Source organism: Pogona vitticeps, chromosome 1, assembly GCF_051106095.1.
Source record: "Pogona vitticeps strain Pit_001003342236 chromosome 1, PviZW2.1, whole genome shotgun sequence".
NCBI classification, from domain to species: domain Eukaryota; kingdom Metazoa; phylum Chordata; class Lepidosauria; order Squamata; family Agamidae; genus Pogona; species Pogona vitticeps.
In genome coordinates this window covers 309,831,886-309,883,365 of record NC_135783.1, presented here as the reverse complement: position 1 = coordinate 309,883,365, position 51,480 = coordinate 309,831,886, and the positions used below count along the sequence as shown (strand labels likewise).

Here is a 51,480-nt window from a genome sequence, read left to right as displayed (position 1 = left end):
ATCAATGAGGTCCTTCTTTGGTGGCAGCGTACCAATCTGGGCAACAGCCCGGCTGGCCCTGCCCTGCCTCCCCAAGCAGCTGAACACGACCTCGAGGGACATCCCCCCCCTCCTTGCTGGAGTGTTTTACTGATGGGTGCACTGCTGCTCCTCCTCCTCAGTGACATGTCGAATCCAGTTAGTGGCCTGGCTGGCCTAGGGGTGGGGGAAGAGAATCCGCACCACCTGTGGTGCTGCACTTCTTCTGGAAAATGAATAAAGAACCACCCAGGTCTAACTGACTCTCATTAAGGGATAGACTTATTAAAGTTTCACAAAATCTAGTACTTGGCAGCAACTTGCACTATATGCTTTGTTGAAAAGCAAAGAAGACAATCCTATGGAACGCTTCCAAATTAATAATTACAAAGGGAAATTTATTCCCAGGTCTCACTGGTGTTTAACATATATTCCTTCTAGAACAATTATTAGTCTTTGTAATTCTGGGCCCCCAAACCTGTGGATCTGCTTGTTAAAGGCTGGGAGTCCCCTTCAGAGAGGAAGACCTTTCTGTCCATGATTAACTTCGGTGCATCTAGAGTGAAGAACTGGCTCTGAATGCACTCATCTTTGCCATAACTCTGACTTTATGCTGCACTTTGAAGCCAGGAGCAATGAATGGTCATTAAACGGAATCTAAGCTATATTTTTGCTTTAAAAATAAACTACTGTTGTGAGAGGTATGCCTAGAGTGGTCACAATTGACTAGATAGGCGGGGAATAAATGAAATAAATAAATAAATAAATAAATAAATAAATAAATAAATAAATAAATAAATAAATAAATAAATAAATAAATAAATAAATAAATAGAGAAAATGGTAGAAAGTCCTATTTATTACATTGTGGTTTCTGCAATTTGAGCAAAATGCTTCTGCACAAAATTAGCATTTTTCCCTTTGGGAAGTAAAGCACAAAGTAATCTATATGTGGAGGATAAATAAGAAAAATCAGGATGTGTTTGTCCATGTCTCAATGTGGTGTATTTGCATGAGAGAGAAAGAAGAGAGAGAAGGAGGTGGAGGGGGGGAGAGAGAGAATCTGCTAAATCAATCTGTATCTTGTGAATTAAGTGAAAAAAATAAAGGAGCAGTCTGATTTAAGACATTTTTCATTTCAGACTATGACTCTAGCTCTTTTTCTCTTTTCCTTCAGATGTTATGGATAGTATCCAAGAAGTAATTCTGTTGGTCTGTCTCAGTATGTTGCCAGAATTAAAGGGGGAAAAGGAAGAAGGTGAAAAAAAGGGAGGGGAAGGAGATAATATTGTAGCACTTTAAGGATTAACAGATTTATTTCAATCTAAAGAATTTTATTTTGATCCACAGCATTTAAAGAAATATATTAATTTTTAAAGTGCTTCAGTATTTGACCTTTCCCCCTTTTCCCTCTCTCTCATTATAGACAGTATGTAATTAGAATCTGAAAATTGTTTTATGTTCTTTGGAGTTTATTATGACTGAGCACTTGTGCATAAACCTCCAAAACTTGGGCTTACCTCACATGACCAATCACAAAACGATGCAAGTTAAATTGCAGCCTACAGGAGGTGATCAGATGTCCTTGGCTCATAAGGAATTTCTTTGTATAAGAGTTTGCCCCTCAGTTTCTAGCCACAAGGAGGTTTTTGTTTTATTAGAAATATCCTTTCTCTGCTCCCCCCCACACTTTGCTTAAAGCATAAAATTAACCAATAAGTTATTCATGTGTGGTGCATTCTCATATGTCTACTTGGACATAAACCCCACTAAGTTCAGTGGGGTTTACCCTCAGTTAAATGACTGCAGGATTGCTACCAAACAATTCTTTGAGAACTGCAGTCTTTAACAGCCATCTCTCTCCTCCATGGTTATTGCTTTCGACTTTGCTGCAGTGGACTAGAGCTGCAGAAGAGTGAACTGTCAGCAGCCACTGATTTATAAGAGTGATTTACCTTCTGGAGAGTGTAATTATGTTCATAGTTAAGAATTAATCAGGTGAAAGAATTATGGAATAATCACACTCCTGACTTTGGAAGGACAAAGTAAAGTGTGGAGAGTGTTTCAGCTTCAGAGGACCCTCCCAGCAGACAGAGAGTCCCTCCTTCTTGAATATGTAACGATCCTCCCCCCCCCCGACTGATAATTGTTATTTTCATCTTAAAAGAGAGGGAGAAAGGTTGGAAAAGAAGGGATGAGAAATGGGAGATAGCAGAAGCAATGATGTCTCTAAGGGAGCATTAATAGCTCTTTCTCCCCCTTCTCAATGCAAGTAGGAAAAATAAGACTAATTTTTCATAAATAAGTAAGTATCCTAGATATGTTGTGAGGTGTCATTTTTCTTGAGATAAATGGCTTCTCTAATTAAAGTGAAGCTGCTGGATGCACTAATGATCAAAACAATTCAAAAGAAAAAAGGACTTTATTATATATTTTTGAATCATTATAAGTATAATAAGTCTGAATTCACTTCATGCATTTGAGGAACTGGCTTGCGTTTATGGTGGTAATAAATTCACCAGTTTTAAAGGTGCCCATAAGAATCTTCATTATTTCAGGATTGAGCAAGTGTTCTAAGAGTAAAATTCTGTACTGAGATGTCCCAGTCCATTCTGGTCTCAGCATGTTCTGAGGTCTGAGGTGGACACTCCGTTGTTTGCAGTTGAAAGTATGGGATCCACATTGAGATACAAACATTCCTGTGACTGTAACTTTTACTATTCTGACAGTTCTTTCTGAAGGTCTGAGAAGATATTAATGAAAATGAATCTTCTAATTGTAGAACTGGACGCTTTTAGATTCCGATGAAGGAGTGAAAATTGGTAGAAGAAACACCAATAATTTAAGATATGCAGATGGCACCATGGAAGAAAACAGCAATGACTTGAAACAATGTTTGTTGAAAATGAGAGAAGAAAGTGCCAAAGCAGGTCTGCAGTTGAACGTTAAGAAGACAAAAATTATGGCTACAGAAGTACTACATATGTTTGTGGTTGACAATGAAGAAATTGAAATTGTTGAAATTGTTTAAGATTCTGCATATCTTGACTCAGTCATAAATTCAAATGGAGACTGCAACAAAAAAAGCAGAAGAAAATGGAGACTTGGAGGGGCAACAATGAAGGAATTGACACAGCCTTATACTTATTGATTGTTCATGATGGATCATCAAGTGTAAGGCTGTGTCACTGGCGGCCAAGGCCACGATTTTTCACACTCTTGTATCCCTGATCACCATCTGTGGATATGAAAGCTGGAGAGTAAAGAATGTCTCAAAGCAAAACACATTAAATGCAAGTTACAGAGATGAGGAGAAATACATACAATGACAGACACTGTCCACCATTTTCAGGAACACGATTCCTTAATATGTCCATTTTGATCCTCAGGCAAGCTTTGGAAGAACATTATGCCAACAATTCCAATGTTCAACATCTTTTTTGTTGGTCAAGAGTGTTCGAATGATTCTTATGAAAATATTCATATTAATCTACACACATAAATATGTGTGGATCCTGAAAAAATGGAATAACCACCTCATCTACTCATCCTACATGGATCTTTGATACAGACATAACTGCTGAGCAGAACTGATGCTCTGACAGAGCTTAGAACACTTGTTTTCTGAATTGCAACTCCCAGAATCCTGCAGTCATGATGGCCATGAAGGAGTTATATCCAAAAATGCAACTTTTCCAAGCTATTCTTTTGCATCTCAATGGGAATACTTGAGGTGATTTTAAGCCTTGCTTATTTCTTGAATAACATAATATTTTTTTTTACTAGTATCATCCCTTTCCTTGAGGGACATGCACTATATACCAAATCCCATTTAATTTTAGTCTGTGTCTAGCCTTCAGCAGTTTTGCATAGTTATGAATTTTAGTAACCACAGCAGATATGCTGTTTTCCATACATTTTCATCAGCAAATCTAATTGGTGAAACTCATGCGTATATGCAGTTGGTTGCAGAATTTGTAATGGAGAAAATAAAAGAGGCACAACTGGTGAAAATATTTTGCCAGCAACCTGAATATCTGAGAGACAAGAAGGCACTTAGGTACAAGAGAAACGTTGTTCATGGTTTCTTGATTGTTCTTGATAATTTTAGTGTGGTGAAGGTTAATGGTCATTGCCATTAAGAAGGCAACTTGGTTGGTTGCTGAGTTGGGAATTAGAGAGCAGTGGAATTAGAACCCTCTTTGCTTAATTAATTTTTATTGGTACGCTCCTATTCAGCTCATATTTTTAGTATTACCTCTCCAGAAGTCTTCAAAAGCTTTGACCTAAGGCTATGTGATTATGATGGAATGACCCAGGCACAATGATCGACACACTTATCATTTCTGACAGAAGCAGAAGTTCTTCAGAATCACATAATCTTTAGACCACAAGCTACAATATTCCAAGAACTGCACGATCATAAAATCCCACCCATGCTGTTCCTGCCTCCCTTTCTTTTCAGTATCTCCTTAACTGTATATGAACTGAATTTGCGAAGGGGATTTTGTTCTCTGACCCCACTTTTTGGATTCCTCACATTCAATAGGTGTTTCCTGTGTCTGAATAGTTGTAAAGCTGCTTTATTTCTATATATTGTGTTCTGCTGCTTTCCTTTTGTATGTGTCTTATATGGGTGTTTTAAGTGCTAAAAAGACCCACAATACTGTATTCCTGTCTTTTGTTTTAGTATATTTGTTTTATGCTATACTTTTTAAATGTAGCTTTTATTGCTACCTACCTTGAACCTCCTTTTCAAATTTAGAACAGTTGGATATAAATCTAAGGGCTCTTTCAGATGACAAGTTCTTTTCTCCTGCTTAATCACAAAGGACATACTTGGATTCACATCCACATCCTCACTTAAGAAGGTGATTTTCTTAAAACATTTTCTATTTGACATTCTTTTGCAAATATGAAAGAAATCTAGTCCCCTGCTGGACTGTCTCTTTTGGATCAATTGATCAATCACTCTAGATAGATAAATAAATATCTTCTCTCTCTCTCTCTCTCTGTGCTCACTGAAAGATTAGTTGAAAGTTTCCAACCTGATATTTATGGCTACGACAATTAATTGTGGCTGAGATGCCTTATACCTAAAGTCCACCCCTTACACCCAAACAATCCATGGTTTAAAAAAAAATAAGCCATGCCTCAAGCGTGGACAAAAATTCAGCCTGGAACAAGAAATAGGGCCTTCTCAGCAATGGCCCCTCACCTCTGGAACATTCTACCCCCAGAGATCTGTCTGGCTCCCTTGCTGGGTGTTTTTAAGAGCAATCTTAAGACCTAGATCTTTAGGCAGGCTTTCCCTCCTGTCATCACTTGATTATTTTTTGCCATCTTGAACTATATTATTACTGTTGTTTTTATTTTATTTATATTTATACTTTTGTTTTTATTTTTTGCTTTTACCTATTATTGTTAGCAACCCAGAGTAGACTTCGGTCTAGATGGGCGGGGTATGAATGAATGAATGAATGAATGAATGAATAAATAAATAAATAAATAAATAAATAAATAAATAAATTGTTTACATCCAAAACGAGACAAGCTAGTTCCATTCTCCAAGTTCCATGCTTTGGACCTGAAATATTAAAGAAAAGGAAGCTATCAACCTTGCAACTAGGATTTTTTTAAAAAAAGTCATTCCTATGACTTCAGAGCATGTTTTGAGATTTCAGACATATTCTGCAAAGATCAGCTCTCATTGTACCACTGCTGTTAGTCAAAGTAGACAATGTTGGGCAGGTCAGTAGTGGACAGCTACAACCCTTTCAGATGCTTTTGGTCTAAAGGTCCCATCAGTCTTAATTAGCATGGCCAATAAATAGGGATTATGGGAAGTGTAGGACAAAAACATCTAAATGGTCCCAGTTGCCCATTCCTGAACCCCAGGTGTAAATAAATGGTCAACAAGTTTCAGTATTTGTGAGACAAACATATATAGTATATACTTATTAGCATGGTCTTGAGTTGAATCTCTTCAGCACAAACATCCATCCATCCATCCATCCATCCATCCATCCATCCATCCATCCATCCATCCATCCATCCATCCATCCATCCATCCATCCATCCATCCATCCATCCATCCATCCATCCATCCATCCATCTCTTTATTTCTGTGCTCTTCTTTCCCCAGAACTATTGATGATGTTCAAAGTGGTTCATAGTAGATCAACACAAAATCAGTTAATAATACATTCCCTTTTCATAAACATCAGAACAGTTTTGTAAGAAATCAATAATAAATAACAATAAGATGGCATAAAGTCAATTCTGATTTGTGGTGACCCATTTCAGGGCTTTTCCAGATACAGAGTACTCAGAAATGGTTTACCATTCCCTTCATCTGGGGGTGCCATGGAACAGAGCAGTTTGCCCAAGGCTACATAGGTTGGCTCTTTTTCTGGGAGGTATGTTGAAGAATTGAACTCCCATACTCTGCGTCCAGATACTCAATTCACTGAACTATTCTGTCAGCTGAGAAATTAATAAGCATCCATTTAAGAAAAAAAATCACACAACAATATCAATAAAATGACAAATAGAGCAGCAGTAAAGTAGTGAATCACAATTTAATGGTTTATCCCCAGCTTTAAAAACACACGTTGTTTGTCCTTCCTAGTTAAAAAAAAACCCACAAAGATGTGAATGAGAGCAAGCCAAGGTGACTCTTTTGCAAGATAGTTTATGCACCTTTAAATGGTAACGAAAAGACCTACCCTTGGGAAACGGCTTAAATGTGAACAGACAATCAGGGAATTTAGTCCCTTCATAAGCTGAAGTGGGGAAGGGGAAGAAAGGAAATTTATAAATCCACTGATATACTTTTCATAAGACAGAAATATGGGCAGGGAAGGTGAAATTTTCACTGTGTAGATCAAAAAGGCTGGAGTGTGAGAGCCCCGGTTTCATTTGCCTTCTCTGCTTTATGATGTCTCCTTATCCCCACAGCAGTGTCTCTTTATTTTTATTTTTTAAAAAAAACTGTGTTTGAAAAGTCACCTTTTGGAACAGACAAATTATCCATTCTCTCATGTCATGTTCTCAAGGAGACTCGGCTTCCAGCGCTTCATTTGGTCAGGAGGAGCAACTCGGTGCCAAAATAAATGGTCTTTTATTTACAGACATATTTCCCTAGTGTTCCTCTTAGGGCTCATTGAAGCTGAAATCCCATCTGTCCCAGAGGTTGCAAAAGTGCAGCAGCCCATTTACAGAATGGCGCAGATGAGTATTAAAGTAATAGCCTGCATATCATTATATATAATTGTTAACTATAATTATAATCCTTTATTTCTCTAGCTTTCGAAATTGCCATCCTCTGTAATTTTTTTATCACATCTGGGTTAATTTTAATTATTTGAGAAGTACAGATCACCTGTAAAGAATACTACATTTGAAAGAGCAGGTAGGGAACATCCCAGGGAACAAAGTATAGAAACATCAGTACTTAAAATATGAAGCAACCTCTACCTGCATAGTAGCTGTAAACTGATGTAGAAGTGACTTTTAAGTTGGATATGATTTTAAAACCGTAAGGAAAAGAAGTATTACAATTATTGAAGTAAAAGGAGTTTACTAGTTCACTGGCCTTGCCAGCTTTTCCTAATTTGGGACATTCCAGATGTGTGGGGCACCAGCTCTCATAATCCCTGGACCATGCTCTCTGGAACTCATAGAAATTGTAGATCCAAACATTAGGATTTGGAAATATTTTGCATTCATGAAATAATGCCATACCTCTGAATATATCCAAATCAGAACTTGATAGTTCTGAATATCTTTAATAATAATTTCTAATATTTGGAGTCGTAGTGCTACATCCCTAATCTGGAAGGAGTAATCCAAATTAAGAAAGTCTAACTGGAACTGAGAATAAAGTGCAAGCCAAATATTTTGCTAGATGGCTTCTTCTCTTGGGATTATGGAATTTACAGTATCCACTTGTCAATGAGTAGTAGAAGTTGCTTTAACATCTGACATACAACTAGATAAGGGAAGAGAGAAGTGACTGGTCTTTTGGTTACTGATTATCTGAAGCTTGCCTGCTTAGGGCCGAACTTCATATGAGGCTGATTCTTGTGTCTGTAACTCAATGATTTTTCTTTAATGGATACTGGATTGGAAAGTGCCATAAGGTAAGAGATGCTGTACCTTTATTTTCCCCCACTCACAACTGGAAATTGCAATGATCATCACTCCCCATGCCTTTTATATACATTAAAGGCAAAGCTCCCATTGGCATCAAAAAGAGCTTTACTCTTTTTTCCAAATTCAGGTGAAAGGGAGATTCCCATCAATCCAGGGGCACAAAGGCTTAAAGCCTCACATCCTGTCAAGCCATGTTCCTCGCCGGTCTTCCCAGTTCACTTCTCAATACTAGCTATTTCTGAAAAAGACATGAACAACAAGCAAACCACATATTAAACGTCAAGTTTGTTCATCAGAGAGGTCAGGTTTGTTCCTCAGACAGCATTTGTTCTGCCAAATAAGGGAAGAGAGTCAAAACAGGTGTTTGTGTAGCTTGCCCAAGGCCACACAGACTAGCTCTACTCACAGGAAGCACAGTGGGGAATCAAACTCCCAACCTCTGGCTCCACAGTCAGATACCTAAACTACTGAGCTACCCAGCCAGCCATTTCAATATCTACACACTAGTAATTTATTATTATTATTTTTAGAAAGACTGGGTACCTGCAGAATCCAATGCTTTTGATCAGTAGACAGTAACTCTTTTTAAAAGAACTTCATCACAGGAACCATGATTGGCTGTGTTACTGAGGAGATATGAGACAGAGAAAGGAGTGAAGCAATGTAAGTGTAGAAAAAGCTGAAACAGATTAGGCAAAATGAAGGCAGGCTATATCAAGGAACCTGAGCCATCTGTCCCTACCACTGTTGCACCCTCAAACCACATATGTAGTCCTTTGTGAAAGCGAAGTTGCACTTCACTTTTAAAAGGAAGCCACTTTTAGGATTATTGCAGTAATAGACAAGATGACCATGATGTGCTCATTTTGAAGATTCTTACAGCTTTGAAGGAAGGCAGGTGGATGTAGGGGAAATGTCAGAAAAAACATTGTCTTGTCTTGATAGAATTTTTTTCTTTTGTGAAATGGAAAACTTTTGTTTGTCTTACACTCAGAAAAGCTTAACAATTCAGATGTCCAACTATCTTGTGCCCTGGGCAATTTGTGTTATTTGACAAAAAGTGAGTGTAGAATATTTGGTGGAAAGTGTCTCTCACAAAATAGCTACAAGTCCCACACACTCCTTGCAGTCCTTGATTTTAAGGACAGTAACACCCAAAGTGGCCGAAAAAAGCCGACACAAGGAACAAAGCTTTCTTAGTTGTGTTCCCTTCCCTCTGGAACAAGCTTCCAATAGAGGTTTTCCAGGCACCATCCCAGACTGTGTTTAGGAAGCTAATTAAGACTGAATTATGTAAAGCTGTCTTCTACTAGTGTAAATGCTGGCCTGAGATCTTTAAATGGTTTTCGATTGTGCTTATTTTTATTCAGTGGTAATTTTCAGATAGCAACGGGGTTCATTGTATTTTATTTTATTTTTGTACTTATTATATAATGTTTTAATCTATGATTTTATTGTATATTGTGAAATGCACAGAGAGTGGCAACACTAAAGGGTGAGATAGAAATGGAATCAGATAGATAGATAGATAGATAGATAGATAGATAGATAGATAGATAGATAGATAGATAGATAGATAGATAGATAGATAGATAGATAGATAGATAGATAGATAGATAGATAGATAGATAGATAGATAGATAGATAGATAGATAGCATGTGGACATGCGGCTGACTTGAAACAATATCTCAAAGACTGGCAGGGCAAGGTCTCTCTTTCTGCACAACAGCCACCTCACAGTCCCTGACAGCGTTATCCCCATGGCTTTTAATTTTCCACTTTGGATGACTTGATTAATCTCTCAGCTGGTCATCCTTGGGCACAAACTGTGCAGAGATCGACAATGACTGTCCAAGTCTGTTAATACGAAAAAGTGTCTGAGTATTAATTATTCTCCTCAGAACCAACTCTGTTGGACTTCGAAAACTCACCCTACTGCTCCTCAGTTTTCATTTTTTTAAAAGTCACACACACAGAAGACAACAAAGGTTTCCTGCAGCAAAGAAGTGTCAGACAATTTAAAAACATAAGCCATTTGTTGCATTTACAGGTCCCCCTCCTGCAAGGACGAGTGAATACTTGCTTTGTAGATATGACCTCCATTTTACCTTCTTTTAGATGATGATGATGATGATATATGTGTGTCTGAGACGAATGGCTAGATGGAAACAAGAACAGAGTTTATGAATATTTATATTTGTACAGAAGATTGACATTCAGCAGGCATACCTCCCATGAAAAGGTACACTTTCTGAAATTATCTTTTGTTTTCAACCTCTAGAGGTGCAGGAGTTCTGTTCTCTCATATATATTACTGTATTCTCCCAGTGAGGTGTAGGGCATTGGTTTGTACATGAGGAGGAAGGTCACACCTATTAAGCAGACCTCTATCAATGTCTAAGGAACAATAATATCTATCTAAATCAGTGGTTCTTAACCTTTGTTACTCGGATGCTTTTGAACTACAACTCCCAGAAACCCCAGTCAGGACAACTGGTGGTGAAGGCTTCTGGGAGTTGCAGTCCAAAACTCCTGAGTAACCCAAGGTTAAGAACCAGTGATCTAAATGATGGTATCAGTATGTCCAAGGGTTTAGTCAGCCGACCACAATGGCAATTCCACGAGACTTTTAAAAGCCTCAAAACTTCTCAGCTGTGAAAATATTGCCTAAACACCTGCTTCTATTCCACATGTTTGACTCCATGCTTTGGGTTTTCTTGATCACTCAGTTGAGACAGAGTGATATCCAAATCCAGTCACTAACTCAGGAGTGCTCTGGATCATACACACTCCTCTGTCTTCCAGATATACCATTGCTATCTTCAGCCAGACACTTGCATTATTTTAAGGTCACACATATACCTCTGGTCTAGCTCCAAAGAAATAATTAGGGCAAGACGAGTCGGACTTTGCCCAAGGGTGCTAAAATTTAGAGACATGAATCTATTTGTGAAAATTAGGAAAAGAAATTACAATGCCCCCCAGCTCTATTCACTCCTCCTCCAACTTGCCCTTGCTGTTGTTGAAAGTATTGATTTTTTTTCTTCAGGGGGAGCACCACATTCTTCCCTTTTTTTCTTTTTGTGGGGGCTTTTGCTTTAGTGTGGAGTATATTGGAAATGGTGCTGCTCGCCCTTGGTGTGGACATTCCTAGCTATGGCTGTGCAAATCTGCAATCCCATAAGATCACAGCAAGCCGCATTCCCTTTCAACCTATGTAGAGAATGAAACCAACAAAGAAGGAGATGCACATCGCAGTTCCCTTTCTAAATGTTTGCTTCAAACTGATTGGGAATATCTGAATAGGGTTTGTGACACAAATCTTCAGAAGATTTAGGTACTCATTGGGGAGGTATGAAATCTGCTGCCAGTCACAGGTGAGGAAGGCTCCTCTGTAGATGAGGAGTGGAACCTGAAACCTGTTGCTGGTGGGTTTTCAAGGGCTGAATCTGAGGAGGATGTGAGAAGAATGTCTAGCCCTCAGGAGAGAAGACTGAAGGCATGGGCCTGGTTGGAAGCCCAAAGGCTTGGCTGCAAGGGAGATGTCTTTGTGAATAGAAAGCTTCCTTGTGAGTAACTGTCTCATCATGAGTGGGTTCTTTTTCCCAAGGAGATTCTGTGGCTGGGTTCCTCAACTTGCTACCTGAGCACCTAGAGCTGTGTGCTGAGAGGTGCTCCAGTGGCACAGCTATAGCATAGCCTCAGTGGGATCTGTGAGCTGCTGAAAATAACTTGTGTGCCAATTCCTTGTGCATTCCTGAACATTGTGTGATCATTTGGCCTCCTGCTTCTTGGACTATGACTTCAAATTATCCTGCCTTGTTGACTGCTGTGGTGAACTTTTCAGTACCTGCTCCTTTCGCTTCCCCTTTTTCTGGGTCTGGGACTTTACTGGCCAGGAGCTTTGATTTCTCCATCCAGTGGGGAATGGGACATGAGAAGTTTTTCAAGACCATCATCAGTACCACTCCTCCCACAACATCTTGGCCTCATGAATCCCCTCAGACCCAGGCATTTGTCAAATGACCATCCCAAAAGCAGCCAAGATGCAGAGTCATCATGGAGCAGAAGGGGCCTTCATGGAGACCCAGCAGTGCCTTGGTAGCTTGTGTGAGATGGGACTGCTTTCTAAGCACCTGTACACTTTAAGAACCTCCAGTTATACAGTAGAAAAACAAAATCCTTCGATTTATAAAGTGCACAAGAGTCTTATAGAAACCCTTATTTAGAGGGCACTTACTGTGCTTGTTAACCAAGCTTGTCAAGTAGGATGTAATGAAAAATGAAAATATGATCAATCAACATGAGCGTATGGACCTGGTTAGCGTGCATTCCTAATCTTGGGCAGCTTGACATTTCTTCCAGAAATGCACACATTGATATGTTATTTATTAAAAGTATTTACTAAACTGATGCTGTTTTTTTTTAAAGAGCAAAGTAGAGTAACACAGATCAGTGGTTTAGGAATTTAGCTGTGGAGCCAGAGGTTGGGAATTTGATTCCCCACTGGTCCTCCTGGGAGTATGGCATGCCTGGGTGGCCTTGGGCAAGTTGCACAATCCCAGAATGCTCTTACATAGAAGAAGGAAATGGTACAACCACTTCAGTGTATTCTGTACCTAGAAAACTCTGGAAAGCTTATCCACAAATCAAAATGCTATTATTATTATTATTATTATTATTATTATTATTATTATTATTATTATTATTATTATTATTATTATTATTATTATTATTATTATTATTATTATTATTATTATTATTATTATTATTATTATTATTATTATTATTATTATTATTATTACTACTACTACTATTACTACTACTATTACTACTACTATTACACACACACACATATATATAATAGCAATGTTAAAAACCATTTAAAAAAGAAAAAAGAAAAAAGAAAAGAAAAATAACATATTAATATTAATAGCATCTATAAGACTCAGTTGTTAAAGGCAGCTTTGAATAGTTTTGTTTTTAACAGTTTCCTGAACATGAGAAAGGAAGGAGCCTGCTGTATCTCCACTGTAGCCTGTTCCAGAGAATAGGGGCCACTACTGAGAAAGCCTGATTTCTGGGAGATATGGCCCAACAAGTATACAAAACAACATGGTCTCCTCCAGAAGTTCAGCAAGGTGGAGCCAGACCAACTACCTTTAGAAGAGGGTTTCACAGGTGAGGTGCTACTGCAGAGAAATATGGCATACAACAGGGGATCTGTTATGGATTACTGACTATGCATTGGCTAATAAAAGCAGAGATGGGATTTTGCACATTTTGCCCTAAGCTTTGTAGGTCTTTGTTAAAGACAGCAGAAACAGTTGGCTCGATGGTTTGTGCCAGTTTGTTTATTGGCCAAACAGGTGTTTGGCATTTTAAAGCCCCACCTCCTCTGGCAGGTATCCACTAAGAGGCAGCACCTGGAAGAGGCAAGGCACTGCTTCTGAGTGGGTGTCTACTAGAGAAAGCAGGGTTATGAAGTGCCCAACACCTGTTTGGTACTAAACGAACTGGTGGTTCAGGCCAGTCTCTAATCTTTGTAGGTCAGAGTCAAGTCCCCTCAGCATGAAGTTTTTAAAGAAACAAAGATGTAGAGATGTGATGAATGATCACACAATTTCTCGTTCTTGGCAACTGTCATGTCAAGGCTCCTCACTCAAACCTATCCCCACTTCAGTGACATTTCCAAGCTTTGTGCCAGAATGAGTCCCCAGTCTCAATTTCCCTTTTATTGTTGATTTTCTCCCATTTAGATGACTTCTTTGTTGTTTCCCCCTTTGTTGCTGCTGATGCTTGTTTCATTCTTCTGAGCAGAAAACTCCTTTATCATGAATCCTGAACAGGAAGGAAGCTGTTTGAGGAAAGAATGGTAACTATCCAACATAGCTTGTTTTTTTTTCTTCTGCCTTCTCTTCCCCACCCTGCAACACACACATCTAAACCTTCTAGAAAGCCTATAATACCTCTTTCCTGCAAGATTTCTTTTGAGGAAAACTAAACTTGCACAGAGAAATCTTTTTGTTTGTTTCTCTCGGAGAGCAAGAGGCTGTGAGCTTAATATCCTTAACCTAATGTGCTACAGAATTGCATCCGCTGTTAGGATTGTCAGGTAATCAGCATCCTATTCCCTGAGATTTCCATGCCAAAGCCTGGGACCCAGAGGGATTAGGCCTTGATATCACCTGGTGGACCCTTAAACAACAACTTAAAAACAGTGTGGAGACTTTAGAGACTCTTATGGCTATGGGTGAATTCCAGCAGGAGCAATTTTTGCTGTTGCTGTCGCTCTTCTAAAATAAAGATGCTATGAGTACTTTCAGGAATTCTTGTTCCATTACTCTGAGTCGCACCATGCCAAGACTTCCCCCTGCATCAGTGGGATTACCTTGCTTCCTGCAAAATCGAAACTTGTTATACCCCTGCTTTTTTCTTTTCTTTTTGGCAATCTTCTATGTAACTTAATATCTCCATGAATCCTGCACAGAAAATATGTCATTCCATGCAGGATTTGTCACCTCCCACTGCAGTTTGGCATTTCCTCCAGGAAAAAAAATCAACCAACCATGAAATATTGGAGAAATCCAGTGAGATTTCCTGGCAGATTTCTTAGGGAAAAATAAAGCCTGCATAGAGAAATCTTCCTGAAAAGTGAAGAGTTGTTTTTCTTCATTTTCTTTCTGAGAATAAAAAAAGTACAAGTTTCACATCTGTATGCAGCCATTCTCAACTACTTTTTTTTTTTTTGGCCACAGCCATAAACACAACACGAAAAAATATAGGCCAAATCAGGGCTGTATATGTCACATCTTGAGCCTTATAAGGTGGTGTGTGAAGATTTGTTTCTATTCTGTGCCCCGCCTTCAAATATTCCAGAGCTCCCCAGAAGTCTATAGGGCCCCTGTGGAGAACGGCTGTGCTAGTCCATGCAAGATAATGAAGAGGCAATGGTGCTTCTGGGTCATGAGGACAAACCATACTATTCCAGGTTGTCAGCAGTCCTTTCTCTGAGATTTTTTGCCCAAAGCCTGTGATCTGAAGAGCAAACTGCAAAACCAGAGTCTCAGAGCCAAAGCCATGAACCTGGCAAATTTAGTTTTCATAATTTTATACCATATACTGCTGCTTTTATATGCCACGTTATTTTACATAAACAAAAAAATTTAAAATTCTTAGGAGTGGCCATCTTACATCTTGGAGTATGGATGGAAAGAAGATGCCTGTATTTCTAAAAGAGAAGACATCTAGTCGGCAACACAAAAGCTTTCAAAAACCTGTTTTACGACAAACACACTGATTTTTATGAACTTTTGAGCCCAGTTTATGTTGCTGATGCTTACTTGGTTTTCAAGGCTTTCAGATCTCTGAGGCCATTTTGCCTCATGAACTTACTTGCCACTTTAAGCTATCAATGGATGGATGAGATTTTCAATTCAGTAGGATTTTTCAATAGAAATTTTTTCAAAAATTGTATGTTTTATATGTTAATGAACAGAATAGGGATGTGAAGAATATTCTAATCCCTCTTGTTCTTGGCAGGTCTCAAAATCTCACCATACTGAGACTTCTTGCCAATGAGTCCCCTGGCAGCAGTGAGATTTCTTGGCTTCCCAGAAGAACAAAATGTTTTTTTCACCAATTCTTTCACACAAGAAACTGCCAAATTCTGGACAGTTCAATGTACTTTCTGGGAAATGTCACACAGAGAAATATACTATTTTGTGCAGGAATTATTGCAGTCCTGTGCAGGTTGGTGTTTCTTTCAAAAGAGGGGGAAAGTCCAAGATTTCTAGGGGGGGGGGGGGACCCAGTACAAATCAGGTTTAGGCTAAACTGTACATGAACCTTGGATAGATTTTGTAAAATTCAACTTATAACTGGAATGGGCTCATTGTCCTCATTAAATTTTAGTTACCAATCTCTACTGCTGCTCTGAAATCCATGAGAATATTGTTGGCTCCCTTGATGCTGTTCCTTCTGTTTATGTAAATTTACTAGTTGCTCAGGATCCCAGGATCTGGGCAATCAGATGAATGTAGGCACTATGATTCTATGCACACTGGAATAACCACTTCAGATGCCCATGCTAATCCATGGATTGTAAGACTACACGAGCCATGCATCAAGAGTGTAGAAAAAGGCATGGTCCTGCAGCCCCCTTTTCCATGTCATATAAATAATGGACAAAGACAGTTATTGTTAGTAGTGAGAGAGACAAGTTGTTTGTTATCATAAGGCAGTAAAAGTGATCATTATAGAATTTGAGTCCAGTCCTCTGACTTGTCTGAGTGATTTGTTATTGTTTGATATGGGTTGTATTACTCTGAATCATTGTATAACTCGGTTTCATGACTTTGAGAAAGAATGCATGTAAAATATGTTCAAATTCTTAATTCTTGGCAGACACCAAGGAAGGAAATGTTTTTGAGTAGGTTTCTCTACTGCCATTATGATCAGATTTCTGTAACGTTGAATAAATAAACATGCGTAGAGATCAGCACAAACTGCTGGTTTGCAATTTGTGCCAGTTTGGTTTTTTCACCAAACAAGTGTTCGGCAGTTCCCAGCGCTGCCTCCTCCAGTGGGTGCCCACACAGAGGCAGCGCCTGGAGATGGTGGGGCAAGTAAGCCAGTGCACAGCCTCTGAGTGGGTGCCCGTTGGAGGAGGTGGGTCTGGAAGGCACCACATAGCTGTTCAGCTGAATAATGAACCATCACAAACTGCTAAACTGGTGGTTTGTGCCCATCTCTAATCATGTGCCAGTTCTGCCTGCTGGAGGGGTCCATAGAGGGAGGGGGGATAATTTTGGAGTCCAGAAAGATTTATCATTCTAATTTCAAAATTCAGTGTGCAGTCCAAGGATTGCCAAATAGAATTCAGCCAAAAACCTATAAGCAACGGTGCACCACTTGCCACTTTTACAGCCCCCATCTAGTTTTTAAGGCTGATTGTAGCAACAAATAGTCTGTTGCTACAGCAATCCAGGATAAGTTTCCTTCCAATGGAAGATGTATTTTCGCCCTTGGGGGATATCTGTTTAAAATGATGAGTTAACTGTATAATCTAGATTGGTTCTAAATATAGTTGCAACCTTTTATTATATGTTTAAGCTGCCTCAGCCATAGATTCCAAGAGCGGGGAAAATGCTTGCTTTCCATTGTTTCATTTTTCCCCCTCATGTTTCTTCAAACTATTGGTCCCCATGCACTAAATTGTGTATCATTGCACCAACAGAATGTTTGAACATTATCATAATTTAATGTATGGTCTAATCAGATGGTAGGCCAGGTATGTTTGCATGGACATTTTGCTGAGGAGTTTTTTTTCTGGGCTTTCTTTTGGTTTCCTCCACCACATGGCCTGGGGGGTGGGGCCTAGGGGGTGGGGATTTCTGCTTTAAATGAGCGTGTCCCAGGACCCTGGGCCCTTTTCCCTAGGAAGCTGGGCTGAGGCTGAAGGCCAGGTAAGTTTTCATGGACATTTTGCTGAGGAGTTTTTTTTCTGGGCTTTCTTTTGGTCTCCCCCACTGCATGGCCTGGGGCGGTGGGGCCTAGGGGGTGGGGATTTCTGCTTTAAATGAGTGTGTCCCAGCACCTAGGCTGAACTTTGTACTCCCTGACCGCATGGTCCTAGGGGGCGGGGTTTAGCTTTAAATGAGAATGAGCAGGAGCACATGCCTAATGGTGTGCAAAATTCTCTGATTCTATCTCTGGCTCTAATATGGTAAATAGGAAAGCCAATTAGATCTGCATACACCTGGGAGGCAGGAAAGTTTTAATGGTTGGATCATACCTCCGCACTATTAAAGAGCAGGCCGGGTAGGTGGGGCTTGTCAGCCATGGAGGGCAGCCCATCTAGGAGAAGGAAAACTCCGATTTCAAACCTCCACTGCCTTGTGGCTATATCCACTCATGGAAAAGGCTTCAGGAGTTAACCTCAAGGTAAAATCCGGAGCTGGAGTCCCGAAGGCAGCATGTGTAGTTCTGCCAACTCCTGCGACGCTGCTGGAACCAGTTGTATTGGCTCTTGATTTTCCATTGGACCATTTCAGCAATGTGGAGAGGGGGTTTCTGCTGCTTGGGTAACAGCCTATCTTCCATATTACTTTACCCAGGCTTCATGCTCTGGAGAGGACACTCCTTGATTCAGAGCATGTTACCACAGTCTCTCAAGACTGAAGGATGCCTATGCTAATCAGATCGTATAGAAGGTGTGTGAGCGTGCGCGTGCAGAGATAGGTGTATAAATAGAATTGACTATGCCTCATTGTTTCTGTGGTTGTCATGTAGTCTGCGCATTTTAGGCAACAGGACATTTTGAGCAGTGTTCTCTGTTTGGCTTTGCCAGTCATTCCATCATAAACCTTTGGATCTAATCTGTTTAGCTAACCAAGAGGATGGCTTGTAGTGATTTTCTTCCCCAGTAGTAGTTATTGTTGCATGAAAGGGAGCAAAATGAAACCAAGCATCTCCCCCTGCCCCCAAATCTCCCTGTTTTTGCTGAAACTCACTGGAATATAGATGATTTCCTGACACATTCTTCCACCATTATAGAAAATAAGATTAAGAATAATTTATGTTCATTTCTGAAATAAGTGAAACACATCTGTAAAATCGTAGATGCCTCTGAGTGTACCTCAAGAAATGTGACACCAGCAGTTATGTAATTTTATTGCTGATGTTACCTCTGTGACAAACTCTCAGCTACAGTTTGAAGAGAATGTCAGAAAATGAGGCTTATGAATTTTAATGACTTTTTATTTTGGACATTGATGTATGTTTTGTACAGCTGCACTCTTCTATGTGCTGACATAAATAAAAGGTACTCTTAATCAAACATTTAAAGAACATTGTGGTTTCAAAGTGTTATTTTTAAAAATCAGCCAAAGGTTGCAATCAGCCATAAATATTTAGTATGACTTCTTTAATCTCAATAATTTGAAACAATATCAAAGGGGGCATTTATGAATTTGTGTATGTCTGTTTGGTAGGACAAAACTGGTGGGAAAGCAACTTTGAAAGCTGAACATGATGAAAGCAAATTGCACTTCTTCATTCAGTGAGCAGATCACTCTCCTACTGTAATATTTAAACTGTTTAGGAGTAATTCCTACGAGTGAGCCAAGCTGTTGAGAATTCGGATTGTATGTCACCAGGCTGACTATTTTTTGTTACTTGGAAGTTTGCAATTTTACTGGCCTTTAGCAAAATTCTGCTGAAGAAGCCTATACACACTTTTAGATAATGCAGTAGTAGGTGAACTGTAAGTTCACTCCAAACTACAACAAAAGCAGAACTTCTACTCTGCTTCATACCTAAACCTTATGCAATCCTATGGTCTCAAATATCAGTTTTTCTAAGTGAACCATCTTTTACAAGCCAGAGTAATGCATAGAATTCTTTGAAAATAAGGGGCTAAGGAATTATTTCATTCTATATGCCAACAAGTTGCTTTCAAGGGTTTGAAGGTATGTGGGATATTTAAGGAGTCAGTTACTGTTGTCTGTCCACAGTGATTTTCCATGACCAGCTGGAACCTCAGCTGTCTTGAGTCCAAGGCCAACATTCTACCTGCTGAACCCCATTGACTGTCACGGAATTGTAGATAGGGCATTTTTGCACCCAAAATTATAAAAGGAGATGTTTTCCCTCAGAACAGGCAATTATGTAATGTCTTCTCCACAAAATAAGGCTTCATGAGAAGTGAAATGTCAGAAAATATTTAACATTTCCATACAGAGCCAACCATGAGAAATGGGATGCTATGAAACTCAATGAAGCAGTGCCATGGATTTGAAAAGAGAGAAAAGTGCATAAGGTTGGAGACATATTTTGGTGGGGTATTCTGTGCTACTTGCTTTCTGAGCATTACAAGCACTGCTGCGCTTAGCAGGAATTATGTGGACCAACCACAAACTAAGATTGGGTTTGGACTTCAGTGCAGCAATTCAGAAAATGGTCTGCTTTAGCTCACATTGATTCATTCCACATTGATTTGTTCCACCAAAAGGAAGAGGATCTTAGAATTTACCTAGGGATAAACTTTATTTCCCATGAGTTTTCATCAATTTAGGGTGTTAGATCTCTCCTATCAACATAAATGAGATATAAGCGCATGTCCCTAGGGCTGCAATCCTATGCATACATCAGAACTTTCTCATAAGTACACATGCATGGGATTAATCCACCTGACTTGTTTGCAGTCTTATTCATTTTGTTGCACTGCTCTTTCATAGACTGAAATGGAAAACTTTTAGAATTTGACACTAGAATGTTTTAAAATATCCTTTTGAAATATTTAAAAAGAAAAAGTTGAAAGATGCTGTAAAGGCATTGGACTTTTAAGTAAGAGAGAGACAAGGAAACTAAGTAAGCCCCCCCCCATCTCTCAGGGGGAAAAAAACCACCTCAGTTCCACCATTTCTCTGTACAGAATTTTAATTTAGGTCTCTTTTTGTGTAGTTTCAAAGAAATTGCTTTCATCTGAAGATAAGGCAAAAAAGAAAAGTGTGTTCACTGAACAAGCATTCAGTCCTTGTTATTACCAGAAAGAGAGCATTATCTAACTAGGGAAGAAAAGAGTAAACAAAGATATAAGTAAAGCAAATTTGCTTACATTTTCAGGGATGAAATGAGCAGTAAAGCTTATAAGAATAAAAGAGACATAATCAGCATTATCATGTAGGTAAGACAAATGAAATAAAGGATGAAAGCATTCTTTTTTTCTCTCTTTTTGATAATGTGAAGAGGTATTTTCAGATATCCTTGAAAATTTTCTCTGTAATTAAAAAAGGAATAAAAATGAAACGGATGGCAGCAAGTCCCACTCTTGAGATGGGAGCTGAAGAGGTAGTATTAATTGGTGGCATCTTGAAGGAGTATTTTCAATAGATATATACTTGGCTTCTTATGTAAACTTTTGATATAGCTTATTCACACACAAAGTCACTCAAAAGAATGCAGGATGTTTAATGCAGTGATGGTACATTATTTTCTCAATACTCTACGAGGACGTAATTTTTTTCCGACACCCATTCAGTCAGGGGCTATAATCCTTGGGTGTCCTGTTTTTATTTAGTCCACAAAGGAAGAACATTTCACAAGGATCTAAACCATAATATCTTAATCATGAAAACAGTACAACCACAGTAGTATTTTACCATGACAAAAAGAAAAGAAAAAAGTATAATTAGCTATCTGTTAATAGCTATTTCCTTGTATTTGAACAAATGCTTAAAAACATTGCAGAATTTTGGTATTGTGACCACCCATATGTACTGGAAATAGAAAGTCATAAGAATGGCATTAGACATTTCAAAATGAGGTGAATCAGTTTAGTTTTGGCCCTGTGACAAGATACACATCTCTGTTACTGTTTCAGTTTTAACAGTATCACAAGGACAGGTCTAGAGGTGACAGGAATTCCTCTACATCATCCTTCCAGTGATAGAGATTGCATAACATTGACTGAAATTCTGTTGTGCAATTTACACTTGCAGAAGGGTGATGGCATCACTGGCAGGCAGCAGTTTTTGTTAGTTAAAGACTTCTGTCCCATGGCTTTTCCATCTCCTGTGTAATCCCTTTCATTGTATGAAGTTGTTGGAGCTGTGGAATGGAAGGAGGAAGCCTTTAATTGATAAAAACCTTCTCCTGGCGTTGACAACATCCTCCTGCAGTGTTGATTATTGGGGAGCTGGGGAACATTGTATCGTGTTACTGTACCATGTACTTTAAAAGCCTTGAAAATACTGATAGAAACATTGTATATATGCTAGAAATTGGAATGCATTGAAACCTGTTTAATGCGTTCCAATGGGGAAGAATCGTCATTGTCTAGCGAAGATCGCCCATAGGAAACCCGCTTTGCGAACCGCCGATCAGCTGTTTAAATAGCTGTCTTGCGAAGCTTAGGTCCTGAAAACACCCGTTTTGTGAGCACGGAGAGAGCTGTCAAAATCGTCATCTAGCGAAAAACGGTTTGCGAAGCAGGGATGAAACATTGTCCAGCGAAATTTCCCCATAGGAATCACTGTTTTGTGAATCGCTATAGCGATCGCAAAAAGTCAATGTCTAGCGAAAAAACTGTCATGTGGGGTAACTGCCTAGCAAGGCACCACTGTATATGAACATAATGTACAGCTTCTTTCCATACTACATCCCAACTGCTTTTGAAGCTCCATCCACTTCAAAACGTGTTTGTCATACAGCATATGAGGCGGGCTGCATTGCAAGAAACTCTTATCATCTGTATTCCATATTTTTGAAATCCTGAACCCTGGCAGACCCACTATATCAACCATCAGTACCGTGATGGTTGGGGCATCTGGATACTTGGACTCCATCTGCAAACCATATGCCACCAGTACACCTAGCTGTGTAAGAGATACTGAAAACTTTCTAAGGAAATGGTTGTTGTGGGTTTTCCGGGCTGTTTGGCCGTGTTCTGAAGGTTGTTCTTCCTAACATTTCGCCAGTCTCTGTGGCCGGCATCTTCAGAGGACAGCACTCTGTCCTCAGCACAACAACCATTAGATCCCACCGTGAAAGCCCTCACGAATATTTCTAAGGAAACTTTAATCCACACACAACACCAGGGTAGCACAGTAAGTCACAACTAAAGTAGGCCTATTTGAATCAATGGAATTCATGAAGGAGTTGAATCACCCACTGATTGAACAGGCCTGCTCTCGGGTGACATACCACACTAAGCAACATAATTTCATCCATTAAATTCTAACAAAGGATGTTGTAAAGGTAGGGTTTTGGTTCCTTTTGCCAAAAATAAGTCCCTGTACAGATGCAACCAAAGATGTGAAATGTTTACTGAAAAGATGAGCTACTAATAATAGCTTACAGCAACACTCCAGGTTCAGCAAAAATGCCAATAAACAAGTGAGTAATTAAGTAATCTGGGTTTGCTGTACATTTCCTGAAAATATACACATGAATCTTCTGTTTACTGGTCTTCAGATGTATCAGTTTTATACAGTATTGGATTGGGATTTAGAAAGAAGAGCACATAGGAGATCTCACTCTTATTTCCTCTATTATTTTCTCCTACAACATTTTTAATGCAGATAGTAATAAGCTGAGAGAAAAGAACACCTCAGTCTGGATTATGGCATAAAATGGCAGGGAATCAGTGATACGTTTCCCTTTCCTGTTTGATCCATAGGAGATTTATTTGTTTGCTTGTATATGGGAAAGCACTTGTGTCTAATATGAAAGGAGTGGAGAGAAAATGACAGCAAAGGATTTAAAATATCCTTGAGGACTCCTTTGGGTTTTGGGCATGGAAATGACAAACGTGCTCCATCTGTCCAGAAGTAATGATAATGTGAACTTCCATAGGATCAAACTGGGAACAAAGTGAGCAACATCATTAAGAAAAGGAGGAGGCAGTTGGTATGCTGCAGAGAAGGACAAAGGTAGAGCTCAATAGAACAGGGTTTATAATTAAAAACACATACTACATGATTTATTGAGGCCAAGGAGGTGATGGAAGAAAGGAGGAGGCAGCAGCAGAGAAAGTCAAAACAAAGATGCAAAGAATGGAAACTGAGTACAATGGAGATGATTACGATTTTCCCTCTATATCTGCGTGATAGCATTACATCCAGGCTGTTCATGAGTTTTACTTCATTATCTACACTATAAAACAGGCTTCCTTAAATATGCCCATTACATGAGTATCTCTGTGTCTTTGTATGCTAGGAAGCACACAAAAATAATCCTAAAATTTAAATGACATCATATAAATTTGATGTAAATTCAGTATGCAGTACCAAGGTGCTTTTTCTTGTTTTGTTTGTAATCAGGATAACTATTCGTGTCTCTCTCTCTCTTTCTTTCTCTCTCTCTTTTCATTTGAAAAATTAACTTTCAAGAAGATTCTTGGCTAACGGGCCACAAAGCATGAATTAATTTATTACAGCTCAACTGCCTTAAATACAAATGTTCCAACTTAGTTCACCTACAAATGTCACTTTTAATGAAGTGTTGCACATTTGGATACTCATTTTTAGGGTTCCATCCAATCAGCTGTTCCTTTTTCCAGGACAATCCATCCCCTTTCCTCAACATCCCACCCATTTTGTGTATGTGTGTTTCATTCCAATGAGCACTCCATGTCCACAGAGGAGTCTCAACTTCCATAAGGTTATTTTGGTTTCCCTGTCCCCTTTACTCTCCCCATTCCAATATTGTTGGTTCATCAATAAACCTTTGTGCTTTCCAGCTTTCTGACATCTCTGGATGTTTTGGCTACACAAGGATAAACCTGTTGTTGTTTAGTCATTAAGTCGTGTCCAACTCTTCATGACTCATGGACCAGAGCACAGCAGGCTCTGTCTTCCACTGCCTCCTGGAGTTGGGTCAAATTCATGTTGGTAGCTTTGATGACACTGTCCAACCATCTCGTCCTCTGATGTCCCCTTCTCCTCTTGCCTTCACACTTTCCCAACATAAGGGTCTGTTCTAGGGAGTCTTTTCTTCTCATGAGATGTCCAAAGGATTGGAGCCTCAGCTTCAGGATCTGTCCTTCCCATGAGCACTCAGGGTTGATTTCCTTCAAAATGGATAAGTTTGTTCTCTTTGAAGTCCAGAGGACTCTCAAGAGTCTCCTCCAGCACCACAGTTCAAAAGCATGAATTCTTCGACAGTCAGCCTTCTTGATGGTCCAGCTCCTAGTTCCATACATCGCTACTGGAAAAACCATAGCTTTGAATATGCGGACCTTTGTCAGATGCTGTCTAGGTTTCTCATTGCTTTCATCCTAAAAACAAGCGTCTCTTAATTTCATGGCTGCTGTCCCCATATGCAGTGATCATTGAGCCCAAGAAAGTAAAATCTGTCACTGCCTCCATATCTTCCCCTTTGGAAGTAGCCATGATCTTTTTTTTCTCTCTTTTTTCTTTTGATGTTGAGCTTCAGACCATTTTTGGTGCTCTCCTCTTTCACCCTCATTAAGAGGTTCTTAAATTCCTCCTCACTTTCTGCCATCAGAGTGGTGTCATCTGCATATCTGAGGTTGTTGATATTTCTTCCTGCAATCTTAATTCCAGATTTGAATTCATCCAGTCCTGCCTTTTGCATGATGTATTCTGCATATAAGTTATATAAGCAGGGAGACAATGTACAGCCTTGTCGTACTCCTTTATTTATTTATTTATTTTATTTATTTCCCAATTTTGAACCAGTCAGTTGTTCCATATGCAGTTCTGACTGTTGCTTCTTGTCTCACATATAGATTTCTCGGGAGATAGACAAGATGGTCAGGCACTCCCATTTCTTTAAGAACTTGCCATAGTTTGTTGTGGTCCACACAGTCAAAGGCTTTTGCATAGTCAAAGGGTACACCTAGGAAATAATAATTCAGTGTTGTTAGGAAGGGACACATTAGGCTGTGTCCTGAAATAGATTTCCAACAACCAGTTTTCACTAATTTTGATACCTATTTGGCAAGTTTGTTCATGATGTTACTAAATCAAACCATGTGGAACTACCAAAGTTCACACTTTTAATTTTGGTTGAAATCAATGGAGAAAATTAAAATAAAGCTCAGATTGCTAAACCATATTAAATCATGTCAATGCTTGGAGTCAGAGGGCATTGTTTTCTCCGTTTTGCAACTCACTGTCTGATTAAATCCATATGGAGCCAAGTGTTTTGCTGCTTGCTGACAATTTTCCACCTGCAATTGCCAGGCTGCACTGGGACACATGTGCATATTACACAATGAGGAGGTAGAACAAAAGAAGCAATATGCTAAAGTTGACAAAACAAGGATTTCAACTTACATATTTTCTTTGTGTGACAATCTGAAATCCAAGAAATGCAGTTTATGGGTTCCATTTAGTCATTTAAAAACTACCATTAAACTTTTCTTGTGATATGGGTAACCTACCAGCATGTTTTCATGTTGCTGTTTTTCAAAGAAATTTATAGAGAGATGCTGTTTCTACATCAACCTAAACTTGAGGATAAGTATCTTAAGATATCAAACAGAAGTAATTCTAAAGCTGAACATCTCAAGGTAATATATTTCTAAAGCCACAAACATCATTTACTGAAGTCTGTGCCGCGTAACTTTTTTTTTTAAATCAACATTTTGAAATCACTTTGACTTGGTAGCACACTAGGGCAAAGCGATTATGATGCACACTGTTTAGAAATGAGGGAAATGGGGATTAATCTTTGCAATGCTCTATATAATTTGGTGCTGCTACTTCCATGTATATTAAATAGGTTCCATGCATCCTATATCTTTTTATTTGGGATTGTCACTGGAAACATAGTGGAAAGAGGAAGAACTGATTGCCACACTGCAATATAGTAACGAGGGAAAAATATCATACAATTTCTTGTTTCTTAGTGTGCCTGAAAAATACATGAAAGTATGGATGCCATAAAATAGTTGTAAGAGCACATGCTCTGCATTAGATATAGAATCAGCTACTTTTTTGGAGTACAACTTCCAGAATCACCAAGTTGGCAAGGCTAGCAGCAATACAGTAAAGGAGCAATATGGTAGCTGACTTGTGCTTCAAGAAAGTAGTTAGCACTCTTTTTTGGACCCTAAGGTAAAGGTAAAGGTTCCCCTTGACAATTTTTGTCCAGTCATGTTCAACTCTAGGGGGCGGTGCTCATCCCCGTTTCCAAGACATAGAGCCAGCGTTTTGCCCGAAGACAATCTTCCGTGGTCACATGGCCAGTGCAACTTAAACATGGAACGCTGTTACCTTCCCACCGAGGTGGTCCCTATTTATCTACTTGCATTTGCATGCTTTCGAACTGCTAGGTTGGCGGGAGCTGGGACAAGCAACGGGAGCTCACTCCGTCGCGTGGATTCGATCTTACAACTGCTTGGTCTTCTGACCTTGCAGCACAGGCTTCTGCGGTTTAGCCCACAGCGCCACCACGTCCCTACTTTTTGGACCCTAGTTGTGACTTAATTTAGGCCAATGTGTTGGATCCAAATTTAATCTTACTTAAAGTAGATTTATGACTACCCCATGATTTCAGTGGGTCTCTTCTAAATGTGACTGCACTTGGGTACAACTAAATGAAAAATGCCAGATGTCATGCAATATATGGCACACTCTTTAAAGAGTCTGGAAAAATGCATAACCTTTACAGAGTTTTAGGGATTATTGATTTTGTACTGAAATTTGGAGACACAATAGACCACCAGCATGGGGAATAAATTTGCCAAATATTAGACAGCTCACCTCAGGTGTCTGCATAATAGGCACCTTAAAATTTGCTTTCTTCAAATCAAAGAAGAGGATATTATTTGTGATTTATTTGATTTATGCTCTGGTCACAAATTTATGAGTAAATTCACTCTTCTTTGCCCAGGAACTAAAGCTGATCATTCTGCTTCAATTCAGACTTCTGGATGATTTGACTAGTATTTGTTCAGCTCTAGACGAACCTATGGTAAGTGGCCATGTTTCTTACTTTATAGAGTACAAGTCTTATTGGCTGTTCCTCCCTTCATCTGCACCCATCTGTCTCTGTCTATTTCTATTTCATATGGATCCAAGTTATCAATGTAGTTGAGGCCTAACGTTCAATGGAGGAGAGGGGAACGGCCAACATTTAATAACTCCCTTGACTCTAAACCTTTCTGTTAGTCTGATACACAGCTGGTTGTGAAAGCAGTGTCTATTTAATTATTGCATATTCCCTTATTGGCTGTTCTCCAGCTATTCTCCTGAGTGTGTAGCTATTCTGATAATGGGACAAGCTGTATAATAACATTTCATTTTATTAATATCATTTTTTTTAAAAAAAAACGGACCCATAGTCTTTCATTTGATTTCAGCAAGACGAATATTTTGCTTGGAAAAGATAAAGGAGGGGAATAATGACAAGGTGGTCCAATAAATATTGTGGGATGATCCATGGCACTCATCACGGAGCACACATATGTTATTCTTCCCCTCATACCAATTACATCACTGTTTACTTTAAACTTTCTACTTGAGTCATGTCCTGATTGAAGCCAGACCTCTTGCAGTCTGATTCTATTTAGTTCCTGGTCTAATGCTTCCTTTTTTTTAAAAAAGAGTATGAAATGCTTAAGTACTTCTGTTAATATTTTCTCTTAAGAATGTAATACAATCGTGCTTGTGGAACAGATTTTTGATCCAATCAATGTTTCTGCTAAAAGAAGAGGAAGGGGCGATGTTCACCCATTCCTCAGCCACAAAGGTCTGTGGATTGAAATCACCATCATTTTGGATGACTGGAGTTTAGTCATTAATATCATAAGTTGAAACCTGAAGATAAATCACATCAACCAGACAAGGCCTTTTCAACACAAACAGTTAGCACCCTTTAGTAGAGGAAAAATTGCCTGAGGGACACTTAGCACATGAAACTCATTATATGGCTACTAGAAGTTCCTAGCATTTCACGGTTCATGTGTTCATAGTGAAATAATTTGATTCTCTTTGGAAGAAATCCATTTGTGGCATAAGCCAAATTGTACTTTTCTGTCCATTCTTCCATGCTAAATGGAGCACCATGACAGTGGAGCTTTGTTACCAGAAAGAAAAGTTACAATTTTGCTACGAATATGCTTTCAGCCATTATCTAAAGCAAAGGAGGGGACCTGAATCCTTCCAGATTTTTTTGGCTTACCTTTCCTTTAGTCCATAGTCAACATAGCCACTGGTGTGAGGAATAAGAAGCCCTTCTTTCCTCTATGGAGTAAAGAACTGCTGTTTATCCCCTAGGCAGAGCAACATCCCAGTGGATCCTTTTTATTTCAACTAGCATTAATGAATTTTAAAATGTTTTGCAATTTGACTTGATGAAACAGAAATCACTATCTATACACTGAGTTTTTGTGCCACAGGACGAAAATGAAAGTTGACTCCACCCCACCGTGCAATGAAATCAAAGAGCTTCTCTGCACATTCCAGTCACAGAAGCACTAAGAAGTGCTTGGTGGTATCACCATGCAGTACATATTCTCTAACAGCTGCTGTGCTATCCATTTCATGGAGCTGTAAGGCTATGTGAATAATTGTTTTGTTGCTTAGACAGCTTTTTTGAATACTGGAACAGTCTTCATTGTCTTCTTTGTCTCACAGTTTAGTTTACTTAACTGAAATTCTCTTGTAGCTGCATCAGCCATTTTGTGGAACTGCAGGGCCAAATTAAAAACTTGCACCACTGTTTAGATAGCCTTTTTATGGCATGGAACACTTTTTGTTTGTTTGTTTCCCTCTTCTCTGTTTTCACTTTTTGGTGTGGTAGTTCCTAACACTGCCTGCTGGGATTCTAGCTACAGCATTTAAATTCCATCACATCACTGAAGTGGATGGCTCTGCATGCCCCCTCAGGTCATAGCTATTTACATTTCCCCTATTCACCTTGTGTGGACCGAAAGCTTTTCACACGTGTCTAGTACCAACCATGTTTCTGGATGCCTGTTTTTTCTTCCAAAACAAGCTCACATCACAAAAAAGTGGTTTATACCACTATGAAAACTGGAAACAGCATTTTATCTCCTAGTTAAATCATATGTTGTGTTCTGTCTCTGCAGAGTACAGTACTGCTATGTTGAAGTCTTATGTTGATTTCTTGTGTTTATTAACCCAAATAGCTATCTTCATGGAAGTTTCCTGAACATCCCTTAATATTTCAGTCCACCTTTGTATATTCTGTTTTCTTCCCAGACACCAGACATACTTTTGTGTAATAATTATTTTTTAAATTAGTATAAAAGATGTATTGGAAACAGAGACAGAAGGAGTAATGACAGAGTGGCTGAGAAAATGTGAGTAGGTAAATAAGGATGGAGGTATACAAGAAAATGCATTAAGGAAGGCATAGCTACTGAATACAATAATTTATGCATTTCTGATATGGTTAGTTAGGAGCAATAGCTTGTTTGTCCTAGTAGGTACATCTCTATATGATCATCTATGAAATGCATACTGGAGAAGTGCATTTTTGTTTTAAAAAATGCCAAACAAACATGTACTGCCTGGTTACCAATGAAGCAGTAGAAAAACATATCTACAATAAACCATCAGCTGCAGGAGTTGGGGGAGTATGCTATAGTGCAATGGCAGTCCAAAGGTTCATGCATTATATTCTGGAGCAGAAAAGAGGCCAGGATGTGGAAGAATGTGATAAACATGAAGGGATTCAGCAGAATGCTGGATAACAGTAAAAGAGAGAAAGAGAGAAAGCAAGTTAAATCACAGGAAGCATAGAGCAGTGACAAGCATTAATAGTGTCATTATCTCGAGATAATGCTGCCCAAATAAAATATTTTACCATGGCCAGGATCATTATTTCCTGGGGAGAGATGTGCCTCGATATGCAACATTCTATCACAAAAATCTCAAGGGAAACTACACAAGTTCTCTTGATGTATGAAATGCATGAGCTCTGCCACTATAACTGAAGGGAATATAATTTAGAGGGCATTACGCTGCTGCAGTAAGAAGAGGCAAAGCAGGTTCCACGCTACAACACTGCGGTGGTCTCGATCACTTACTTTTTCATCTGCCAATATTTTATAGATCTATATTATTATTTCAGAAGGGAAGAGGCAAAGGCAGTCAACCCGACTGCTCACATGGCACCAGGAAGAAGAAGAAGAACAAGAAGAATATATTTGGCACCACAGAAGAATTGGATGAATGAACGGACTAGGTGGAAATATTCTGATACAGACAAAATGTATTCCCGATGCCCAAATTAATCCCTTTGGAATACTAACTTGAAAGGAGGAGACTCATCATCAACACTTGCAGCATACCTGTTTGAGACTAAAGAGCAAAATGTGGTTCACAAATACTTTGTTCCACACAGAGCCAATATGTTAATGTATCTGAATTAGGCTACGTTCGAAATCATTCAGCAGCAACAGCTGCAGGTTCTTCAGTTCTACAAAACTTTGAAAAACAATTATTGTCTTTAGGTACACATTTTTGGCACTACATCAGGACCCAAACAGTTAGCATTGCTGGAACGTTTGAGCTAAAAGAATAGCAAATACTTCTCTCTTTGAAATCAATTTGCAGTAATCCACGACTAAACACTTCAGTACCTTGTTCATCTGCCTGACTTGCTAATATGTTTATAATCTGTTAATATGGCAGAGCAAATGCTCTTCTGCATCAATAAGCAATTTCTCAGAAACTGCAGGAATAAGACAGAAGGCAGAATAAAGTATAGTCCTACACCTCTCTCTCCTCAGCATGAAGTCTCCTTGAGTTCACTGGGGTTTACTCCCAGGTAAGTGAGTCTATTTTTGCAGCCTTAGCTGTTCTCCTTTTTTTGGTTTCCTGTTGTCAGCCTTAACCCAGTTACTTTAGGTCCCAAGCCTGAATCCCTGAGGCGGCTCATGGAACAGGTTCAGATTGTTTGAAGAGAGGCATCGCTTTTCTTTGAAGTTGGAATCTGAGCTGTGAAGCTGAAATCTGAGCCTCAAGCTGGTTTCTATAATCTCTCATCCAAACAGCTGAGTAAATTAATTTTGTATGTTCTGAAAAACCATTATTTTTGCTAACGTGAAAAAACCTATAGGGCTACAAACAAGCATGTAGAAAATCTATGCTTCCTATGTTATAGGAGTGAACACTGACCTCAAAATTCAGTTCCTGTTACCCTAATTTGGAGATTCATGAAAACAAACTGGCTCAGCTTGGATTGATTTGGAAGATCCAGAACTCAGTTCACAAATTCAAGTGTCTGGGCTCCCCCCACCGACTACCACTGGAAATCAGCAAAAACCTCTAAATTCTTCTGCTCTTTATGAGAAGTGGACAAATCTGTCTGTATCATATCCTTTACATGTGCCACATTTCAGGAAATGGTTCAGTTGTCTTTATATGCCTTTAAATTTCTTAACAAAACACAAACGGATGATCTGTTTTATTTCTAAGCAGATTTTAGTGAAAGAGCTTTTGGCTTATCAGAGACCTGGCTTCACCACCATAGAGTGCCTAACAACCTCCAGAGTGTTTCTATAAACAATGGCTACTCCCCTGCTCCTCCAGTCTACCCAGGTGCTGGACTGCATAACCGGGAGGACAGGCAAGAATCAAGGGAACACCCCCTTCCCTGACCATCCAAGTTTGGTTATGCATGCCAGGTCTACATCCTCTTCCAGAATAAAGTCTTGGATAATCTGGAATTTGTTGGATACAGACCTGGCATTCAACAGTACCAAATTTAGAGTGGCAGGACGACTGATCTGACTAGCTCAAGACTGACAGTTGGTCACAGTGCCAGAACGGTGAACAGCCTTCAAACATCTGTTCACCATTCATCTGAAATGAGTAGGAACTGTGCCATCACCATACCTCTCTCTATCTGTAATCACTGGGATCTTCAAAGAACCCTTACTGGGGGGTGGCAAGCCTTCCACGCCATGTCAAACAAACGAAAAGAAAAGAAAAAGAAAAGATCAAAAGATATTCTACATTAATAAAAGTAAACAATACAGTGGTAAAAAGGTTAACAAAATTAATTCAAACCATGATATAAAAATACACATTTAAATTAAACAATAATTAAATTAAGCAACTTAAAAGTTTGTTGTTGTTTAGTCGTTAAGTCATGTCTGACACTTCATGACCCCATGGACCAGAGCATGCCAGGCCCTCTTGTCTTCCACTGCCTCATGGAGTTGAGTCAAATTCATATTATTAGCATTGATGACACTGTCCAACCATCTTGTCCTTTGTCATCCCCTTCTCCTCTTGCTTTCACACTTTCCCAACATCAGGATCTTTTCCAGGGAGTCTTCCCTTCTCATGAGATGGGCAAAGTATTGGAGCCTCAGCTTCAGGATCTGTCCTTCCAGTGACAACTCTGGGTTGATTTCTTTTAGAATTGATAGGTTTGTTCTCCTTGCAGTCCAGAGGACCCTCAAGAGTCTCCTCTAGCACCACAATTCAAAAGCATCAATTCTTCAGTGGTCAGCCTTCTTTATGGTCCAGCTCTCACTTCCAAACATTGCTACTGGAAAAACCATACCTTTGACTATGCGGACCTTTGTCGGCAAGGTGATGTCTCTGCTTTTTAAGATGCTGTCTAGGTTTGTCATCACTTTCCTCTGAAGAAGCAGACATCCTTTAATTTCGTGGCTGCTGTCACCATCTGCAGTGATTATGGAGCCCAAGAAAGTAAAATCTGTCACTGCCTCCATATCTTCCCCTTCTATTTGCCAGGAGGTGATGAGACCAGTGGTCATGATCTTAATTTTTAACTTAAACGTTAAAACTTTAAAAAAGCAAGGGAATGGCTCACAAGGCACAAAATTATACAACAGGATTCTGGGCCATGTGTATTCATATTCTTTCATGATTTTTCATAGTGAAGTACTAAATGCACAGGTGCATTAAAGTCAGACAAAGTATTAGTTTTTCACTTTCAGGAATAAAGAATATTTGCCATAAAATATCCTATAATGATATACAAATATTGTATTTCAATTTATTGATTCAGTGACTTACTTATATTGACATAGTTACACCTGCAGAAGGCAAACAATATAAATAGAAAGGGTTTCTCTCTGGCAGTTAGTGAATCTTCACATGCTTTTTCTGGTGCGCACTCTCCCTATGGCTTGCCTCATGCTAGAAAATCCAAGCAGACTTGCTAATTCTCAGTGAGAAGCTGCTTGCATTCCAGAAGGATACCTAATCAATAGGATTTTGTCCATTGTATGCCAGTTATGAAGAAATAGGGCACATTTAAGCAATGAGCCCTCTTAGGTTTTCTTGTCATAAACACCACTTAAAGCATGGGGGACCATGTTTATTTTATTCAAAAATGGTGTGCCTAAAGAATCTTGCAATTATTTTGAGACAGTTCAGATTGACCTATGGTTCATTTTGAGACATAGCTGAGTTTACAGCTACTCAGCTGAGGCTGAAATTTTTCCAGAGCCATGTGGCCAAAAACATGAACTGAGAACAATGTACAGCTAATGTCTGTATACATTCTGAAGGCCATTACGCTGAAATTATGTATCGTGCTGAGAATAGAGATAAGAATCTTTTCGTTCAGAATATACTGAGAGAAAAACAGAGTGATCCATCAAGCTAATTTGCTTCTATATTCCAAAATAGTTTATGGAACTGAGGAGAACCCATAAATTCAGAACTCCTCCCAGTAACACATTCACAATAGGGAAATGGAACAAAAGACTGCCATTAACATACTGTAGCCAAATATTTTAGACCATTCCTCTGTCCACAACCACCGCTGATGTCTCCTGTGAGTTTATTACTCAATGCTGACATTATGGAAAACTAATACAAGCACATACCTTGTAAAAAGCAATACAGGTATTGTATTTAATGAAATAGCCAACAACTTCAGAATTCATTACAATTGTGAGGGGTAGTAACTATAGACACAACTATTAGTAACTATTGCAATCTGTGCCCTTATTGCCATAACTGTTGTCTTTAATGAAAAGTAAAGAAAATAAAAAAGTATGTCACTTTATATGGGTGATTTAGCTCTTATAATACAGTATTACCATTTCTTAGGGCTGCACATGTCCTTCCACAGATCCAAACGAACCATTTTAAGCTAAATATTTTAAAAAGCTTAACAGCTGTTCCAACATCTGCAGGTTCAATTTCCCTCAGGATGGTCATATTTGTTGAGCCATAGTGCATTCTGATTCACATTCCCAGTCTGATAAAAATGCAAACACTAGAAACAGAAAATCTACTGCATACATCCCTATATTGCCAAAATCAAGATAATGGGCAATAATTTGATTTTATCTTCAACCTTGAAATCTGGGTAACAATATATTCATAGCAGAAAGCTAAACTACATATAACTACTGTACAGTGCATAGTCTCACCTTTTAATTTTCTTTGATTTCTTTCTATATCTATGGATTAGAGTCCATGGGAGAGGGGGACACTTTTTTCATATGATTGTGTAGCTGCACGAGGAGAGTCATTTCTGGTTGTGGTGGGAGTGGTTAGGAAAGAGATACTTCACCCCTTCCTGTACAATACATGTGGAGATTTCTATTTGAGTGCAACAAAATTCTCAGTTGATTTGTTGTTGTTGTTGTTGTTGGTGGTGGTGGAGGTTTCATAGTCACAATCATAAAGTCGGATAACTCATCTCCCTTCTGAGAATTCCTCCCACAAAATTCTGCCTCTGCCTTTATCAAATTTATGTGCCTGCCATGTGTATGAAAAAAATTAGTATACCAGCGAACAGTGCAGAATGAATATTTTCTTGCAGCTCACACTCCAAATAAAAGCAAGATAGACCTTCAGTGTCCGAGATGAAGAGCCAGATTCGTCCCTTCCTTTAAAGTGGCAGAAAAGAACATATGAAGGCCAAATTAATTACTCTGTCCTCCAAGTGTGCCTCCTCATCCTGAGTTCCTGAGTTTTACCATTAACTGTGGCTTGCAGAGGTTAATCTGAATTCTGTGAGTCTTCAGAACTAGACAGTGTGGATGCAGGGATATGAATATCACAGAATTAACCATCTCTTGGCATGCAGAAATGGTTTTCTTTTAAAGGACATTTTTTTTCTCTAATACAGAAAGAAGAGAATTCATTTGAGAACAAGGGAGGGAAGAAGATGATCAGATGAAAGTCTGAGGGAACCCGAAACAAACAACTGCATTTTGTAAATGTTTTAATTTGGCTGAGTCTTACTTCTATCTCTCTAAAAATACTGTTCATATTACAGTGCTCATACAAATTCAAACGAAAATATGAAGGCAAAACTGCACACTATACAGTATATGTAGCTTCTCACTTGATCCAGAGACATAGCTATGCTACATTTGTGCACCTGAATGAGTTCTAATCACACTCAGCACCTTTTTATTTATTTGAAATATTTTACCTTGATGTTCTCCTTAAGAAGGACCCAAGGTGGCGTACATCATTAAGAGTCAATATTTAAAGCTAAAAAACAGTAAGTACTAAATATTAAAAAGGATCAAACAAATGTCACACTAAAAGACAGGAAACAAAGCAACAATGAAAACAAATTCAAGCAGTAAGGCACAACCACCCATTTAAAAACCCCACTCAGGCAACAAGTCATGAAGGGAAAGCTTGCCTGAAGAAAAAGGTTTTCATTTGCTAATGGAAGGACAGAAAAGATGGGGCCAGCCTGATCTCCTGTGGGTGGGCATTCCAAAGTCTGGGAGAAGCAACAGAGAAGGACCTCTCTCATGTCCCCACCAAACACACCTATGAAGGTGGTGGGACCAAAAGAAAGGCCTCTCCTTGATCACTTTTTAAATATCAGTTGATTAAAACCTCTGACTTAATATGCAATCTTACGTATAATTTTATAGAAGCATAGCCAAATAGAATCAGCCAGACTTTCCAGGAAATAAGCTTAAGACTGTGTTGTGTAAGTTTCAGTTGTCATTTCACCACACACTAGTATAGGTATCTGTCCAAGACCTTTCATAATGAAAACTATGCTAGATGGCAGTTTTGCAATTACAGTGGTGCCTCGCTTGACGACGTTAATTTGTTCCAGCGAAATCACTATAGAGTGAAAACGTCAAGTGAAATAAAAAAGCCCATTGAAATGCATTGAAAACCGTTCAATGCATTCCAATGGGCTGAATACCTGCCCGTCCAGTGAAGATCCTCCATACGGCGGCCATTTTCGGTGCCTGTAAAGTGAGGAATCCGTCCTAGAAAACAGCGGGGGGCTATTTTGAGCAGCCGGTGGCCATTTTGAAAACCTGATGGTCAGCTGTTTTGATCATCGTAATGTGAAGAATCAGTTCCCGAAGCAGGGAACCGATCATCGCAAAGCGAAAAAAACCATTTAAAACATCGTTTTGCGATCACAAAAGTGATTGCAAAAACATCGTCATGAAGCAGATTCATCATTATACGGGGTAATCGTTAAGTGGGGCATGACTGTAGAAGTGAAATTCCCTTAATTGATGAGGGCCATTGGTGTCTCTCACCAGAAGGTTTCCACAGCTCCTGCAAGTTGCAAATTAGCTGCTTTTGTTAGTGCTTTGCCATCAGCAAATAATCAATGGGTTTAGTTTGTGAGCTGATTGTGCAGACACAGCAGCTTTGAAGGAAAATGTCTCTGCAGGGATACTGTTTTACTTTGACTGCAAAGATGCTGTCGTGTATCCCTGAACTCACATGTGAAGAATTAATTCCTCTTTCTTTCCTCCTTCAGTACCCTCTTCACATCTTTGTCCTCATGCATTCAAATTATCTTTTGGGCTGTTCTAATGCTTCCAGTGCAGATCCAGATGGGAAACCAAACAAATCTGCAAGTGTGGATTCTTAGGTAGGTGAAACATGGCAAATCAACAGATTGGTGGGTGGAAACAAACAAGAAGGCAGTTCATGTTGTTATGGCAACTCCTGCAATGGTAACCGGTTGTATTGGCTCCTGTCTTTCCATTGGACTATTTCAGCGATGTGGAGAGTGGGAATTTGCTGCTTGGGTAACAGCTTATCCTCCATATTATTTTACCCAGGCTTTGTGTTCTGGAGAGGACACTCCAGCTTCGCATACAATGTTGAAACAATACTGAAAGTAGCAGTTACCAGTTATGTCTTTGTTCGATTGATGTATAGCATGACGCCAGGGGCTACTTCCAATGGGTGGAGAGGTCACTGCACCTCACTAGGTAGCTACCACCCACCTTAAGTTGGGCAGTCATCAGACTGTGACAAGGTAGTAAGATGCCACAGTCTGTTAACCTCACAGGGTGCGTGGGGTTTAGGGTGAAAGCTGACAAGCAGATTGATAACCCTGTACTGTGCAACAATCATAAGAAACCTTCTGCCCTAAACTTGGGCAATTAGAATGTTTGAACAATGACCCCTGGCTTTTCTGATGACCTGAAGGAAATAGACGACGCATGCAAGACAGCTGTCATCGACATGGAACCGAGTATACGGCAGATGGACATTGTTGCCCTGCAAAAAATGAGATTGCCAGACATGGGATCTGTCAAAGCAAAAAACTTCACATTCTTCTGGCAGGGCCTTAGAAAGCCTGGCTAACAACAATGCCATTGGAGGTGATGGCATTCCAGTTGAACTATTTAAAATCTTAAAAGATGACACTGTTAAGGTGCTACACTCAATATGCCAGCAAGTTTGGAAAACTCAACAGTGGCCAGAGGATTGGAAAAGATCAGTCTACATCCCAATCCCAAAGAAGGGCAGTGCCAAAGAATGCTCCAACTACCGTACAATTGCACTCATTTCACATGCTAGCAAGGTTATGCTCAAAATCCTCCAAGGTAGGCTTCAGCAGTATGTGGACCGAGAACTCCCAGAAGTACAAGCTGGATTTCAAAGGGGCAGACGACCTTGAAACCAAATTACTAACATGCACTGGATTATGTAGAAAGCCAGAGAGTTCCAGAAAACATCTACTTCTGCTTCATTGACTACGCAAAAGCCTTTGACTGTGTGGACAACAAACTATGACAAGTTTTTAAAGAAATTGGAGTGCCTGACCACCTTATCTATCTCTTGACAAATCTATATGTGGGACAGGAGGTAACAGTTATAACTATATGTGGAACAACTGATTGGTTCAAAATTAGGAAAAGACTATGACAAGGCTGTATATTGTCCCCTGGCTTATTTAACATATTCAGAATACATTGAGCGAAAGTTTGGACTGGATGAATCCCAAGCCTGAATTAAGATTGCCGGAAGAAATATCAACAATCTCCGATATGCAGATGATACGACTCTGGTGGCAGAAGTGAGGAGGACTTAAAGAACCTCTTAATGAGTTTGAAAGAGGAGAGCGCAAAAAACAGTCTGAAACTGAACATCAAAAAATCAAAGATCATGGCCACTGGTCACATCACCTCCTGGGAAATAGAAGGGGAAGATATGGAGGCAGTGACAGATTTTACCTTCTTGGACTCCTAGATCACTGCAGATGGTGAGAGCAGCCACGAAATTAAAAGACCCCTGCTTCTTGGGAGGAAAGCAATGACAAACCTCGGCAGCATCTTAAAAAGCAGAGATATCACCTTGCCAACAAAAGTCCGCACAGTCAAAGCTATAGTTTTTCCTGTAGTGATGTATGGAAGTGAGAGCTGGACCATAAAGAAGGCTGACCGCCAAAGAATTAATGCTTTTGAGTTGTGGTGCTGGAGGAGACACTTGAGAGCCCCTTGGACTACAAGGAGAACAAACCTATCCATTCTAAAGGAAATCAACCCTGAGTGCTCACTGGAAGGACAGATCCTGAAGCTGAGGCTCCAATACTTTGGCCATTTTATGAGAAGAGAAGAGTCCTTGGAAAAGACCCTGAAAGTGTGAAGGCAAGAGGAGAAGGGGACAACATAGGATGAGATGGTTGGACAGTGCCACCGAAGCTCCCAAAATGAATTTGACCAAACTCCGGGAGGCAGTGGAAGACAGGAGGACCTGCGTCCATGGGGTCACAAAGAGTCGGACATGACTTAACGACTAGACAACAACAAGAAAGTGTTTTTTGGGTTTTTGGGTTTTTTTAGTGGTGGATGTAATGTCCCCTCAGCCACCCATGTCTTTCAAGCAAAAACAAGGACACAACTACTATGTCGCATCTCCATTTGGATCAGTGCATATAATCCTGAAGTTGAAAGAATACAATCCATGTTCTTGCGTTGTATTTTGGGGGAGGCAGTTGTGTAGCTAATGCGGCCCTGTATCTCAAAGTAGGGGTAGGCCAATTGAAAACTAATGCTTGGACTCAGACCCTAAAGTACTGGCTTAGATTACTTTTCTCAGCAGATTAACTGGGATACGTTCACTATATGCTACTCAGTTCTCGCCATAATCAGTGGCAACCTTTCAACCAACATAAAATTAGGTCCATAGGCATCCTCCTTGTACATATTCTGCTGCTTTGGCCCTAAGAAATATGCCCTAAGAGCTCTCACTCAGAGGTTATACAACACTGAAAAGCAGGAATTCTTTGTCCAGGCAAACAGAACACGCTCCCCTTTGTCACATGGTGTTTTCCCATCATATAGGACCCCTGCAGGCTACCTAACCTCACTCTGCTCACTGCAGGTCTGTAGAGTATTCATGCTGGCTAGACTGAATGTGTTCCCCTCAGCCTTTCTTCAGGAAAGATTTAAGGGAATCCCATGCCAAGAAAGATTCTGCCCCTGTGGATAAGTATCCCCTATCATCGCCAACAGAGGATGCTATGCTAACAAGGTTCACAAAAGACCACAAGAATGCAGACCCCTTCTACCTTTCCATTCTAGGGTCATCATCCCCCAGTTCTACATGGAGCCCCACTTATACTGTACATTCTTCACTTTCTACACTGACCAAAACAGAACCCTGTCACACAGAGGAATACACATTTCTGTTTGCAAACTCTGCCCCCTGAAAAAACAAATGGTAAACAACAAATCTACTGCTAAACTAACAGGTGTGTGTAGTGCTTCTAGCAGTGAGATCTCCATCAACCAGGCTTGGCAATGGGTTCATCTTTCATCCCCATCTCTACTGCTGTTGAAATGGCCCCAATCTGAGATGAATGTGTGCCAAAGGCCACAAGTTTCTCCAAGGCCTAATTAGTCACTGTCTAAAATTGAAATATGGTGAAGGAAGTCTCTGTTTCATGCCTGAAGAGCCATCTTTCTTCCCCAAACTGCCAGACACCTCCCCATTGCTCTGACAGGACACAACTCAGGGTCTGAATCCTGCCCAGCTTCACCAGGACCCATTTGCCCAACTGTTCTTGGACTGACACAGCTGAAAGTCAACACAGTCCTGAGCCAATGCAACGTCACTCAACTGCAAAGCCTGGCCTACCATATCTCCACATGGAATGCCACCTTATTCGACATGGAATGCCACTAATTCACTTATTCTAAATGCACCCAAAAGTCTATAACGAAACAAAACACTTTCAAACATGGAATTACAGTGAGCTGGCCAACAGAAACCAAGCCCATTCAGAATACTGGAAGAAAATGAGACTCTATAATTCCTAGGCTTCTCCATTTTCCAGTTCCATCATTTCAATATTTCTTTATTTTAAGATCCTCAGTCAAGTCCACTTGCCCATTGGCATTTAACTCAGAGACCAGTGCAGTAACTCTCCTTTGAATGCAGGGGAGTTGAATGCCTTATTTCTCAGGCATATTGCATAAGCTGGCACACTAGAAGAGGCAATACCACCAGCAGCTTGAACTGCTCCTTGAGGTTCAGAAACTTGATGCTAGCCCTTTGGTAACTCCTGTGGGTACCAGATGCAAGTGCTAACTTCATGGCCCTCTCTGCCTCACTCCTCCAGGCTTCCAAAGGTCTATCAGGAAGCATTTTGGTCTTTTGGGGACATCAGAGGCCAGTTCCCTAAATTGCTTCATCTGCAGGCAGGACAACCCATCAGCAATGCTGCTGTCCAGCCTCAGCATATTCGTAATCAGAATTAAAGCGCTATACTGTAAACAACTCAGTGTGAGCTCTCTGACTAACATTATAGCCTGGATGGCTTGGAGGACAACTTGTTCATAACGTGAACAACTGCCATGTGGTTGCACCAGAAATGTATGGTAGAATGACTGGTGGATGGCTCAGGGATTTAGGTCTCTGTCTGTGGAGCCAGAGGTTAGGAATTAGATTCCCCATTGTGCCTCCTTGACAAGGGCTGGATGTGATTATCTATAGGGTTCCTTCTAGATCTGCAATTCTAAGTTGGTGGTGATGATGGTGATGAATTGGCCCATATAGGTGCCAACAACCTAACTGCCACAACTAACAGAAAAAAAACCCTCAAAAATGTCAAGCCCATCTTAATCCCTGAATTGAACAATATCCCAATGTACCATCTACCTGTTATACCCTATATATAGGCTTTTGTGATTTTCCCTGTAGGTATGCTTTTAAGTTGTCCTGCAAGGGAGATCATACAGAGTGCCTTCATATCCCTAAAATAAGTCTTTCATATCCCTAAAATAAACCCCAAACCTGCAGCCCCAGCAGCATTCAACTGAACATGGAAATGCATCCCAAGCACATCTCCTCCCACCTGAATGAGATGCCATTAAAACTGTCCAGGAACAACTTCCATATACTGGCATCTTCTCTCATCTCCACCCTCACCTGCTGTTCTTCTTGAGGCTTGGATAAGCTGTTCATTATATCACAATGTTTATGCAAGAATGCTCTGCCTGGGACCATTACCTTACAAGTGACATTCAAATTGTCAACCAGTTCTTGCAATTCTTTGAGTGACGCCTTCCTTGAGTGACAAGCCTGAACCTGAGGCCCATTAGCTTGTCATCAGGAACTCCACATGCTTGCAGTACATCAATTTTGATGTCCAGGAAGATAAATGTAGTGGTATAGACCTCAGTCTTTTCAGCCACCAAGGAGATTCCAATATCTTCCATCAACCAGTCGAAACCCACTAGCAAATCATGGTTCTGCTAATAAATGACCCTTTAAATAATTGATCATATCACCCAGTTCCATCAGGGCTCGCACAGCCCACTCTAAGAATGTACTAAACCTCTCAGAGTCTTCACAGGGTACTGAGCAACGCATGGGAGGTGCCATATTTATGTAATATGGATATTATCCTCAAAACGTAATTGCAGCTACTCAAAATCCTCAGGATGGACTAGCATGAAACAAATTGCTGACTTAACAGTACTTGTCTTTATTTGAATGTTATTGGACTGTGCCCTCTTGAGTGTCATTTTGTGGCAGTAAGGCAGGATGTTATCAATAACTGAGGGTAGTATACAATATCAGTTGGTACATGTACAGAACACAAACAATCACTTTATGGCAGAGTGGTTAAACTGCAGTACTACAGCTAAAACTCTGCTCATGAACTGGGTTCAATCCCAAGTAGCCAGCTCGAGGTTCACTCAACCTTCCATCCTTTTGAGATCTGTAAACTGAGTACCCAGCTTGCTGGCGAAGGGCAACGTGTAGCCTGCATAACTAAACTGCAAACCTTCCAAGAGTGTTTTAAGCTCAGAGGTGAGGTATATAAGAAGCTTCCTTTGCTTTGTATCTTTTCTGTCCAGAATTCTATTGCTAATGTCATATTTTTATGTACCACTGGCAGCTCTTCCAGAGGTTCCTGAGCTTTTTTGAATGATGATTTGAAGGACACAAGTGTAAAAAAGGGAAGAATGAGTGAGGATCCTTGCTGCATATCCTCAGGTCACTAGGGTGGGTAACAGGTGGTTCTCCAGATGGTGCTGGACTGCCACTTGTATTGTCCCTCATCATTGGCTATGCTGTCTAAACCTGATGAGAACTATAGCTCAGGAACATCTGGAGAGCCACAAGTTGCCTATCCTTATACAAGATGTGCACAAAACCCACATATTTGTCTTCCTGAAGTTTTCTTCCTACATCCTAGGATTAGGAAGATATAAATTTTAGTGCAAGTAGGTTTTCTTTTCTATTTCAAAATGCTAGACATTTTTTTTACATGCTAGGCAGGATGAGAAGATACGATAAAAGGAAACAAAGCACTGTTTTTTGTTAGCAAAAGATTGTGATGTGTATGTCTCATTTTATGTCTCATTTACATGATCCAGAGTAGAGCCTGAGAAAGGTCAGAGTAGATCATTGATAGTGATGCCGCTTCACAGATGAGGAAGAAACAAATTAAGGTGCTGGAGACAAAAAACAAACAAAAAAAAACCCAAATAAACCAAGAGGAAGAGCTTTTGGCAGGAGGCTGGAAATATGACACCTGAAATATGAAGTCTTGTCAGTCTTGGTGAATATAGACACAAATGGGAAGGGAACGACGAATCTTTTCATCTCAGCACTACATAATTCTAATGCTGTTTTGATCTGCTTCTGATCACTTGCAAAAGGTTAGCTATGCTGAGCATCACTTATAACTTTTGACTGAAATGCAGCTTTGAAATGTTAAATATTGATTTACAAATCCTTCTGTTTCCCTGAGAAGATATACTTAAAAAAATCATGTCTAAAAACATAAGAATAGTCTTTCTTTCTTTCTTTCTTTCTTTCTTTCTTTCTTTCTTTCTTTCTTTCTTTCTTTCTTTCTTTCTTTCTTTCTTTCGCTGTTAGCGACAAGTAAATTTCTCCACTCAGTCACGAAGCCGTCAAAGAGGCAAATCTCCAAGGTTTAGCTTTTGTGTGTGAGATTTTTCACACAGCTCTACATCTAATTATCTGTGTATACCATCGGCAGAGATTCTCAAGGTATTGCTTATTGGAACTGACCTGCCAGGCATCCCAAGCCTTAAGCAGAAATGAATAAATAACTTTGCTGAATGCTGCTGAATATGTGATAATGTAATTAGTATTCTTGCCAACTGAACTGAAAATGCAGTGTTGTTCCTCCAGGGATAATCATACTCCTCTTTTTTAAAATTCTTTTAAATTCATAGGATACCTCTAAGCTTGGCATAAAGGTCAATTTAAATTAATATGCCAGTACAGTGTCAATTAGTGTCTACATTTGATTTGGGTAGGAAAAGCAGAGTTTTAATTCATGTTAGAGATAAGTAGATTTGAAAATATCCGTGAACCTCTCCTAACACTTTCAAAGACAATATGATAATTGAGTGTACGTATTGATGTATAATTCATTTACAACTGCATACAATTCTTATATAATTTGTTCAGAATGTGCTACATGAACCATGTCTGAATTTTTTTAAAAAAAATTGTTGAGAAAGATGATGGGGTAAAGAAGGATTCCAATGTTTGTTTTCTGAAGTATCTTAAATAAAATAATAAATAAACTGTAGTTATTAAGGAACATACCCATGATGGTGTTGGGAATAGAGTGATGGACTCGGGAGGCCTGGGTTCGAATCCCCACTCAGCCATGGAAACTCATTGGAGGTGTGGAACGGATAAAACCACTCATTAAATATATCTCACTTAAGTTGAAGGCTCTGTTAGAATTCCAATTTGATGGCACATATCAACAATACAGTTATTAAAAAATAAAACATGACATTCCATCGTGTGCTATATGTTCTACTACTATAACTAATAGGAAGCAAAATGACTTTACTATGCATACTTCTTGGGAATAAGTCATACTGTACTCAGTGGGGCAGCAGAAAGCCGTAGGATTACGCTATGAACTTCGAAACAATGCGTGAATCCGAGATCCTAGTGAACAGGGGAGATGAAGAAATAGAAGTAACTAAGATGTTTACCATTATCTGCATATCAAGCAAATGATTCTTTACCATAGCTTTGTTGGCAGCCTCACCCGATAAGTTGCTGTTCAGAATGAAGAGACAAAATAAACAGCAATGACACAGCATGCTCCCATACTGAAGTACAAAGGAAAATGTCTACTTAGACAAACAGCCCCAGACTATGCTTGACTGTCACAGAGACTGTTAACATTGGTTTAGGTTATAGTTATCCTGTATCTGTGATAGGCACAGGGGTGGTGCTTACCAACAGAAAATAGGAATTTAACAGCATCAAACAGTTGACACTTTAACAGAAATGTGGGAAAGAGATGGCTCTTTAAATGTGATTGAATGGCAATTCCCATAAGTTTTAGCCAGCATAAGAGAACAATAATCACAGCTAATAGCAGAGGCAAAATAAAACAACAAAAGTATCTGGAGACTTACTACTTGCTTAAAGGGACAAGCCCAAATGCAGGTGATGCTCCCCTTGAAGTTCCAAGGGTGTGTTAAGGAAGGCAACTCGGCCCATTCATATCACTCTTCCCACTACTGCAAATCAAATGGCTAAGAAGGATGCTGATTCCCATGGTTGTGGCTATTATGGAGCCATTCTGATAACTCGCTGCATGGCATAAAAGCCTTGGTCCCTGGTTCTATCTTTGAATAGGACACAAACAAATGGAAGATAATTCCTGAGTCTCAGAAACACTGTTAACATAATGAGGGGTATAAATCTTAAAATATTTATACATACAACAATAGCATATGAATAATCACAGACATGATAAACAATTTATATGTGAACTTTGGATAAATTAGTATGCAGATCCAAGCAACAATTATATTACATGCTGATGGTCAGGTTATTGCAAATTTACAACTTACATGTGGTCTTTAACATAATGTTTGACCTTTGTGCCCTTAAGCCAAGTATATTTTGTATACCTCTTTCCTTGACTCTTGGGTTTATGTCAATTGAATAAGGACATTCATATCTTGAGAAAGGAAATATAAAAAAAATCTCTTCAAAGGAGGAGGAGGAGGAGGAAATCCAATTGTTAGTCTCCAGTTAAGTAAGCTCACCGAATTACTGGGATTTGTTAAATCAGAACCTAGGAAAATTCCATGGCTTCAAACAGAGGTAATATAATAGTTAATATCCAATGTTTTTCTCTCACTTTTTTAATAAAATGTAAACTAGATACTGTATGTTAGTCTGTAGGAAATAAATAGATCAGAATTGGGCTCCTGTCCTGAATGGGAGATTGCTGGAGCTCATGAAAATTCTCAGTAGCCTGTCACTCTCTGTTGAGACAGCCTATCTCAACCATAAATAAGATATTGGCAAGATTTCTTGGCAAGATTTCTAAGTGGGAACTAGTAGACCCTAAGCCATGATCATCACAGACTAGCCTGCAGAAGCAAGTTCTTCAGAGGAGGACAAGCTTGTCCAGAACCTATCCAATACTGGAACAAGAGAGAAGATAGTAACAAATGCTCACTGCCACAGTAGAGGATTGTTCTTCTGATTGAAAAGAAAGGGGTCTAGAGACTGAAGAAGCTACTTAGATGAGTAGTGAAACATTTTAACCTAATAAGAAAGAAGACCAATGTATTCGCGAAGGCTTTCACAGCCGGGATCTAATGGTTGTTGTGGGTTTTTCGGGCTCTTTGGCCGTGTTCTGAGGGTTGTTCTTCCTAAAGTTTTGCCAGTCTCTGTGGCCGGCATCTTCAGAGAGTGCTGTCCTCTGAAGATGCCGGCCACAGAGACTGGCGAAACATCAGGAAGAACAACCTTCAGACACAGCCAAAGAGCCTGAAAAGCCCACAAAAAACACAAGAAAGAAGACCAATTGCCATGACTCAACCTTACCTGGATGACCAATAATCTTCACACATATGTGTCTAGAGGTAATATTTTGGAAAACTGAAGGAAACAATGTCTCAAACTCCAAATTACCTCAAAACATTCTGTTCCCTTTGAAATTTTCTAAGTGCTTTAACCCTGGTCTATGGTGTTAGATTACTTCTTCTGCAGACCAAATAACTCTGTAAAACCGACAAAAATTAGTTGCTTTTGGAAACATTTTCCATGTGTGGTAGTCTATTCCTGCCTGTCTGTCAGCCAATCTGTCTATCATAGGCCTATTTGGGATATATACTACTGCTCAAATGTGAATTCCTGGAGGACTGGCCCAGTTTTCCTATCAAAAAAGAATAACACCCATAAATATTCACACCCAGTAGGGAACTGGACTCCTTTTTCTCTGCACAAACTCTGTGGGTTTTGATTGTTTTATGATGGAATTTTATTTTATTTTTGCCTGCACAGTTGGCTTTGGGGTTTTCAATGCTTTATAGACCTTTGTCTTTTTATTAGTTCAGTGTTCCCTGTTGATTTTATGGTTTATATACCTGCTGTCACCACCAGCATCTCACTGTAAACAAGAATGCTGTATCTCAGTAGGTTATTTTCTGTTAATGACCTATGATACAGTATATAAATAAACCCAAGAGGAGTCCACAGGTGCACTTTCTTCGAAGTATTGCCGTATTACTTGGACATTGCTCAGAAGTCCCCCCCTCAAAAAAAAACTTTACTTTGAAAAAAAGAAAGAGAGAGATTGCAGTTCTACAGAAATACTGATGGAACAAATATATCCAAGATCAGAACTTGGAGTTACAGGTAATTAAAAAAAATTAATACCTTCCTATTTATTATTCTAGTGCAGTGTTTCCCAAACTGTGTGGTGTGATACCATGGGGCACTGGGAAACTCACCTAGGGGTGCCACAGAATCCTCTTGTCCTTCCTCCCCCCTCACCCAAAGCATCTTACAGCACTTACTTCCAGATTCTCTAGTATCCCAACTCCCAGCAACCTCCCAGTTTGAAAGCATGCAAATGCGAGTAGATAATTAGGTACCACTATGGTGGGAAGGTAATGGCATTCTGTGTCTAGTTCTGCTGGCCATGTGACCACAGGAACTGTCTTCGGACAAACGCTGGCTCTGTGGCTTGGAAACAGGGATGAGCACCGCTCCCTAGAATTGGACATGACCAGACTAAATGTCAAGGGGAAACTTTACCTTACCTATGCATTATGGTGTTGTTGTTTTAAATAGCTTGTTACATTTTTTATGGACTTGCTTTTTTAAACTTTTTGCTGAGAACAAAGTATTGATAAGTGAATGGGCATAAAACTTTTAAAATCCTGTAAAATTATCTTGTAATTTTATCTTATTATGTACATATACTTTGCATGCATGCCATATAAAAATGCTTTTCTAGGTCCTTCCAGCTAAGCAAAGACAATGCCACCACATTCCTCTGAAGTGTACAAGCAATTTAGTATCTAGTTTGTCAACCCATGAAACATAATGCTGTAACCAAAGCCAGAGCCATAAGCAGTAAACATGGTTGCAGTTCTCAAGAACAAGGAAGGAAGGAATGTTGTCCTCTCTAAAAAGAAAAGGATGGTGCTTTCAGAAGAAGAAGGTGAATTGAGCAGGGAGGCCTATAAAATTATCTTCCTAACATTCATTGGTAGATTCAATTCTAGATTTTGTTGCCCTCTAAATTTTGGTGCCCAGTTGGCTCACTCTGACCAAAATTCAGCCTCAACAAATGTTGAAATCCCTACAGATCTTACCATGTTAGGGCCTATATTTAAATAAACATGAAAAGTGGGGGGGAAATTAAGAAATAACATTCACATTTTTCTTCTTTATCGTCTTTTTAAAAAAATCCAGTTTTCTGAAAGAAGAATGTCTTAAAAGTTAATGAGCCATGATAGTGTCACCATTTCTCATTTTTGTTTTCTCATCTATCAAAACCTTCATTCTTTGTTTGGGCAAATAAAGGGTCTGAAATTAATCAGATCTCCTTTTGACTTCTGTTTGGCTTTTAAAAAAGATAATGTCCTACTGTTTTATACAAATTAAATGTCATCGGGACACCTCTAAAAATGTCATCATGTGAGCAATAATGGTAACAAAAGTAGAAAACCAGATGGCAGCTTCACAAAGATTCTTCAGCTAAACTGCCAGGTTTCAGGACTGTTTAGAGACTGCTGGGGCAAACACAGTTAACCTTAGCCTCTTATTTTATTTTATTTTTGGTAAATTGTGCTGATGATTTTTAAAATATATATAGAGAGAAAGGTTCTTTCAGCCACTTTTTATGTGAAGTAATAGACAAGGTGACCTTATGTGAAAAGAGAGTGACCTGCCCATGAGTCAACTTAGACATCAGTGTCACAATTAGACGCTGACCATTTTCTGTCCAGAAAGGCATGCCTTAGCAATTAGACTAGCAAATAAGGCCCATGTTTACATCCTGATGGCTACTTAGTATTTCCAGATATGCCCTCAGAGCATATGTGTGTACTCACACATGTTCAGAGACACATCCATATGGGATCTTTGAACTATGGCAGACATATGTCTTGACAAAGATTGGGCTGAGTATATCACACTCACAGAGCTATTCAGAAGTGGAATGTTAGTGAACACAAAAGATTTTAAAAATAGCACAGATTCCTAAGGAAGTATATAACTAATATGAGGAAATATAAGCTCAAAAGAAGCAAACTTGCATGGCAAAGACCTTTTCCTAAATCACACACACATAAACACAGGAAGGTGGGGATAAACTGGGAAGCCACCAATGTGTGGGGAAAATCTTCTCAGATGATAGATAAACAAAGATCACCTTAGTATTGTTAGACTATCTTAGAGCACTGGGACTCCAGCTGGAAGGATCAGTTCAGGTGGGAATAGATACGGAAAGAGGATTCAAGCCTGAACTGGGACTTCATTGGACCTGGACCTAAACAACTAACATGGCTGCTGGGTGTTTTGATGAGGCAGACTCATGATCCAGCCCTTTGTTAACCATCATGTATCTTGTTCTGCCTTGATCATTATCTCACCTGGCTAATCCAGAAACAATGGACCTAGAACGGACCATTTACTAAAGAAGAAGATGATGGAAAGACTATTCAAGAACAGTTGCTTTCTCAGACCTCCAGATAATCCTTTAAAAAAGAAAGAAAGAAAGAAAGAAAGAAAGAAAGAAAGAAAGAAAGAAAGAAAGAAAGAAAGAAAGAAAGAAAGAAAGAAAGAAAGAAAGAAGCTGATTAAATGTACCCTTCCGTCTATGTTGTTGTTTAGTCATTAAGTTGTGTCTGACTCTTCATGACCCCATGGACCAGAGCACTCCAGGCCCTCCTGTCTTCCACTGCCTCCCGGAGTTGGGTCAAATTCATGTTGGTAGCTTCAATGACACTGTCCAACCATCTCATCCTCTGTCGTCCCCTTCTCCTCTTGCCTTCACACTTTCCCAACATCAGAGTCTTTTCCAGGGAGTCTTTTGTTCTCATGAGATGGCCAAAGTACAGTGGGGTCTTGACTTAAGAACGGCTTGAGTTAAGAACATTTTGACTTAAGAACCACTCTCCTAGGAAAATATTGACTTGACTTACATACTTAGATTTGAGTTAAGAACTGGAAAAAAAAACACGTGGGAGGCAGGGAAAGTGCAAAATTTGAACTTTCAGTTAACTGTTGGCCAGTGAAAAGGGTGCCTGTCTGCTTCCTCACTCCTCCCAGCATTTAGAGAGTGGATTGGGAGACAGTCTTCGGACTGCCTGGTACTGTACTGCCTGGATTGTATTTTCCCTGCCTTCCCTGAACCTTTCTTGACCTAAGGAAAAAAAAAAAGAAACAAAATATCCCCCTCTAGTGGTCGAAGGCAGAATAGCAGCTTCCCATTAGTTTCTATGGACGGAAAAGAGCAGATACGGATCAAATGGTTTTCAATGCATTCCTATGGGAAATGCAGATTTGACCTGAGAACTTTTTGACTTGAGAACCACCTTCCAATACGGATTAAGTTCTCAAGTCAAGACCCCACTGTATTGGAGCCTCAGCTTCAAGATCTGTCCTTCCAGTGAGCCCTCTATAAAGTAAGGCTATCCTGCGAGATGACTTTTCAGTTAAGGTATTCATGACTCCTATGTCATGTTGATGGGAATTGTTCAGAGCTATATAGCTGTCATTTCCTCTTGGGCTTGGATCACCTTTAGACCTTCAAGGCTATTTCTTCTTCGCCTTGATTTTTAACCTACACTTATCTTCA

General features: G+C 39.5%; 1 long non-coding RNA gene across 3 annotated transcripts; it reads left to right on the top strand.

The window, feature by feature from the left end:
- Positions 1-10,304: 10,304 nt before the first annotated feature.
- LOC144588703 (uncharacterized) lies at positions 10,305-45,913 on the top strand. 3 transcript variants are annotated; one of them, XR_013544382.1, is made up of 3 exons: positions 10,305-10,417; positions 27,541-27,621; positions 30,748-45,913. It is a non-coding gene; the product is annotated as an uncharacterized LOC144588703 (long non-coding RNA). The 3 variants fall into 3 exon arrangements; XR_013544380.1 differs by lacking the exon at positions 10,305-10,417 and adding an exon at positions 10,531-14,050; XR_013544379.1 differs by lacking the exon at positions 10,305-10,417 and adding an exon at positions 17,362-26,215.
- The last annotated feature ends 5,567 nt before the right edge of the window (positions 45,914-51,480 follow it).